Source organism: Schistocerca gregaria, chromosome 8 (assembly GCF_023897955.1).
Source record: "Schistocerca gregaria isolate iqSchGreg1 chromosome 8, iqSchGreg1.2, whole genome shotgun sequence".
NCBI classification, from domain to species: Eukaryota; Metazoa; Arthropoda; class Insecta; order Orthoptera; family Acrididae; genus Schistocerca; species Schistocerca gregaria.
The window spans coordinates 166,842,453-166,914,541 of record NC_064927.1 but is presented as its reverse complement, the minus strand read 5'-3'; the positions used below and the strand labels follow the sequence as shown (position 1 = coordinate 166,914,541).

Below are 72,089 nucleotides of genomic sequence, written 5' to 3'. Positions count from 1 at the left end.
TCTGCCTCGACAAATACTGTGATGGTGTCTGACTCTTGCTTGCATTATCAAGGTGGATAATGAGACCATGTGAAATCCCCCATAAAGGGTGTTCCAAAATAATCTACAAATTTCGTAACGTATATTTCAGACGACATTAGAGGACTCACAGACGATCCTGAGACACACGTGCCTTTGGAGACCTACATGTTCGTGTATCTTATTGTTTTACAGGTGTGCCTTCTGGCTGTGGCCTGCCTGGCCCTGCTGTGTGGCTGTGATGCCTCCTATCCCCTGGCCGTCTCACACGGACACGGGTACTACCCGCACAGCTACAAGTACCCTGGATACGGGTACCACACTGGTAAGTAGCCCTTGTTCTTCACCATATAGTTTTGTTACGTGCTGAAAGAAGATCTGTGCGCGATCCGGAGAAATATAAAAACAAGCGAGGCAATGCTGACCCTATGATTCATCTTAGACGATTGACTATAAAAAACAAATAATAATAATAATAATAGTAGCATTTGTAGATTTAGAGAAAACTCCTAACAATGATGATGGGAATCCACTCTCTGAAACTCTGAAGGTAGCGGGATAAGAGTCTGGGAGTACAGAGAACAGACTGCTTGTTATAAGAGCCGAAATAAATGTAGAGGGGCAACAGTGGTTTAAAATCGCGTGAGACGGGGCTGTAGTATATTAAGAATGTTATTCATCTGTACACTGATCAAGCAGTAAAGAAAGTCAAAAGTAAATTTTGAAGGGAATTAACGTTCAATGAGAGGAAATAAAAATTTTAAGATTTGTGATGACATTGTAACTTTGTCAGAGAAGCAGATGATCTTAAAGAGCAGTTGAAAGGAATGGATAGCGTCTTCAGTTGTAGGAAACTGAACTTCAACTTTAGTAATAAAAATGATGGTGGAATGTAGTCGATTCAAATGAGGTAACACGAAGGAGATGAGACTCAAAAGCGGTAGATGACTTTTGTTACATTTAGCAACAAGAGAGTTGATGATGACTGACGTAGAGAGAATAGAAAATACGAACTGGAAATAGTAAGACAAGCAGTTCTCAAAATAGCAATTAATTAATATCGAATATCAACTTAAGTGTTAGAAAGTTTTTTTTCCTAAAGATATTCATCGGCAGTGCTGCGTTGCACGGAAGTGAAACGTGAACGATAGTTAGTTGAGACAAAGAGAGAACAGAAGCCGTTGAGATGCAGTGTGACACAAAAAAGTTGAATTTTAGACTAGTAAGTAGGAATACCAATGAAGATGTGCAAAATGTGACATACTGTCTTCGGAGAAACTCCGAAATACCTTGACTTAAAACAGAAAGACAACTGTAGTTCCCTTACTTACACTAGTTTAGTAACTTCACCTATAGCTAATTTTTGTTAGTAAGGAGATTATTTTTCCTGATTTATGTTTCCTCTCTCACGAGATTATTTGTTTATGAATTGGTAATCCAATGACGCCAGTGGTCCCTCACTGGCATGACGAGGAGTATATCATTGATATCCTCAAGAAATTTACAACTGTTCTTAATATTACAAGATCTACAATATGTACACGCTGCCTTCATGTACGCCATGAATTGACACAATCATGTACGAAATGGTGCTTTTTATTTTAGATATGATGTAACAGCAACGTTGTACATCTCATAGCATATGTTGGTTAGTTATTTTATTGTTATCTACAGTTCTGAGAAATGTTCAGGTGAACCGAAACCCGTCATTAAAAAAAAAACTAAAGCAGCCTTGATGGATGATAGAATATGTCTAATGAAGATGTACTGAATCTAACAGGGGGGGGTGGGGTGGGGAGGGGGGGGGGAAATTGTCGTTGTTTGAACGGGATAACTTGATAAAGCATAGTGAAAATGGGAATGGAGGAAGATATGAAAAGAAGAGAAGAGATCTGTAAAATTGTTAAAGGAAATCAACGCTTGACTACAGAAATAACAGTACTTACAGAAATGATAACGTGATTTGTATAGAACAGAGTAGCGAAGAGATCTGTATCGCGCAAGTTCTTGGAATTAGGGATACAACTGCATGCATGTAATGTTTCATGGCTCTACTTTTCTCATGAAGTACATGGTTTGAATAATGTATGTGAAACGTGTTAGCAGCCTTAGGTTCGAATTTTAGCTTCTGTGTTACTGGTCAATGATTCTGTGCTCTTCAAAACAGTTCTGGAAGTAAATTTACATTTGGCTATTATGCTCACCTAACATAATGCGTCTTTGCAAAAGGATGCACTAACGGTTATTCATGATAAATAGATCAGTCATATGAATTGTGTTTCAGGTAAACATGGCTATGGTTCCTACGGTTACGCTGGCCACGGATACCCTGTTCATGGCTATAATAGCCACTACAGTTACCCAGCTCACGGCTATGGTAATCACTACAGTTACCCCGTGTACAGCCATCAAGGATATGGATATGGCTACAACCACGGATATGGCCTTGGATACGGCCATGGCCGCAGCCATTGGTGAAGATAAGCTTCTCATCCCTCATCCACCACTCATTACTGCTGCGTCTGTGACTGCTGAATTACCAAATCAACACTGCTGCGAAGCTCTCTTTTTGTTGTTCTGAAACCGACACATTATACTGACAGTGATAGTAATTTGGTTCATATTCCTTAAATTATTCAATAAATGCTTGAAGTCTATAGAAATGCTTGTGTTTTATTTTTAATGTTCGTCATTTACCTTGATTATTCTCTCCATTGATCCCCCATTCACTCCATATGACTGTCTCCTCTTCTGCTACCAGATGTAAAGATGTACCAGACCCATTAATCTCCGGTAGCTTCGAGGAGTGTTTTTAAGTACGGTCCGTTTTGTTGTAGGCACTATTAGTTCACGCGCATACCGCAACGAGCGCATTGGTCGTGTACTGGCATGCCTCGAGAACAACTGTGTTCAGTTTCTTCTCTGTTGCTAACCTGTACGCTTCTGTTCTGCGCTTTCAAAACGTTGAAGACTATCAACTCTCCCGCCGCGTGTGAGGTTCGCTCAGTGATACGGTTTTTGTCAACAAAGCACCCGTCTGCTGCAGAAATTCATCGACAGATTTGCGAAGTGTACGGTGATACTGTTATGAGTGAATGCAAAGTGAGTAAGTGGGTACGAGAATTCAAAGATGTCCGTGTCAACGTCCATGATGAGAACCGCTCCGGTCGCCCTTTGATTACAGACTGCTTCAGTTGAAGTGAGGATTCGTGACAACAGGCGCTTCACAATAACAGGTCTCTCAAACGAATTTCCTCACATTACTCTACCATGCAAACATAGGGGTTACACTCTTCTGGTGTGAGACGTTCCCTGGGGGGTCCACTGGGGACCGAACCGCACAATAACCCTGGGTTCAATGTGGGGCGGCGGCGGGGTGAAGTGGACTGCGGTAGCCGTCGTAGGGTTGCGGATCACTGCGGCTGCGGCGGGGACGGAGCCTCTCCGTCGTTTCTAAGTCCCTGGTTAACATAACATAACATGGCGTTATTTGATACAGTACGCGGTTTGTTTTCTGGATGGGAGCAGCCAGTCTACTATGGTTTTGACACACGGATGACAACTGATCATTTAAACATTATTGCCTGCTCGATACAAGATGTCTTCTACAATGTTGTTGCGTTAGTGTGAGACCTCGACAAAAAAATTGATCTATGTGGAAAGGTCTTAAAGTGACAGAGTCATGTTTAGGTTTTCAGAAATTACTGCAACCAGTCACCTTTTATGTAGATGTATTTTATTTAACCATGACCGGTTTTGAGCTGCCTAGCAACTCATCATCAGATGGTATATACATTCAGTGCTTTTTTGTACCCATTGTGTGGGTGGCTGAGTATCTGTGGCTAGACAGAAACGAGAACAAATAATCGCTACATGTGGTACATGTGGTACAGTAACTCCCTATTTTCCTATACCCCCCCCCCCCCCCCCCCACCGCCAACTGCTTTTCCACACCCTATCAAATACCAGCATTACTTATTATTTTAAGTTAATCATCAACCTTCTCATCCCAGACATCATATGCCAAGATCAGCCAATGGAAGGAGCAAGAAATTAGCTGTCATAATACTCTCAATACCAATAATCTTGAATGTAACTGAAATATAATGTAAAAAATCTAGTTTTATATACCTGTTAAAATTGCACAGTTAATTTATAAATAAACATTTTACTAGTTTAAGCTAATTTACATTTATTTTCTATGTAATAAAGACAAATCTCTTGTCAGTGTGAGTGATGACTAATAATGTCTCTGGTTAACTTGAAATCTTTGATACTGTAGTTATATTGCAATCTTTGGCTTGTTTATAATGTGTAAATCCTGTATTCGTATCTGTGGCTAAGTGTGTTCAGCGTTGATTATGAAAAACAAGAGATATGTTTCCAACAGTGCCTCATAAAAGTAATATACATCTAGAGAAAGTTTTAACTTGTGAAATTGTGAAAAACAAGAACAACAATGGTTTCAAGAATACCTCCTAAAAGAGATATATATACCTGCAGAAAGATTTATCTGTAAGTAACACCTCAAAACGTAAATTAAACTGTAAATATTTCGTGTAACTGTACCACATGTAGTGATTATTTGCTCTTATACGTTAAACATAAATTATGCTGTAAATATTTCGTGTTACTGTACCACATGTAGCGATTATTTGTTCTCGTTTCTGTCTAGCCACAGATACTCAACCACCCACACAATGGGTACAAAAAAGCACTGAATGTATATACCATCTGATGATGAGTTGCTAGGCAGCTCGAAACCGGTCATGGTTAAATAAAATACATCTACATAAAAGGTGACTGGTTGCAGTAATTTCTGAAAACCTTTTTACACCACAGTCGTAGTGTTCCACATCCACAATGGATAAAAGTCTTAGAGTCATGTTTTTCAAATCCGCAATATGAAAATAACAAATCTGGGTGTTTTCAGATGTTCCACATTTATTTAAATTAATGAGATACCACTTTCTGGACAATGGAATAACATTAAACTGTCACAAATTCATCTCAATGTCATGATCCCCAAAGAAGTGAAACCAGCATTTTTTTTCAACTTGCAAACGACGCATTTGACATGCTGAATCCCCGAAGATTCAACGATCAGAACACATTACTATGTGGTTATGGGATGCACAAGGATATTCAGGAAACTTAATAAGAGAACTGTACAGGTGTTAGGAAAAAAAACATGTAGGCAGTATAAATAGTTTGCTCCTATTCCAAACAAGCGTAGTAACAACCCTTCACTCGTTATTTGCGCTGTTTTAGACCTTCAGCTACTGCAGATGAAATACATTCTATTTGTGTTCTTGAACCAAGACTCATTGGAAATTTTATTTTTCTCAAAGATAAGAGGAGTTGGTCATTTACACTTGCACCATTCGCTACTAGCAATGAAACATCGATTACGGCTGATGTTCATGGAGCACAATATACACGATATTCCTCCATCAAATTAAACTTCGGTAGAGGCAGATAACAGTCACATCTGTTCAGAGGAATTTTGTCCGGCATTGGTGACGCAGTGGAAATGGGAGATGATGAAAGGGAACTCCGGCATACGAACTTTCCTCTTGAACCTGCAACAGGAGGATCTACTATCAAAGAAGGACCTAACTGTTCCGCAGAAGTATTTCACTACCTGGCTAGTGGCTACCTTGAGTAGCGTGCAAAGAAATATGACGGTACACTGGCTACATCGTCTGGTGATATTTTGTGTCGTTCTGCCACAGATATGGAATATTTTTGCTGGAGTGCTGTCTCTCTGTGGGCTTACAGTTTCAACAGATGACTGTCACAGTTTGAACTCATTTTTAATGAATTTAACGCTTTGGAAGGTACTTCTACATCTACATTCATATTCCTCAAGCCATATGTTGGTGTGTAGCGGAGGGTACCTTGAGTACCTCTATCGGTTCTCCCCTCTATTCCAGTCTCGTATTGTTCGTGGAAAGAAAGATTGTCGGTGTGCGTCTGTGTGGGCTCTAATCTCTCTGATTTTATCCTCATGGTCTCTTCGCGAGATATACGTAGGAGGGAGCAATATACTGCTTGACTCCTCGGTGAAGGTATGTTCTCGAAACTTCAACAAAAGCCCGTACCGAGCTACTGAGCGTCTCTCCTGCAGAGTCTTCCACTGGAGTTTATCTATCATCTCCGTGCGACTACTAAATGATACTGTATGAAACGTCCCCTTGGAAAAATTGTACATAACTGTGCTTAAACTGACACTCAATATTTTTAGCGCAACGCAATCTGACTTTCAAAAATCCCTACAAAAGAATGGCCTTGACTAACATTAACCTATACCTTTCACAAATCACTTACCTCACCAAAAATCTTCGTTATTCGAACTACTGCAATACAGCGAGCGCCACTACTGCCAGCTAAATAAAAGATTCAAACTACGGAAGGCACTAACTACTGATAGGCATAGTTAGCGATTGAAAGATTTTAATAGAGAACAAACAATGTATTTACCTTAATAGTCATAATGTATATATCAGTTCATGACATCCGTTCTTACAAATTTCAAAACTCCGCCATCTCTCTCCCCACATCCACCACTGCTGGCGGCTCACCTCCAACTGCGCAACGCTACGCGCTGTTAACATCCAGCTGCCCAACACTACAATGGCAGACAACAATGCAAACTAGCCACAGACTGCGCACAGCACAGCCAGTGATTTTTCATACAGAGCTCTATGTGACGTTACCAATATGAAAACCTAAACAGCCTACTTACAACTGTAACGAAGCGCACTGCTCTTCGTTGGATCTTCTCTATCTCTTCTATGAACCCTATCTGGTACAGATCCCACACTGCTGAGCAGTATTCAAGCAGTGGGCGAAAAAGTGTACTGTAAACTACTTCCTTTGTTTTAGGACTGCATTTCCTTAGGATTCTTCCAGTGAATCTCAGTTTGGCATCTGCTTTACACAGGATTTAATTTATATGGTCATTCCATTTTAAATCAGTCCTAATGTGTACTCCCAGATAATTTATGGAATTAACTGCTTCCAGTTGCTGACCTTCTATATTGTAGCTAAATGATAAAGGGTCTTTCTTTCTGTGTATTCGCAGCACATTAAACTTGTCTACATTGAGATTCAATTGCCATTCCCTGCATCATGCGTCAATTCTTTGCAGATCCTCCTGCATTTCAGTACATTTTTCAATTGTTACAATCTATCGATATATACTTCGAAGGAAAGAAATACAGTGAAAACAGCCTGCGTTGCAGTTCAAACAATACATGCTGATTTTTCAGCAGAAATTATCAAACTACGCAACTGGCCATTAAAATTGCTACACCACGAAGATGACGTGCTACAGACGCGAAATTTAACAGACAGGGAGAAGATGATGTAATATGCAAACGATTAGCTTTTCAGAGCATTGACACAAGGCTGGCGCTGGTGGTGACACCTACAACGTGCTGACATCAGGAAAGTTTCCAACCGATTTCTCATACACAAACAACAGTTGACCGGCGTTGCCTGGTGAAACGTTGTTGTGATGCGACGGCTAAGGAAGAGATATGCGCACCATCACGTTTCCGACTTTGATAAAGGTCGCATTGTAGCTTATCACGATTGCGGTTTCTAGTATCGTGACATTGCTGCTCGCCTTGGTCGAGATCCAATGACTGTTAGTAGCATAAGGAATCAGTGGACTCAGGAGTGTAATACGGATCGCCGTGCTGGATCCGAATGGCCTTGTGTCACTAGCAGTCGAGATGACAGGCTGTAACGGATCGTGCAGCCACGTCTCGATCCCTGAGTCAACAGATGGGGACGTTTGCAAGACAACAACCATCTGAACGAACAGTTCGACGGCGTTTGCAGGAGCATGGACTATCAGCACGGAAACCATGGCTGCGGCTACCCTTGACGCTGCATCACAGACAGGAGCGCCTGTGATGGTGTACTAAACGACGAACCAGGGTGCACGAATGGCAAAACGGCATTTTTTCGAATGAATCCAGATTTTGTTTACAGCATCATGATGGTCGCATTCGTGATTGGCGACATCGCGGTGAACGCACATTGGAAGAGTGTATTCGTCATCGCCATACTGGCTTATCACCCGGCGTGATGGTATGGGTACCACTGGTTACACGTTGCGGCCACCTCTTGTTCGCACTGACGGCACATTGAACAGTGGACGTTACATTTCAGATGTGTTACGACCTGTGGCTCTACCCTTCATTCGATCCCTGCGAAACCCTACAATTCAGTACGATAATGCAAGACCGCATGTTGCAGGTCCTGTACGGGCCTTTCTGGATACAGAAAATGTTCGACTGCTGCCCTGGCCAGCACATTCTCCAGATCTCTCACCAATTGAAAACGTCTGGTCAATGGTGGCCGAACAACTGGCTCATCACAAGACGCCAGTCAGTACTCTTTATGAACTGTGGTATCGTGTTGAAGCTGCAATGGCAGCTGTACCTGTACACGCCACCCAAGTTCTTTTTGGCTCACTGCCCAAGCGTATCAAGGCCGTTATTACGGCGAGAGGTGGTTGTTCTGGGTACTGATTTCTCAGGATTTATGCACACAAATTGCGTGAAAATGTAATCACATGTCAGCATTTCTTGGTGTAGCAATTTTTAATGGCCAGTAGTGTATATGTTCATTCACACGGTGTTGCCCTCTTCAACCACTACCAACATCTAAACAGATAGATCAACTATTTCGATTAATTTTCTGAGAACTTATTGTAGCTGTAATTAGTCACGAATCTTTCGTTAGACCAGCCGCTGCCTCGCTTTGCTCCTACAGCGACGTCTGTGCGCCAGTGAACCGCGTGCCTTCTCCCTGAGAGCCTAGCGTCCCTTTACATAACCTTGCTTCTGAGCAAACTGCGTAATATCATGACAGCAATGTTCGACAGTGTCAAAGCACCGAGCGAACTAAAACGGAGCATTTTTTCACTATCTATGTGGTGACTGCAGGCGAATGTTCTTTTCCCGTTGTTGTATGGCCGAGCAGCTGACCTTCCGGAAGCCGGCCTCTATGCCGGGTGACGAATGCAGCACCGTGTTGCGCCGCAGCAGACGACGCAGCGCCACGCCCCCCTCCGGCCTAGTGTAGCTGACGACAGCACGCTCTGACACCAGTGGCCTTGCAGATACGCAGAGTCGCTGAGCTGACGCATGAGCCCTCTTCCCGCTGACGTCGAATTCGCCCCGCCGGCCAGCGAGCGGTCAGGAATGCTACATCGTCCAAAGATACCTCAGCTGGCAGAACGGGAGTGGAAATTCTCTGCCCATTAGTCGTTGCTGTTTCGTAACGGGTCGCCGCAGAGTACACTGACGCAGCACGCAAAGGCTCGCCCCACTAATGGATCTTTGAGTCGACATCTGCGCACAACATTGAAAGATACGATTTTGATTTGGTAATCACAATAAGTGGTTTATACGTAATCACTACGAGTTTTGTGTAGTGTTCAACCCAACGAATGTGGATTAGTAGCACTCACTAATAACTTGTCCATACAGCCACATTCCCTTTAGCTGTATACAGGGTGTTCGAAAATTCCTGTACTTCTAGGACTTTTAGAGGGTATTAAATACATAATATTCAGAAAAGGAACCTATGCCCGAGGACGCACTGATTTCTTTCTACGACGATTTCAGTTCGGATATTCGTGTACCTCTGCCTGAGGAATTGAATTAACATTGACACTTACAGTTATTAGGTAACAATTCGATAGGAAACATAACCACAGATCCATTTATCACTGAAGCTCATTTTTTTGTATTAACACTTAAACATTATGTGTTTACATTATTCCAAAACAAAAAAGAAACCAACACACAGTACGTACAGGACAGTACTGATGCATTACAACAGTGGCTCCTTGTGGCGACCACCAATGTTGTTAATTGAGCCTAATTTTGATTCACACTCTCCATCCCAGTTTGTATCTCTTCAATATACAGGGTGATCCATTGATCGTGACCGGGCCAAATATCTCACGAAACAAGCGTCAAACGAAAAAACTACGAAGAACGAAACTTGTCTTGCTTGAAGGGGGAAACGAGGTGGCGCTATGGTTGGCCCGCTAGATGGCGCTGCCATAGGTCAAATGGATATCAACTGCGATTTTTTTAATAGGAACCCCCATTTTTATTGCATATTCGTGTAGTACGTAAAGAAATATGAATGTTTTAGTTGTACTACTTTTTTCGCTTTGTGAGCGATGGCACTGTAATAGTCACAAACATATGGCTCATAATTTTAGACGAAGGTAGGTTTTTTAAATTAAAATACAGAACGTAGGTACATTTCAGCATTTTATTTCGGTTGTTCCAATGTGCTACATGTACCTTTGTGAACTTGTCATTTCTGAGAAAGCGTGCTGCTACAGCGTGATTACCTGTAAATACCATATTAATGCAATAAATGCTCAAAATGATGTCCGTCAACCTGAATGCATTTGGCAATACGTGTAACGATATTCCTCTCAACAGCGAGTTGTTTGCCTTCCGTAATGTTCGCACATGCATTGACAATGTGGTGACGCATGTTGTCAGGCGTTGTCGGTGGATCACGATAGCAAATATCCTTCAACTTTCCCCACAGAAAGAAATCCGGGGACGTCAGAGGGCCATGGCATGGTGCTTCGACGACCAATCCATCTGTCATGAAGTGTGCTATTCAATACCGCTTCAACGGCACGCGAGTTATGTGCCGGATATCCATCATGTTGGAAGTGCATCGCCATTCTGTCATGCAGTGAAACATCTTGTAGTAACATCGGTAGAACATTACGTAGGCAATCAGCATACATTGCACCATTTAGATGGCCATAGATAAAATGGGGGCCACTTATTCTTCCTGCCACATTAGCACGTCGCTGATGTTCGTCTCGTCGCAGCCATCGTGGATTTTCCGTTGCCCAGTAGTGCATATTATGCCGGTTTCCGTCACCGCTGTTGGTGAATGACGCTTCGTCGCTAAATAGAACACATGAAAAATACCTGTCATCGTCCCGTAATTTCTCTTGTGCTCAGTGGCAGAACTGTACATGACGTTCAAAGTCGTCGCCATGCAATTCCTGGTTGCATAGAAATATGGTAGTGGTTCAGTCGATGTTCATGTTGCATTCTCAACACCGACGCTTTTGTGATTCCCGATTCTCGCGCAATTTGTCTCCTACTGATGAGCGGATTAGCCGCGACAGCAGCTAAAACACCTATTTGGGCATCATTATTTGTTTCAGGACGTGGTTGACGTTTCACATGTAGGTGAACACTTCCTGTTCCCTTAAATAACGTAACTATCCGCCGAACGGTCCGGACACTTTGATGATGTCGTCCAGGGTACCGAGCAGCATCATAGCACACGCCCGTTGGGCATTTTGATCACAATAGCTATACATCAACACGATATCTACCTTTTCGGCAGTTCGTAAACGCTCCATTTTAACATGGGTAATGTATTGCATGGGGGCTTAATTAAATAGAATGCTAATAATTTTAATTTTTTTAGTCGCTGTTTGTCCGGTTACGCAGTCTCGTAACCGGTTGGCCCTGAATAATCTTAATACGCAATCTGTCTGCACAGAATAACAACAAGGAATGAAAGGAAATTTCCGTTAACATAATTAATTAATTAAGCCCGAAGCAACTATAAAAGCTACGAAACAACAAAGTATAAATGTAACTGTTCTGTGTGTGGAAGTGTGATTCAACGTACACATCTGGCACGGTTCTACCTCAATAAGACAAAATATTTTAAACACGATTTACACTGAAGTATTTAAAAAAAACAGAAATACTATGATTGCACATAGAAACCAGAATTACAGTCAAATACAAGAACACGAGCCAGATGCTTTGTTGACTGAACCTGTGACCAAGAGGCATTGTTACTTAGGACGTCTAAAATAAAAAAAATCTTTACCTTCATATATATTGACGAAAAATACACTTTGATCATTACATCCCCAATCGAATAACATATGGTGCCTTGCCCAACAGAACAACTAGTACTCTATCGACGTCTCAACAAGCACAGATCACGCCTACCTCAGAACTACTACTGCCCTCAACACTTCTCATCTGCAACTGCGAGTGGAGGCTGCTGAATAATACTCTTTGGCGCAATCTCTGGCGCTGTGACTCAGTGTAGCCACCTTTCAGTATCACGAAGCAAATACTTTCCGCTCTGGCGGAATGTTACGTGATACCACTACTTATACGTTTGTGACCTTTCCTTTAGCAGACGTGGGCGAGTTACATGTCTGAACTGAAACCGGGGTTCTATTCAAAATATTATGCACTCACCCCCCTCCACAAGTCCTACAAGTTTGTAATGCGAATTTCCGAACATTCTGTATACTGTAGCTGCACGTAAGCACAGATTCTGTCACGGTTACGCACTTATGGAGGAGTCAATTAGGTGGTGCTAGCTGGTTAATGAAGGTAGAGTTTCGGGGAAATATTGTTGTGCAAATGAAATTAATTCAAATGTTACTAAGATGTCGAATAATTTATCCTGCGTATAAACATGAGGCGTTCCTGTCCTGCTTGCAGGAGAATTTTGACTTCCTTTGCTTTACTGATAGTGACTGACTCTCCAAAGGAACACGGTAACTCTTCCATCCCACCTTTACACAGTTCAATAATAAGATAGCCCCCAGGGGCTCAGCATTCACTTGCTGAGTACGGGCTTGGCGACCCCGGGGTCCTGAGCTGGGGACTGGTCTGCGCCGCCAGTGTCCTGTCACCGTAACCCCCGGACATGCTTCAGCGACCACCGTACGGCGCGGCGGTGAAATGTTGTGTGCTGCGGGGAATGGTAATCTTGGCTTGACCGCCTGGATTGCGAGGAAGGCCAACCTCTATAAAAACCCCTCAATCTTTCGGTGTGCTCCGCGCCTAGAAGATGCATGGCTGTTGGGGTGGAACAGTCGCAAGCGGGCAGCCTCTGGGGCACCTGCCGCACCCCAGTTGTATAAAGCTTACTCAGGCACGCGGGGCTCTGTCTGAGCGGACTTTTAGTTCCCTAGCTGCTCGTGGGACCACAATGGACCCTTCGACCTCTACATTTCCCCCTACCAGTGGCTTGGGTGGGCCGCTGGTAGGAAAACACACCCAATCGAAAAAGCGGCTACGCGCTGCGAGTCCTCCAGCGCCTGGTGTTGCTAGAGGTTTAACAGAATGTAGTAACGGAGCACATGCTGATAATCAGAATGTGTTTTTGATTATTAAAAGGAAGGAGGGTAGCTTTGAGAGGGTTTCTCCCTTTTACATCCACAAGGGTCTTGAGGGAATTGCAGGAACACTGAAATCTGTAAAGCGACTGCGCAATGGGACTCTGTTAGTTGAAACTTCTAGTTCCCGTCAAGTCGCTGCCCTTCGGAAAGCAAATTGTCTAGGAGAGTACGCTGTCGAGACCGAGCTCCACTCCACTTTGAACTATAGTAAGGGTGTTGTGACGTGTAGGGACTTGGTGGATATCCCCATAGACGTGCTAAAATCTGAGTGGGCTGACGAAGGAATTGTTGACGTGCAGCACATTATGAAACGAGTCAATGGGGACCTCGTCAAATCTGACTCGTTTATTCTCACATTCAGTTGCCCGAGACTCCCGGAGCATGTTAAAGCGGGGTTCTTACGTTTGTCCGTACGGCCATATTTCCCCAACCCAATGCGCTGTTTTAAATGTCAGCGCTTTGGGCATACTACGTTGGGGTGCAATGGAATAGCCACGTGTGGTAAATGTGGTCAGCCTGCCCATGACGGAGCCGATTGTTCCTCGCCTGTGAAGTGCGTGAATTGCTCTGGGAGTCACCCTGTCTGGAGCCGGATCTGCCCCATCTATCTCGAAGAGCGGAAGGTACAGGAGATTAAAACCTCTAAGCGCATCCCCTATGGTGAGGCCAAGAAGATCTTTAAGGCCATGCAACCTCCTGTGTTTTCCACATCTTTCGCTTCCGCTCTCAAAAAACCGGTACAACTGGCCACTGTTGCTACACAAACGGAGGTTGCTAGTGTTAGCACTAAAACCTGCGCTTGCCAGTGCACTTGTGCTGCTGCGGTTGTTTTGCAATCTTCGGCTCTCCCCGCTACATCGGACAAGGCCGTGGTTGCTGACATTGAGGTACTTCCAGCCTCCCCCCATATGGCTCCTTCTGCCCAGGCGAGTCAACCTCCAACTGTTGACAAGGCTCTGCATTCCAAGCCCCCCAAGACAAAGCCTCAGAAGATGAAGGTTCTGCCACCTGAGGAGACTAGTCAGCGTCGGTCCGATGATGATGCCATCGTACTGTCTGACATCTCCCGTGGGTCGTCATCGGATCTTATGGACATTGATGTCGACCGGGGGCGATCTTCTCGCCCCAGGAATAAATCTCCGGCCAGTACGGTCTCTCCTCCAAAGCACAGAGGCAGGGTGAAAGTTCAGCCACCCTGATCACTGGCTCCCGTATTACAGTGGAACCTGAATGGTTTCAGGACGCATGTGGCCGAATTACAACTCCTCATACGAGAGTGCCCCTTGTGCTTATGTCTCCAAGAGACACATTTTCGGGCCACTGATTCTCCTTCTTTACGCGGCTATACCGCATATCGAAAAGATGATCTGACGGGGCAAAGGGCAAAGGGTGGTGTTGCAGTTTTTGTCCGTGATGTGCACCCCTCATCTGAGCTCCCTCTCGTCACCGACTTGCAAGCAGTTGCAGTTGACATTCTTGTGGGTCGGAGGCTCACAGTCTGTTCTGTTTATTTACCACCTCCGGATGCGATAGACACTGAGGCTCTCACGGACCTTATTAGCCAACTCCCTCGCCCATTTCTTCTTCTGGGGGACTTCAACGCTCATAATGTCTTATGGGGCTCTCCGACTACTTGCCCCAGGGGTCGCATTCTGGAAAGCGTCATGATGTCTGAAGAACTGTGCCTCCTCAACTCTGGTGCTCCCACTCATTTCTGTACTGCTTCCGGATCGTCATCGGCTATTGACCTTTCCTTTTGCTCTCCAGCACTCGCGGATTCTGCTCTGTGGGAGGCTGCAGCTGACCTCCATTCTAGTGACCACTTCCCCCTCTGGATTCGCCTCCTGGATGAGGCTGTGGCATTACCAGTGCCGCCCCGGTGGCACCTTTGCAGAGCTGACTGGACACTTTTCAGCCAACTGGCTGTTTTGGAACACCGTGCCAGCGTCCACGAATGGGTAGACCATGTTGCAGCCGTGATCTCTCATGCTCCTGAATTGTCCATCCCACGGTCATCCGGTCATCCCAAGAGGCGTCCTATCCCTTGGTGGACCACTGAGTGCCACTCAGCCATCCGCGCCCGCCGTGCAGCACTGCGCCGCTTCAAGTGCCGTCCCTCAGCTGACAATCTTGCGGCCTTTCGAGTGGCAAGGGCCAGAGCGCGGCGGGTGATTAAAGAGAGCAAACGACGGTCATCGTTCTTGAATTCCATCTCTCGCTCCACTAGTTCTACGAAAGTATGGGAAGCCATCAGGAGGATTTCCGGGAAACTCAGCCAGCTACCTGTCACGGCATTGCTGCATCAGGGATGTCTCCTCACGGCGCCGAGAGACATTGCCCAGACACTGGCCATGCATTTTGCGGAATCTACCGCCACTATTAACTGTGATCCAGATTTCTGCCGCTACCGCACTGCCGTCGAAAGGGGTCACTTGGACTTCCGGTCTCTAAATTCTGAACCCTATAACTGCCCCTTCACAATGTGGGAACTGGATTCTGCGCTGTCTGTGGCTCATGATACTGCGCCTGGTCATGATCAAATCCGGTACAGCATGCTGCGGCACCTGTCGCTGACATCCAAGGAAGTTCTCCTGAACTGTTTCAATATGATATGGTTATCTGGCACGTACCCTGACTCGTGGAGGGAGGCAATTTTGATTCCCCTCCTCAAACCAGGGAAGGACCGAACGCATCCCAGTAGTTATCGGAGTATTGCCTTGACGAGCTGTGTTGGGAAGACGTTGGAACGCATGGTCAACCGCCGCCTGGTTTGGCTGCTCGAGACCACGCAGCTCCTTAGCCCCTCTCAGTGTGGCTTTCGGAGATGTCGTTCCACTATAGACAACTTGACCCTGCTTGAGGCCGCCATCCAGCAGGCCTTTCTACGTAACCAGCATTGTCTAGGGGTCTTCTTTGACATTAATAAGGCGTATGACACTACTTGGCGCCGCCTTATCCTCAATCAACTCCATGAGTGGGGCTTTCGTGGCCGTCTCCCCATCTTCATTCGGTCCTTTCTTTCTCACCGCCTCTTTCGGTATCGGGTTGGTAATTTGCTATCGGATTTGTACGTGCAGGAGAATGGTGTTCCTCAGGGCAGCGTTTTAAGTGTCACCCTCTTTGCCGTTGCTATTAACAGTATCACGTCCACTATCCGGAGTCCTGCCCAATGCTCCTTGTTTGTGGACGATTTTGCTGTTTTCTGTTCTTCCTCCAGTCTTGTCAGTGCTAGTCGGCAGTTACAGCTTACGATAAAGCGCTTAGAGGCATGGACTGCAAAGACGGGTTTTACCTTTTCTGCAGACAAATCTGTGTGTGTTCATTTTAATCGTTCTCGGCGTCTATTTACCTCCCCTGAATTGCGTCTGAGGGACACCGTTCTTCCTTTTAGAGACACTGTGAGGTTCCTGGGCCTCACTTTTGATTCCAAGTTGTCGTGGTTGCCTCACCTTAAAGACCTCAAGGTGCGGGCCCTGAAGGCACTGAATATTTTGAAGTGTCTGAGCCATCGGTCCTGGGGAGCAGATCGGGCGCGTCTGCTGCAGTTTTATAGGGCTTTCGTCCGATCGCGTCTTGACTATGCTTGCACCGTGTATGGGTCAGCAAGGCCTTCGTATCTGAAGATCCTTGACGCAGTACACCATGAGGGTATCAGGCTGGCCACTGGTGCCTTCCGTACCAGTCCCATCCCCAGCCTGTGTGCTGAGGCAGGGGGACCGCCGCTCGCCATCCGGCGGAAACTCCTCATGGTGCGACGGGTGTGTCATTTCCTTGCCTGTCCTACCTCCCCTGCGTACCCTACCGTTGCCCGACCGCCTATGGAACGTCTCTTTTCCAGTCGTCCCAGGGCAACAAAACCATTTGGGATTCGTGCCAAGCATTTGCTTGAGTCCCTTGGTGTGGAGCGTGTGGCCCCCCAACGACAAGGTTTTACTCGCCTGCCTCCCTGGTTGCTCCAGAGGCCCAGCATCCTTTTAGACTTGTCGGAGAACCGGAGGAACTGCACTCCGGCGTTTGTTTTTACCTCCTTATTTTACGATATTTTAAACCAGCATCCGGACCGTGTACCTGTATTCACAGATGGCTCTAAACAGGGGGACACTGTTGGTTGTGCTGTTGTTTTCCCTGATCGAGTCGTCAAGTTACGGCTTCCTGCGGTGTTTACCATCCTCGATGCCGAATTATTTGCAATACTGCGGGCATTGGAGCAGATGAGATGTGTTCCCAGTACTAAGTTCCTCATCTGTTCTGACTCCCTGAGTGCCCTTCAGACCATTCAACACTTGTACCCAGCGGATACGGTCGTCCAGAACATCCATGATGCCCTACTCCACCTGCAACGGCAGGGGAAGGAGGTTTCTTTCTGCTGGGTGCCGGGGCACGTGGGTATTAGGGGCAACGAACTGGCGGATGTGGCTGTGAAAGATGCATGTTCCCTCCCTCACGTTGTTGAATGTGCCGTCCCCCTCCATGCTGTAACCTCCCTTTTGCGTTTTCGTGTTATGCATCAATGGGAAGAGGAGTGGTTGGCAGTTTCTGACAATAAGCTGCGTCTGGTAAAGGCCACTACGCGACCATGGCGTACGTCCTACCAGTCATACAGGCGGGATGAGGTTCTCCTCACTCGCCTCCGCATTGGACACAGTCCCTTCACGCATGGTTTTTTACTCCGGCGGGAGGACCCCCCAATCTGCAGTGCTTGTGGCGTCCAGATTACTGTCCGCCACATTTTACTTGACTGTCTTTTATTCTCTGACCAGAGGGCGGTGGTTTCCTTGCCACCGGATTTGCCCTCTATTTTGCAAGACGACGCAGCGACTGTGGTTAAGGTTTTACGGTTTTGTGTCCTGTCCAATCTGTTGCCTCGGATTTTAGGGAGAAGGTTTTAATGTGCTGCTGGGTGACTGGCTCACCCAGTTTTTAGGTAAGAGGTCCGCCAGTCACGATTACCTCCTTGTTTCACTTCGGTATCTGTTCTCTTTTCCTTGTGTTTCCTTTCCTTTTTTAGTGTGTTTCTTCTCCTCTTGTTTTGCCTCTGTATGTGCGCATTTGGAACTGCGTCAGGCCTGTGTCTTTTAGCCGTTCTCCTTGTTCGGCGTCCGTCTTCGTCCCTTCACCGCCTGTGTTCCTGTTTCTATGCGCTTGGGCGCTGATGACCACGCTGTTTAGCGCCCGTAAACCTCAAACACACACACACACACAATAATAAGATAAATTAGTTACTGAAAAACAAGTACCTGAAGTTCATTACAGAGTTTAGCAGTGAATACATTCCTAGAGTACCAAAACCGTGTTCAATATTACTATGTTAAAACTAGGCGTGGGCAAAGGGTGCCCTGAAATTAAATGGAAGAATACACGAGAGCACACACACACACACACACACACACACACACACACACACACACACACACACACACACACAAGGGAGAGCAATGACTGGGCGACTCATTTCACGGAAATTGCTGAGACGCCAACGTACAAGTGGCAGTGCCGACCGACAAACTATGGCCGCTTAACTTAACTAAGGACTAAGAAAAATCGAAAACTAATAACGAGTTGCTGGTGTCTTTGTCACCTCGCCGTTTGAATTTTTCCGTTTAGCATGTCCCGCATCGCCTAGCTCCGGGCACCAACTCAAACGGGACTGACGTAAAAAGAACTGTCCCCGACTTTCTCCTAACTTAAACCAATGGCGAGCATCCCCCATGGTTGGCAAACGTGGTCATGTAGTGCTGAAGGCAGCAGAGTTGTGTTCGGTACCTTTGGCGCCAGGCTGCCGGAGCTGCATACTAACCCTCCACTAAGGGCTAAAATTGCCCCCCCCTCCCCCCCCCCCCCCCCCACTTGCTCAGCACATCAAGGGTCTCGAGGCAGCTATCCAGCTCTTAATTGCAACATTCTGTTTATTCATTTAAATGCGCTATCGATGTCATGCTTCAAAACACGAAGGCTGAATTGGGGAGGGGGGGGGGTTAAGGTGAATAGTTGCTATGTCCATTTACAAGTACTGCAATTAATTGACCTATCAAAGGTTGGTACTCGAAAAATAAGAAATTTTTTATTAATTCTTTTCTTGGTGGGACTCACCATACACAACTCACTCAGTTCACCGATTGCTGATAGCGTCTTAAATTTTGTATTTAAACTATATCCTCACAAAGATAGGACTGCAGCTGAAGACACTCGCATCCGTTTTGGAAACGGCCAGCCCGTTCTCCAGACATGAATACCATCGAACATGCTTGGGATAGATTGAAAAGGGCTGTTTATGGACGACGTGACCCACCCACCACTCTGAGGGATCTACGCTGAATAGTCGTTAAGGATTGGGACAATCTGGACCAGCAGTGCCTTGATGAAATTGTGGATAGTATGCCACGATGAAAACAGGTATGCATCAATGCAAACGGGCGTGCTACTGGGTATTAGAGGTACCGGTGTGTACAGCAATCTGAACCACCAACTCTGAAGGTGTCACTGTATAGTGGTACAACATTCGAAGTGTGGTTTTCATGAGCAATAACAAGACCGAAAAGATGTGTATGTTAATCTGTATTCCAATTTTCTGTACAGGTTCCGGGCCTCTCAGAACCGAGGTGATGCAAAACGTTTATCTTGCATGCGTATTACCTTTGCGTCTCATACGGAGTGTTCAAAAAGTCTCTCGACAGTGCCCTATGATTGTTAGCCGCGGGTGTCGTATGATTGTTCGCCTGCCTGGCCTACTTCCCTTCAAGTGGACTCTCCCAACATTCCACTGTTTCGTTTATCTCAGCCAGCGTCAGTAGTATCGTTGGTGTGTGTCGTTACGTGTTGACGTGAACGTTTAAGTTTAGTTCCTTTAGTCGTATGTTTCGTTTTTGTCACTGTTAAAATGCTAACCATTGAAGAACGTGTGTTTTTAGTCGAACAAGTGCTCAAAGCTGGCGGTAAATACACAGTAGTCAGTTCGTCAAACATTTAATCCAGTTTTTCCGGAGGCAACACTCCCACATGGCGATACTGTGCGAGGTCAGATTAACCAATTTAGAAGTACGGGTTCAGTGACAGATGCACGGAGAAGTGGTCGTCTTAGCGTTTTATCTGAGGATAAACTGCTCGATATTTCCGGTAAAATGTCCATGAGCCTGAACAAGTCAGTAAGAAAACTCGCCCAGGAAATTGATGTTAGTGTCGGAACGGCCCATTCAGCTATAGGAAAAAATTAGACCTTTCCCCACCCAAACAAAGTGGCGGTTGTGCAAGAACTGAAAAATACTGATCATTGCAAGAGACTGTATTATTGTAACGGTTCAATAATTTCGTTCAACAAAATGGAAGGGATATTCTTAATGAAACGTTTTTCACTGATGATGCGTGGTTTCATTTATCCTGATACATGAACTCGCAAAATTCTCGTACGTGGAGTGCTGCAAATCCATTGTGTATTCATGAGGAACCACTTCATTCTGTGAAAGCGGGAGTTTGGATTGCAATTTCTAGTCGTCGGATTGTTGATCCCATATTTTTCAGCGTAACAATAAACGCACAACGATACTGCAGCGATGTTCTGTACCCATTCATACAAGAACTTGTGTTAAGTGAAATACTGAACGGTTATTTTCAACAAGATGGTGCAACAGCGCATACAGCTCGCGTTTCAATGTCACTGCTGGATGATGTTTTTGGTGGATGGTGCAACCGCGCATACAGCTCGCGTTTCAATGTCACTGCTGGATGATGTTTTTGGTGATTGCATAATGCCACAGGGACTTTGGCCTCCACGATCTCTTGACCTAACACCATCTGACTTTTTCTTCTTAAGTGCAGCGAAAACAACTATCTATAAAAACCGTCCAGAATCCATCGATGAATTGAAAACTGCAATATCCACTTTCACTGCTTCTGGTACAGAAAAAATGTCACAGCTTGTGTCTGGAAACATGATTAGAAGAATTGAATTGTGTATTGAACAACAGGGGGGACACTTTCAATATTTATTGTGAAAATTTGTGAGTAAAAATGAATATTCAATCAACTAATAACTTGTATTTCACTGAGTTTCATTTCGGTATATTTGTAAGGTGTCAGGTAAATCCAACACCTTCCATGAAAACCCTAACATGATAAGCAAATCCAGTAGTATGCCACATAGCTCCGAATAAATCGTGACATTAAGTTAACCAAAGTAATACGAGTAACTAGTTAGCAAATGGAATACCACAGAGTAACACAAGAATGCCTAAATGCATGTCGTACCTTCCCACCGTGAGGCAGACGCAGTTCCGAGGGGAGAAACGAGGACAGAAGCCGACAGCAGAACCGTGTTAAGCTAGAAGGCCCTCGTGACATTAAGTTAACCAAAGTAATACGAGTAACGAGTTAGCAAATGGAATACCACAGACTAACACAAGAATGCCTAAATGCATGTCGTACCTTCCCACCGTGAGGTAGACGCAGTTCCGAGGGGAGAAACGAGGACAGAAGCCGACAGCAGAACCGTGTTAAGCTAGAAGGCCCTACGATAAGGGACGGAGGGACGGACACCCACGTCTCCAGCTAACCACTAGGGCTCACCACCCGCACGTTTTAGCGTGAGACATTTTCGCGTCTCAGGTACGTCAAGGACCACTCGCCAGTCCCTGTTAAAAGCTAGAGCCCTCCAGAAAAGCAGTATAGATCTTACGATAACACAAAAAGGGCCACTACCACCCGCAAGTTTCAGCGTGAGACTTTTTCGCGTGTCTGTTACATTAGGACAATCCTCCAGCCCATGTTAAAAGATAGAGCCCTCCAGAAGAACAGTATAGATCTCACGATATCGCTAAAAGGACGACACCAGCTGCAGGTTTTAGCGTGAGACTTTTTAGCGTCTCTGTTACGTTGCAAACTTTAAAAAAACATTGCCCCACCACGAAAAGTATAACGTTTCTCATTGGATAGACAGAATTTTTGTAGGCGGAGCTTAAGGTTAACATTGAGACCCTGATTGGTCAGATGAAAACACAGCCAGATAGTTTTTTAAACTAACTTCGGTAAATTGTAGTAAGGAGAAGTTAGGAAGAGTTGGTTTCCAGACGGCGGGCTGGATGGCTGCTGCGCCGGCCGCTGCCGCCCTGACGCCTCGACAAGGTAATGAACGCACGCGATGCCGCATTTTTGAACGCATAAGGCTTCACTCAGAACTGCAGAAGTCTCATCTGTTACACCCCCTTTTTGCGTAATACTAGTGTCGATCGTTAATTAAAACTCATGGTGTTCACATTTGCCACTTGAAGAACAGATCTGAAACGCGATAATTTTTCTTTTATATAGTTATTGAGAAGCCACATCAGCCACTGTAATTTACGACAAGTTAGTTAAGTAATTAAAGATAATTGAGGGTCACTGTAGACCATTTTGATAGTTTGCTCTTTTGTGAAACTTAATTTAAACATAGATTATAGATGTGATATGGCATAGGTCATCCTTCGATCCATTGTAGAACTTGGAAACCCATTCAGGGAATATTCTTTCACATTTTTGTTGAACGCAGTTGATTTTTAGCATCCTGTATTAAAACATTTCCTTTTATCAATAGTGCAATTTATAAATGATGTTTTGTGAGTAGAATAAAATTTCTAATGGTAAACTTAACTGATTTTTCGACGTTATTTTACCAGTTAACTAAAAATAGGAAAGCCTTGAACCCTTTCCACTAAATTTAGTTAGTATTAAGATTCTTTTACAGGGAGTGCACTGGAGCTGACGCTGAGATCATTTCATATTAGGTTATATCATCGCTAGTCTCACTGAACTCTTCTGAATTCTACATGTCATGTGTGGTCTGGCGTCTCCTTACCAGCAATAGGTCCCAGGTTCAAACTAGTTAATTCCCTAAAAAACACGCTCAGAGCGTCGTTGCGCGAAAGTGGTAGGGAGACACGATATAGAACAATCAGACACCACCATGAATGATTAGGTATTCACTGCGGCATACGGCACGCGCGACTAACAATCATACGGCACTGCAGAGAGACATTTTGAACAGCTTTACTTCTCTTGCCGCCAGTTAAAACACTGATATATCACCTGAAATTGCCCGTGGGAGCTCCGCATCGGGAAGCACCGTTGCTAATCAGTAATTAATGTGTCTTTAGAACGCTACTATCAGTCACCAGCCACAAACGGCTGGTGTATTCTACGTACAATGTGCTTAGACAAGTTTAACTAGGCAAGTTGTAGAGAGATGCAAATAAAACAACTTTTTATAGACATGTGGTTTTATTGAATAACTTATGATTGATGAATCAAATTAGGGTAAAAAGGTTTAATAATGAAACCAGGAGTAGAACGTGGTGGGGCTATGGAGAGAAGGAGTAATTGGTTGCATGGTAATGAAGGGTGAGGTTCCACTCGCTGTTCTTCACCAGTGGCCGTGACCATGGCCGTACCCGTATCCAGGGTAGCCGTAGTGTTTATCGTAGCCATAGTAACCATGGTAACCATATCCAGGATAGCCGTGGTATCCCCATCCAGGGTACCCCTTGTAGCCCCAGCCTGGGTAGCCGTAATGGGACGAGTAGCCTGCAACATACATCAAAAATAAGCAACTAAAAACTACTCTAGACGGATATTACCTGTCTGATCAATTAGTGCGCATAAAAGATATGAGATTGAAACACATTGATATCTTCTTTTCCTTCTGCAACATTCGAATCGTTTCAGGTCACCTATACACAAATACACACACACACAAACACACACACACACACACACACACACACACACACACACACACACAGACACACACACAGACACGCGCGCACGCGCACACACACAGACACAAACACACAAAGAAAAACAGTAGAGGTCCACATCTCTTATGTGGACACGGAAAGACAAACTTCTATAGAGGTACATATTCAGAATGGATATTGATAAGCTGAGCAATAAGATTTGTAATTTCATAAACAGAAAAAAAGTGTTGTGAGAGTATACAGGAAAAATAACGTCCTAAAATAGGTTGCAGCGACTAATTGAGATAGAAGATAAAGAGCTACTTCTTGTTCAAAGGCGGGATGACCAGTATGACAACTGAATCATAAGAGATTGTTCACATTGCTTGGAATGAACAAGAATGGAAAGCACTGAGCTTTATTTTCCCAAGGTAAACATCCCAGCAATCGACGTAAGTGATTTAGGGAACCCACGGCAAACTTGTATCTCCCAAACTTGTATCTCATTGACATTCAAATTTCACTTTTCCGTATTGCGAGTACAATGTGTGCTAAAGGTACACTACTCGTCCCAGTATGGGATCACGTGACTAGTGACACACTGGCCACGGAAGGCAGGGATACGGGCTACAGTCCGGCGTTCGAGTCTATTGCACAGTTTTATCTAATCTCACACGTCGGTACTGAGCTGTGTCTTACATTACTAGTATGGCTGTTAACCTAGTAGTATGTGAAATGATGTCACTTACCAGTGTGGTACCCGTACCCAGGGTACTTGTAGCTGTGCGGGTAGTACCCGTGTCCGTGTGAGACGGCCAGAGGGTAGGAGGCCTCACAGCCACACAGCAGGGCCAGGCAGGCCACAGCCAGAAGGCACACCTGCAACACAATAACGTAACGCACATGTAAATCATAAGACGTATGCCACTATGCAACGCCCATGTGTATGTCACGGTAGGCGACATTTGCTTTTGGAATCCGAACAAGACAACAGTTTATTTATCACTCTGGCTTCGTGTAACAAAATGATTGACTGAAATAATACGAACAAACTCTGTAGACATTCTCTTCACTAGTCTTCTCGTTTCATCGCGTGCCTGAAGGTACTTGCCGAACAAGAGAAGTTCAAATGGTTCAAATGGCTTTAAGCACTATGGGAATTAACATCTGAGGTCATCAGTCCCCTAGACTTAGAACTACTTAAACCTAAATAAACTAAGGACATCACACACATCCACACCCGAGGCAGGATTCGAACCTGTGCCTAATCACGCATTAAATTCTTCCTGCGTTGACAATATGTGACATAAACATTTACTTAAATTTAAGGTTGCTATAAATCTTTCCAAATCTGTGGGTCGAAACTCTGCAGACTGCAGAGGATCTGAACTGAATATTTTGAGGCAAAGAACCTGTGGTCAGAAAAGATTATATAGTGGCTCGGAGAGCAGGGTTGATTTTATGATGGTTTGAACGAGAAATTCGTAGATATCTTGTGCTTGTAAACGTATTACGCTTCTGCTTCGATGATGGTGGTGCCATCCTTAAAAGTAATACAAAATCGGCTGTAATGTGCGCAACAGAACAGAAAGCACACACACACAAAAGAACCACTTCCCCGTCACCCACAAAGACATAAATAATGAACAGAAGTAATTCGCGCTACAGTCTTTCATAGCCTTTCTCGCCACCTGTGATACACCTCCAGCGACACACGCGAACAGCAAGATGGCGTAATACTCTGGATCGGAAACAAAGTGCAGTTCTATTTTACTGTGTAAAAAGCAGCCACAGACCATCCAACGAACGTGAGTACAAGAGCAGCTAAGCAACAGCTAAATACACACCAAAATAACTGGTTTCCACAACACTACCACAACCCCAAGTATATACTGCTGACATACAAAGTTCACCTTTGAGTATTTGTTTCCTAACAGCCGCTCACAAGGTGGCAGATGACATGATGTTTGCTAACTAAAACGGCGGCAACGGAAAAAAGAGCACAGAAAATATGTCACAAACAGTGCCAATAATTGCTTAAAACATGCTGTAGCATACAATATATAAGGTAGTATGAAAAAAAATATATATAAAACTATATTTCAAAAGACGATTTGTAAAAATGTAATAATGTTTTACTGTGTTTCTACAACCATACCATTTTGTGCATGTTTTAGGTAAAAAAAATCACTGATGGTGGTTATATTTGTTACCGAAACTATTTTGGGATAATAAAGAAATAAACGAATAACAAGGTGTTTTTCTTCAAGGCGGACTAAATTTGTGATATTAATGTTGATCGCAGTTCGAAATTCGCCAACGATTAGCTTAACAGAGAGACGAGTGACAGTGGAAGTGTAGTACTCACCAGTGATAGAACGCGAGTCATTGTACTTGTCGACTGAGGGCTGAGGGCTGACAGTGAGGAGGTGTGTGGCGGCGGTTGCTTTATACTAACAGCGCTGCCGACGTCGGCATTCGTAGCGGCTCTGGGTTTCAACACTGAACACACCGGCGGACGCGCAACTGACACAGCGTTGTGTGCAGAAGGAACAAAATGCAAGGAAAACAATTTGTGACGGCTCAGGCGCCTGTGGCCACCTCTCATCACACTTAAGAGACACTACGCGCAAATTTGGAAATGTAGGAGAGATGTATTGGAGGAATGAAATGCCCCTAGATAAGGGTCGAAGAACATTTCCATTGGCAGGCTTGGGTTCTCTGTTTCGAATCTTCAGCCACAACGTTGTTACAACCTATCAAAACGTTCCATTACAGCCCACGAAGCACTTACAAACTAAGATTTATTCATCGCTGTTTCTTTCCTTCTTCCATGTATTACCGAAGTACAGTATCAATAGAAATTGCTTTTAGACACAGGAAAATCTGGTTGAAAAGACTACCTCAGCAGAAATGTTGTCTTTATCCTTTACTCAGTCTCACATTTAGCCAGTTTTGGTCTTTATGCTAATTTTTAAACATCTTCGCATAATAATTGCATGTATATAAATCGCAGTGATATAAATCAGTTAATATTCTTGAAACTGTGGTAGGAAGCTGAACTGTTGAATGAAAAAGTGGATATCACTGTGGAATGGAAATCAAGCAATCATTAATAGAAGCGTCACCCGTGAAATCGCACGCAAATGAGCAAGCAAATTTCTAGTTACTTCTTCTGAGAATGTTGAACACCTTCAATAATTCTGCATAATTCTCTCTTCGTTTCAGTTTGTTTTTAGACTACAATCTGATGTTTATCATCATATGAGGACTCTGCATTCCTTCATAATGTCATATATAGAATCCTTTACAGCGCAGTATTTGATTTCTGTAGCTATAATTATTCATGATTCCACTGTTACTCATTTCTTTGCGTGCTACAACTGTTTTTGTAATTTTTAAAAGAGAGGATTAACTGCAGATCTCTGAAACCAACCACATAAATCCTTGATTCCCCCTTTTCCTTCAAAGTTCGTTCTTTTAGCCCATATTTTCCGAAATCCAAATACATCAGTCTTTCCTGTATCATGGAATTCTAGTCTTCCATATCTTTCAGTGTTTAGTTCAAGTTTACCTCTGTGACTACTTTATTAATTTAATAGAAGTGTTCTATTCTCGTATTCATCTACTTCTATCGTAGGTAAGCAAAGTTATTACTATTATTTATGGTCTGATGAAATTAGTTCAGTCACATCTTTGCTCTAGTAGACCACTTAGTGCCTTCCTTCCTATTTAAAAAGAAACGAATTCCTATTATTTATGTCTAACAAGGTTGTTATTGTGCTTCAGTGGTCTCCTTTCTCCATTCCTGCTTTGTACATTTTTCAGTGTTTCATTAACATTACCTTCTTTAATATTGGACCTAAAGTGTTGCCAGTTCACAATGGTTTTCTCTATAAGGAAAAAAAAATTCTATCTCTATAGGTTTTCATTTTTAATTTCTTTTTATTGTGTGACCTGCGGTAGTATTGTTTGGAATCGGGATGTGTTACAAGGGCTGCAGCGGTAGTGTAAATAACACTAATTGGCTTTCAATTATGATGTGATTTGAATAAACCCACTATAGCTGACTCTGATCGTATTAGCATTATTTTTCCTGTTGTGATGAAACCACATCAGGGACCGACGTAGGAGAATGGTAAGTTGTGTGACTGTTGACCGTGCTAAAATGTAGTACCATGCGATAAGATAAGTCGCATTGCACAACTAAAAATATTGGACTTCAAGTAACAAACAATTAACACTACAGGTTCGATAAGGCACGATGCAAATATGTATACGGTAGTAAGTGGATGGCACCTACTTACCGAACTTACGCTTCCCAGCGAAATTAAATTGCTGAAACACATAATATACTAATACAGAGAATTTTTGATACATGTGGGGATATTCTATGAATATTAAATAATTTCAGTGCAGAATAAGATTATTATTAACTATTATTCTAAGAACACAAATATGGAGGTCTCACGGGTAAGACGACAGATGACGGGTGTACTAACTTCAAAAAATATCATTTGTTTCATATGAAAAAAAGAATGTAATTAATTCATTAACATTATTACGTCGAGTTCGAAGATGTTTTTACACAGTGGTTAACTGAACGGTCGAAATTAGTATGTTACACTGCATTGCAGTAAAACACAAATAACTGAAATCAAGAAACTAATTATAAATTTCACAATTAATAAATATGTAATTTTTCTGGGCCGCTCCCTTTATCTTTCGTATACAAATGATTCCAAGCAACAAAACCTGTTGATGTATGTTGTTTCGTATTTGTTTTGGTTGAAGATTATATTATTGAGCGGCTTAGTAGCAAAAAGAAAGTTCTGTTTGGATATTGTGTCCTATTGAAATGCTGTTAAAGACTTTAATTGTGCACAATATTACGGTATATAAGCGTATTTGTGTATATTGTAGAGTATATCCATATTCAGCACACGTAAAGTCTTCCACAACATTAACACAGAACACAACATTCAAATAAAATGTAATATATGTACTCCAATATACACAAGTATATTTATATATCGCAATATTGCGCACACGTAAAATCATTTACACATGCTTATTGAACATAATATTATAGTTGAGCCTTCCCCTTTTCCTATGTTCTTATTAATTACGAAAAACTTTAAAAATAACGTTTTCTTCGGCTGATGTAACTCCATAACACTAATACTTCCTGTATTCACCTATGTTCTTTACGTACTTCGAATATTCGGAATCTTATGCAACATTCCTTGCAGCGTACTTTGCTAATCGTGTTCACCATCACATAACACTCTCCCATACTGACTGATGAGTTTATTTGCTGATTGTTACTGCAGGAGCGTAATCTACCATTGGTACTTATTTTGGGACTTTTTGATTCATAAGTGAGGATATCAGTGAGGTCGCTGTTATATTTGTACTGTTTGTAAAGCTAATGAGCGACATTTATGCACGTTTATTACAGAACAGAAAGTAGTTATGAATAATTACTGCGAGAAAAATTTTACAACTGTAGTCATATAAAGGATTATTAAGTAGTATTGTATGAAATAAGCTGTTTAGACGCCTCTGGTCATTCTAAAGCGTAGCGTGATATCGTCAACTGCCAAGTCTGTGACAGACGTCTGAAGCCACACTTTACAGAATACGTCAGGAAAAACGTGATCGTAATACACTCCTGGAAATTGAAATAAGAACACCGTGAATTCATTGTCCCAGGAAGGGGAAACATTATTGACACATTCCTGGGGTCAGATACATCACATGATCACACTGACAGAACCACAGGCACATAGACACAGGCAACAGAGCATGCACAATGTCGGCACTAGTACAGTGTATATCCACCTTTCGCAGCAATGCAGGCTGCTATTCTCCCATGGAGACGATCGTAGAGATGCTGGATGTAGTCCTGTGGAACGGCTTGCCATGCCATTTCCACCTGGCGCCTCAGTTGGACCAGCGTTCGTGCTGGACGTGCAGACCGCGTGAGACGACGCTTCATCCAGTCCCAAACATGCTCAATGGGGGACAGATCCGGAGATCTTGCTGGCCAGGGTAGTTGACTTACACCTTCTAGAGCACGTTGGGTGGCACGGGATACATGCGGACGTGCATTGTCCTGTTGGAACAGCAAGTTCCCTTGCCGGTCTAGGAATGGTAGAACGATGGGTTCGATGACGGTTTGGATGTACCGTGCACTATTCAGTGTCTCCTCGACGATCACCAGAGGTGTACGGCCAGTGTAGGAGATCGCTCCCCACACCATGATGCCGGGTGTTGGCCCTGTGTGCCTCGGTCGTATGCAGTCCTGATTGTGGCGCTCACCTGCACGGCGCCAAACACGCATACGACCATCATTGGCACCAAGGCAGAAGCGACTCTCATCGTTGAAGACGACACGTCTCCATTCGTCCCTCCATTCACCCCTGTCGCGACACCACTGGAGGCGGGCTGCACGATGTTGGGGCGTGAGCGGAAGACGGCCTAACGGTGTGCGGGACCGTAGCCCAGTTTCATGGAGACGGTTGCGAATGGTCCTCGCCGATACCCCAGGAGCAACAGTGTCCCTAATTTGCTGGGAAGTGGCGGTGCCATCCCCTACGGCACTGCGTAGGATCCTACGGTCTTGGCGTGCATCCGTCCGTCGCTGCGGTCCGGTCCCAGGTCGACTGGCACGTGCACCTTCCGCCGACCACTGGCGACAACATCGATGTACTGTGGAGACCTCACGCCCCACGTGTTGAGCAATTCGGCGGTACGTCCACCCGGCCTCCCGCATGCCCACTATATGCCCTCGCTCAAAGTCCGTCAACTGCACATACGGTTCTCGTGCACGCTGTCGCGGCATGCTACCAGTGTTAAAGACTGCGATGGAGCTCCGTATACCACGGCAAACTGGCTGACACTGACGGCGGCGGTGCACAAATGCTGCGCAGCTAGCGCCATTCGACGGCCAACACCGCGGTTCCTGGTGTGTCCGCTGTGCCGTGCGTGTGATCATTGCTTGTACAGCCCTCTCGCAGTGTCCGGAGCAAGTATGGTGGGTCTGACACACCGGTGTCAATGTGTTCTTTTTTCCATTTCCAGGAGTGTATTAATTTTCTCTGGTACTAAAACGCGGATGACATACTGTCACGGCAAATTCACTTTCACTTCTTACTAGGTTATGCATATGACTCCATCACATCAAGTGGCAACTCATAAAGAAATATCTGTTTTTCATGGCCACACCGGTGTTCGAAGCCACTAACTTTTCAGTAGCTGTGGATGCAGACAATGAAGGAAGATGAAACACATGTAATGTAGTTATGTTGGGAAACGAACAGCTAAACACCGCAAATACGTAAATAAATTATGTAGTACCTGAATGTGTGCGTGTGAATTCGTAAGGGACCAAACTGCTGAGTTCTATGGTCCCAGTACGTGAATGGAGTTAACAGTGTACGCTAGCGTGGAGAACTATGCATTCCTTCTCTTAGAAATTATTCTTTTGTTTGCCTTCAACACTGTATTGTTTACGATGACAGAGTTTACTAAATGCTGTTGTAAGCGACCTGTAGCCTCTACTCCTCACTAACAACCTTGCCTCCCCACTGTCTTCCTGACAGTATTAAATTATATGCAGGCCTGTCATTAGCACGAACTGTTTTCGCGCACCACGAGGCGTCCTTATTACACACTGGCAACCGCATTTCTTCGCTACTTTCTCTTCGTGCGTACAACTATACATTAAAACGAATACCAGATCTTGCTTAACGATAGAAGTACTGCGATATTTATATTTGATAAATTAAACCTATCTTTGACAGTCATCTTGTACCTCATATTTTTACTCCAATATGTGCAAATCAGTGTACTGTAATACTTACATAATAATTTCAGAATAGCAGCGCGGGGTAGCCGCGCGCTCTAAGGCGCCTTCCCACGGTTCGCGCGGTTCCGCCCGTCGGAGGCTCTAGTCCTCCCTCGGGCATGTGTGTGTTTGTTAGCATGTTTAAATTAGTTGAAGTAGTGTGTGCGTCTAGGGACCGTTGACCTCAGCAGTTTGGTCCCTTAGGAATTCACACACATACGTTAAAAAAAATGGTCGTACGGGAAAGTCCCCACTTCATCGCTACCTCGGAGATGCTGTGTCCCATAGCTCGTGCACCGACTATAACACCACGTTAAAACTCACTTAAATCTTGATAACCTGCTATTGTAGCAGTAGTAACAGATCTAACAACCGCGCCAGACACTTGTCGTCTTATATAAGCGTTGCCGACCGCAGTCCAGTATTCTGCCTGTTTACACATCTCACTATATGAATACGCATGACAATACCAGTTCCTTTGGCGCTTCAGTGTATAACGAAGAGCATCCCATTACCTCGGAAAGCTGCTCTAATGCGAATTTACCTATCGGCAGTTCGGTCAAGCGACCATTTTACGTCACCTACAAATTATAAAAATGTGTAGTACATGTCAAAGTAGTTATGGTGAGCCATCATATATAGCAGATCCTGAATGATAACACTACCTCAGGTTGAAAGATGGCACCAACTGCTATTACTATTTCAGCTTTTGAATAAAATAGTTGAAAATACAATGAGCGTAAAGGCATCAAAAAACATACAATATATGTATACACGTTACAGGTATACACAAAACTAATACACCTATGTTTATTTGGTGACACACGTCATCAGGGCGAACGCTAACATAGCAAAATCATCACTATGAGAAACAATGAAATTGAACACGATTGTTGTGTATGGCAGCTGCACAGTTGGCGGTTTCAAAAGCAAAAGCAAATCAGCGCAGTAAAAGGAAAATATGGGTTGTCTGAGATTTTGCAGAAGCTTCATGTACCTGGTGATAGCGTACTAGGCACTGAGTTATACACTATGTGATCAAAAGTATCCGGACAGCAATCACTCTCTCAGGCGTATTTTCAATCAGGTGCTGGAAGGTTTCTTGGGGATTGGCAGCCCATTCTTCACGGAGTGCTGCGCTGAGGAGAGGTATCGATGTCAGTCGGTGAGGCCTGTCACGATGTCGATTTTCCAAAACATCCCAAAGGTGTTTTATAGGATTCAGGGCCGGCCGTTGTGGCCATGCGGTTCAGTCTGGAACCGAATGACCGCTACGGTCGCGGGTTCGAATCCTGCCTCGGGCATGGATGTGTGTGATGTCCTTAAGTTAGTTAGGTTAAAGTAGTTCTAAGTTCTAGGGGACTGATGACCACAGATATTAAGACCCATAGTATTCAGAGCCATTAGGATTCAGGTCAGGACTCTGTGGAGGCCAGTCCATTACAGGGATGTTGTTATTGTGTAACCACTCCGCCACAGACGGTGCATTATGAACTGGTGCTCGTTCGTGTTCAATGATGCAATCGCTATCAACGAATTGTTCTTCAACAGTGGGAATCAAGAAGGTGTTTAAAATTTCAATGTAGGCCTGTGCTGTGATAGTGTCATGCAAAACAACAAGGGGTGCAAGTCCCTCTATCAAAAACTCGGACTTAAGCCAGTGCTTAGCGTATTCTGTAGCAGAGTGTACTGATGCCACATACACTCCTGGAAATGGAAAAAAGAACACATTGACATCGGTGTGTCAGACCCACCATACTTGCTCCGGACACTGCGAGAGGGCTGTACAAGCAATGATCACACGCACGGCACAGCGGACACACCAGGAACCGCGGTGTTGGCCGTCGAATGGCGCTAGCTGCGCAGCATTTGTGCACCGCCGCCGTCAGTGTCAGCCAGTTTGCCGTGGCATACGGAGCTCCATCGCAGTCTTTAACACTGGTAGCATGCCGCGACAGCGTGGACGTGAACCGTATGTGCAGTTGACGGACTTTGAGCGAGGGCATATAGTGGGCATGCGGGAGGCCAGGTGGACGTACCGCCGAATTGCTCAACACGTGGGGCGTGAGGTCTCCACAGTACATCGATGTTGTCGCCAGAGGTCGGCGGAAGGTGCACGTGCCCGTCGACCTGGGACCTGACCGCAGCGACGCACGGATGCACGCCAAGACCGTAGGGGACGGCACCGCCACTTCCCAGCAAATTAGGGACACTGTTGCTCCTGGGGTATCGGCGAGGACCATTAGCAACCGTCTCCATGAAGCTGGGCTACGGTCCCGCACACCGTTAGGCCGTCTTCCGCTCACGCCCCAACATCGTGCAGCCCGCCTCCAGTGGTGTTGCGACAGGCGTGAATGAAGGGACGAATGGAGACGGGTCGTCTTCAGCGATGAGAGTCGCTTCTGTCTTGGTGCCAATGATGGTCGTATGCGTGTTTGGCGCCGTGCAGGTGAGCGCCACAATCAGGACTGCATACGACCGAGGCACACAGGGCCAACACCCGGCATCATGGTGTGGGGAGCGATCTCCTACACTGGCCGTACACCTCTGGTGATCGTCGAGGGGACACTGAATAGTGCACGGTACATCCAAACCGTCATCGAACCCATTGTTCTACCATTCCTAGACGGGCAAGGGAACTTTCTGTTCCAACAGGACAATGCACGTCCGCATGTATCCCGTGCCACCTGACGTGCTCTAGAAGGTGTAAGTCAACTACCCTGGCCAGCAAGATCTCCGGATCTGTCCCCCATTGAGCATGTTTGGGACTGGATGAAGTGACGTCTCACGCGGTCTGCACGTCCAGCACGAATGCTGGTCCAACTGAGGCGCCAGGTGGAAATGGCATGGCAAGCCGTTCCACAGGACTACATCCAGCATCTCTACGATCGTCTCCATGGGAGAATAGCAGCCTGCATTGCTGCGACAGGTGGATATACACTGTACTAGTGCCGACATTGTGCATGCTCTGTTGCCTGTGTCTATGTGCCTGTGGTTCTGTCAGTGTGATCATGTGATGTATCTGACCCCAGGAATGTGTCAATAAAGTTTCCCCTTCCTGGACAATGAATTCACAGTGTTCTTATTTCAATTTCCAGGAGTGTATATCTACATCTACATCTACATTTATACTTCGCAAGCCACCAACGGTGTGTCGCAGAGTGCACTTTACGTGACACTGTCATTACCTCCCTTTCCTGTTCCAGTCGCGTATGGTTCGCAGGAAGAACGACTGCCGAAAAGCCTCCGTGCGCGCCCGAACATATCTAATTTTACATTCGTGATCTTCTCGGGATGTGTGAATAGGGGAAAGCAATATATTCTATACCTCATCCAGAAACGCACCCCCTCGAAACCTGAACAGCAAGCTACACCGCGATGCAAAGCGCCTCTCTTGCAGAGGCTGCCCCTTGAGTTTGCTAAACATCTCCGTAACGCTATCAAGCTTACCAAATAATCCTGTCACGAAACGCACCGCTCTTGTTTTGGAGCTTCTCTATCTTCTCTGTCAACCCGACCCGGTACGTATCCCACACTTATGAGCAATACTCAATTATAGGTCGAACGAGTGTTTTGTAACCCATCTCCATTGTTGAGGGACTACATTTTCTAAGGACTCTCCCAATGAATCTCAACCTGGAACCCGCCTTACCAACAATTAATATGATCATTCTACTTCAAATCGTTCCGTACGCATACTCCCAAATATTTTCCAGAAGTAACTGCTACCAATGTTTGTTCTGCTATCATATAATAATTCAATAAAGGATCCTTCTTTCTATGTATTCGCAATACCTTGCATTTGTCTACGTTAAGGGTCAGTTGCCACTCCCTGCACCAAGTGCCTATCCGCTGCATATCTTCCTGCAATTCGCTACAATTTTGTAATGCTGTAACTTCTCTGTATACTACAGCATCATCCACGAAAAGCCACATGGAACTTCCGACAGAATCTGCCTTAAAAGTGCGAGAAGAATGTACTTAGACTCATGGTGTGGAGCCGGCCGGAGTGGCCGAGCGGTTCTAGGCGCTTCAGTCTGGAACCGCGCGACCGCTACGGTTGCAGGTTCGAATCCTGCCACGGGCATGGATGTGTGTGATGTCCTTAGGTTAGTTAGGTTTAAGTAGTTCTAAGTTCTAGGGGACTGATGACCTCAGCAGTTAAGTCCCATAGTGCTCAGAGCCATTTGAACCATCATGGTGTGGAGACGAAATTGATATATGATCCTACACAAGAGCAAAATTGCTTAACATCAGACCAAGACTTTTGTGTGCAAGAGGAAGGCTACGAGGGCCGTCATGATGCTACTGTATACAGCGATAAGACTTTTTCATCTTCTTTGGCCAGTGGTGTTTACTCCCTAGTAATAAGTCATTGTTTCTTCTTGTGCATTTTCATGCAGCAGGGCGTGGATGGTAACCCAATGTATGAACTAACGAAAACATTTGTGTCGTTTTACATCGCTCTATATCCTAGTGAGGCATGGCCGCATCTGTCAAAACCGATACTAATTAGGGCGATCTGTTTTAATAGAAAAAAAAAATTCAACAGCCAAGATCACATTAAATATTTCTTTATTTAAGATAACCGGTATCAACAGACCTTGCTGTCTCCTTCAGGTCTTAAAATGTATTTGTTGTAAAATATGTTCATTTTACGCCGACCCCTACGCACAAGATGTCAAGAGAATAAAACTCAGGGCATTAGCAATGAAAAGCCTTCGTAATGTGCGATTTTTATTCACTTGACATCTTGTGCAGGAGATTCAGCGTTAAATGATCATGTTATTCAACAAAAAGATCCTAGACCTGAAGATGACAGCAAAGTTTTCGAAGCCGGTTGTCTTCTTGGACATATATGTCCTGCATTATAATATTAACAGTGTTTCATTCCGCACGACTAATGCTTCGGAAACCATATGGCTTTAACATTATAGTGTTTTTAAGTGCAGAACCGTTTAGCCTTAGGAGTGCTTGTGTTTATGTACTAAGATCGTTTCTTTCTTACCAGTACCTTCTTGGTACTGACTTCAGACACTATAATAATACTCTAGAACTGATAGTACAGTTGATTTACGTAAAATGTTTCAAACTCCACTCATCTGGAGTTCCATCATGCATAAATCATACTTTTCTTCTCAACCATCTGTTTTTTTTCCAACCAGGGTGCAGGCAGGGGAACAGTAGCACAGAGGTAGACAATATTTTTAATCATTCTTCATTACTTGATGGGCATTTTGTTAGTAAAAGAGCGAATAGCCTTTCAGACCATGATGCACAGATTTTAACATTAAACGGTTTTTGTACTCAAACAAATGTTGTATAGAATTACAAAGTGTGTGGAAAAGCTAATCCAACGTCAATACAGAGTCGTTTAAACCTCGTTAAGGAATAAGTGTGGCAGTTCTTTATAGTGCCGATAACATAGATGTCAAACATAATGCTTTCCTGAACACAATTCTCATGCTCTTTGAAATCTGCTTTCCATCAGAACGTTCTAAACAGGATACTAGCAGTAAAAGGCAGCCTGGGTGCCTGACAAGTGGGATAAGGATATCACATAGCACAAAGTGGGAGTTACGTCAAAATTTTAGTCACAATCGAGCTACAGTAGCCCATTACAAAGAGTATTATTAGGAAGTAAAGGGTATGTGGTAAGCAAATAGAATAGCTAATTCACAGGATAAAATTAAAACCATACAGTCAGTTGTGAAGGAAGTGTCTGGTCATCAGCACGAGGTTGACGATATAACATCAGTTCGAAGTAAAATTATTTCTGTTACTGATAAGTCAGATATATGTACAGTATTTAACAATCAGTTTCTCAGCATTGCTGGCAAATTAAATAAAACTTAGTTTCTACAGAGAATCATATAACTCTCTTGGGAAATGCCTTTCCGAGATTGATGTCTGATATACACCTCTGTTATACTGACAAAAAGGAGATTACAAAAATTGTTAAGACTTTCGTGGCCACTTGTTGACAAACTGCTTATTTGCTTCTGTCTCGGGTTCTTCGGCCGACGTTCGTGTGATGATTTTGCTGACGTTTCGCCAGCACGAGTGGCTGGCATTGTCAAAGCTTCACCCTCCATTGCCGGAGGTGAACTGGAGCCGGGCTCGCGGCCGCAGACTATATGTACCTTGCGCGCCAACGTCCGAGGGCTTCTCCGCGGTCATTTCCGCGGTCATTTCCGGTGCGTTTCTCCTTCCGACCAGGTACATGTAATAAAATTCACCGACACGGAAGTTCTGGCTGTAGAGAAGCACTATCACACCCGCTTGTACAGAGAAGCTGTAGAAATACACAAACACGGGAACAGCTTCAACAAGAAAGAAGAAAGCCTTAAGGTAAACGGCTCCTGGCTTCCCGTACTGCAGAGAACGACCGTAGCAGGTAGCAAGAGGAGAAACGCACCGGAAATGACCGCGGAAATGACCGCGGAGAAGCCCTCGGACGTTGGCGCGCAAGGTACATATAGTCTGCGGCCGCGAGCCCGGCTCCAGTTCACCTCCGGCAATGGAGGGTGAAGCTTTGACAATGCCAGCCACTCGTGCTGGCGAAACGTCAGCAAAATCATCACACGAACGTCGGCCGAAGAACCCGAGACAGAAGCAAATAAGCAGTTTGTCAAAAAGGAGATTGACTTAGTAATTAAATCACTGAAGGTTTGGGACTTTCATGGATATGATGGAGTTCGTAGCAGAACACTGAAGTACTGTGCCGCACATGTTAGCCTTATGCTTGGCCATACTTGTATTTTTTCCTTTAAGAATGATCGGTTTTCCGAACGATTAAAGTGCTCAGTAGCTTTATAAAAAGGGAGAAAGGGATAATTCAGACAATTTTAGACCTATTTCTGTGAAATAAGTGTTTTCTGAAGTTATTGAAAAGGCTGTTTCCCTAAGGATAATTTATCATTTTATTACACATGATTCGCTATCAAATGCACAGTTCAGTTTTAGAAGTGGTTTAACAACTGAAAACACTATGTTCTCTCTTCTCTGTGAGGTATTGGATGGCTTAAACAAAAGGTTTCGAAAGCTAGGCATATTTTTTTGATTTAACTAAGGCGTTTGGTTGTGTTGATCACCAAATACTGCTCCTGAAGTTGGACCATTATGGAATACGGGGAGTAACTCACAATTGGTTCACCCCTGACTTTAACACCAGACAGTAACAGGTCATTATTCACAGGGTTGAGAATGGCTATGATGTGGGGCACAGTCAAATGGGGGTTGCCCTAGGGATGAGTGCTGGTGCCACTCCTGTTCCTTATTTTTATAAATGATATGCCGTCTAGTATTACAGGTGATTCTAAAATATTTATGTTTGATGATGACCCTAGCTTGGTAATAAAGGATGTTGTGTGCAACATTGTTTCAAATAGTGGAGTTCATGGCAAAAGTTCATGGCTTTTAGAAAATAAACTAGCGCTATATCGCAGTAAGACTCAGTTTTTACAGTTTCCAGCACACAATTCAACAAATTCCGACGTTTTTATTTCACAGTATGGGCATATGATTTGTGACGCTGAACAGTTGAAATTTCTAGATGTTCAGTAAACTGTCGTGGAAAGCTCACATTCAGGCCTTTGTTCATAGGCTTATTGCTGTCATTTGTACTATTCGAGCGGTATCTGAAGTAAATGATAATTCTGCACGGAAAGTAGTCTACCTTGCTTATTTTAGTTCGCTTATGACGTATGGTATTATATTTTGGGGCAATTCTTCCCATTCTCAAAGAATATTTTTGGCTCAGAAATTGGCAGCTCGGGCAATAAGTAGTGTAAGTTCGCTAACCTCTTGTCGACCTCTGTTCGTTAATGTGGTCACTCAATATATACAACGGTCGTTCAATAAGTAATGCTCAAATTTTTTTTTAAAAGCCATTAATATACATTGTCAAACGTCCTTACTAGTGCTTCACATCTGATGTTAGTTCTGTGCACCGATGAACTTTGGAACCGTTCTGGCAGATGGCAGTGCCGTAGTACAGCATCAAAATGGTGTCTACATACGACTCACGTTGCAAGCAGAGTGCTGTTATTGAATTCTTGTGTGCGGAAATAGAAACCGTGGTGAATATCCATAGGCGTTTATGTGCATTGTATGGCAATGCTGCAGTTTATAGCAGTGCAGTTGGGCGATTGGTAAAGAAAGCTACAGGCTCAGGAAATGCAGAAACACACACCGTCAGGTGGCTTGCGGAGTATGGATGTAGACGCAGACCTTATAATTTCATATACTGACACGTTCCATGACGTTGGAGAATTGCTCCTTGATTTGGTCCTACGGAACTAGACAAAGTAAAATAAAAAATAAATAAATATCGCTTCAAAACTCTCATATTTTTATACATCTATAAGGGGCGCAAACCTTCTCGTCATACACGCATCTGCAGAGATCTTGAGCTGTTGGATGTAAGCCATGAGTAAAATTATTGCAGAAGTCTGCGCTGAACAGCATCTATGGACTCATCTCGCTCTGCTCTTTCATGAAATGTGGATTGTGGGCGGTGTAGTACCCTCCTACTTCTGATCAGTTGCAAATTAAATCGGCGGTAGTGTTGCAGGGAGGTTTGGTCAAAGGCAATGCTGTGAGATCTTTAGATCTCCGTCTTTGTTCTATGAATGCGAGAATACTCTGTGACTCCCATCCACATAGGGAAAGGTGGCCAGTCGTAATCGTAAATTCCACCCTACGCTCGATGTGCTAAAATATATAGATAACCTAACTACATCGCTATAGGCCGCTGTCTGGTATACTTTGGTGTATGTGACCAAATGGACTTACTGTACACTCATCTATCTACATTTGCAGTCGAGTATATAGTGCTCGCAAAGTAATGGAGAGGTGATTTAGCGATGATGATCCAGCAATGGGGAAGCATTCTGCGTGGCATTGGCTGTTACTGGAATTACGGAAATACTGATAAAACTGCGAAGACTGATCACGTAACCAACTGTGCTGCTTATTACAGCACAGCATCCCATATCAACGGTGTCTTTTTCCATCCCATCCGTCCAATGGTATTCTGTTGGTTAGCACATAATGACTGACTGACACCACTTGTTTGAAATGAGGACAGCCTTGGTAGAGCACTAGACATTTGCTACTTGCCACTGTGGAACATAGGAGTAAATGCGGTGACTGCAACTTTTCCTTTTTTTGCCAATAAAATAACACTATCTCTCTTTTCATTTCTACTGTACCGTGCAAGTTGTGAGAACCACCTTCCGGGGAAGGTCAACACCGGAATAGTGATCTTGTACCTGTCTGTAATAGGAGGAGGCAGTAGTCTTGGTCTCTTCGAGACGGAACATCTGGACATCTGTTACCGGTACCTATAACTGTAACGCAACAATCATGTGTTGTGTGTGATAGCCTGCTGGATATGGTCTTCTCACCTGCACAGTTAACAAACCTTTGCCGCCCGGAGTGGCCGTGCGGTTCTAGGCGCTATATTCTGGAGCCGAGCGACCGCTGCGGTCGAAGGCTCGAATCCTGCCTCGGACATGGATGTGTGTGATGTCCTTAGGTTAGTTAGGTTTAATTAGTTCTAAGTTCTAGGCGACTGATGACCTGAGAAGTTAAGTCGCATAGTGCTCAGAGCCATTTGACAAAACTTGACATACAGGCGTATGTCTGTGAAAGAGAGTTATGGAACAAATATGGTCGATGTCAATACACAAGCAGTCTTTGTTTTCCGGTACATCTGAAGAAAGACGCTGTAAAATCTTATTGGGTGACGTTAGGAGATTCTATTACAAGGAACAGTATGACAGGTTGAAGTTTCGATGCAGGTAGTTCAATTTTGGCCACCAGGTGACTGCAAGGAAGGCATATATATATATATATATATATATATATATATATATATATATATATATATATATATATATATATATATATATATATATGTGTGTGTGTGTGTGTGTGTGTGTGTGTGCGTGTGTGTGTGTGTGTGTGTGTGTGTGTGTTTTCGTATGTAACGTATTAGGAAGAGGACGTGGGCAGAATAGGTCAAACAAGTAGCAAAGGCATATTATGATTTTATTATAAGCCGCCAGTTGCACAATTTGTTCAATATGACCACTGCTGAAGAACAAAGAACGGCAAGAAGAGCCAAGAATGTGTCATTATAGAGGAAGACGAATGTATCAACTGTGAGAGATGCATGGACTGTTTTACGATGGGACAAATTAAATATTATACAGACGGCTTAGTACACGTTAGATTTGTGGAAAGTGTAATTTTCAATAAATGTGCGTTTTGGCTCTCCAAATTTGTCGGTGCAGCAGGTGCTTATTGTTAGCAAATTACTTTCGTGTTTTGACCAAGATATCCCTTGTAAACCACTCCTGAAGTTTTCCTTGAATTATTCAAGGTATTTCAAGGATGTAAAACTTTTGTCTGGAGTTGAGTTTAGAATGATGTAATTTTTCAGCTAAACGTCATTAAATTTGAACTACAGACGTAGCCATTTCCTCAGCCATCTCAGTTCAACGACAACAGATCCTGTGATACATCATAAAACACCCAGCGACACAAGAGTGTCTACTGCCATAAGAATGTCAAGAGTTCATCTTTGGTTGCAGACGATAAATGAATAATAAAGCTCACTTACTAGAAAATGTGCATTGTAATCCTCGAACTGACAGTTTAAGTTAGTGAACTGAAACATTTTAAAGAAATCAGTTGAATACAGAAATATAATACAAAAGCCGCGCGGGATTAGCCGGGCGGTCTTAGGCGCTGCAGTCATGGACTGTGCGGCTGGTCCCGGCGTGGTTCGAGTCCTCCCTCAGGCATGGGTGTGTGTGTTTGTCCTTAGGATAATTTAGTTTAAGTAGTGTGTAAGCTTAGGGACTGATGATCTTATTAGTTAAGTCCCGTAAGATTTCACACACATTTGAACATTTTTTATAATACAAAAATGATAAACTGTGAATATATTGACCACTTTATCACTAACAAATAAGTTCGTGTGTTGCACTACGGAAATACGCTTACAGTTGGGTTTGTATCATTTTACTATATAAGTGTCTAGTCAAATTCATGTTATTAATCGTGATTACTCGATGAATTCTACCTCAAACTCGTACACTGTGTGCTTTTCAGACAGCAGTCGCCTCATTTTATAACTAAGGTTTTGACTTATGTTTTGTATGCCTAGCTTGACTATGTGAATGTGACTTCATATTTCCGTTGCTTATGTGGGAAGTGTAAGGTAAGGCAGTATCGGAAAAGCAGTTCGTGTTTTACGTTGTTATCGATTAGATGGACATGGGAAATGCGGTAAAGAAGTTCTATTGGCTTTCAAATGAGTTCTAAAGAAACAAGAGAACAGCTAACTTTACTTAAAATGCAGTAAGGCGCCAGTTGGTTACTGTATTTGGAGTAGCAAAGAGTACATTGAAACAGATTCAGTGAAATAGGCAGTTCTTTGCACAGGGGAACATCAGTAATATCAATGGAGCTGGTATCAAGTTAGTACAGAGAACGAAAAGAACATTTTATTTAATTAATAAAAATGTAGTTGTTCAGTTATCCACGTTTTCTTGTTTGGTAAGTCGCTGACGTATACTGAAAATATTAGATCTGCTTCACGCTTCCTTGTTGCACACGTGATGTTCCTTTCGTTATGTGGAACATTCGCTGTCCAGTTTAACGTACTGGATTGGATCAGTTAAGAACACTCATGCTCATAAATTAAGGATAATGCTGATACGTGGTGGGCGGTTTGTGGGTTTAAATCACTTCGGGGTATGACCATGCAGTGCATCTGACCTGCGATCGTCGCACGGTAGCGCTGGCACCAGTCCACATACGCAGAGGTGTGTTGGTGCATGTCAGAGTACGGTGCAGCGAGTAAGTGTGCAGACGTTTTCAGACGTGCCAATGGTGACTGTGTGTTGAAAATGCCTCAAATAACACATACTGATGACGTTATGAGGGGTAGAATACTAGGACGACTGGAGGCTGGTCAAACACAACAGGTCGTAACACGTGCACCCGGTGTGCCATAAAGTGTGATCTCAAGATTGTGGCAACGATTCCAGCAGACAGAAAACGTGTCCAGGCGCTACAGTACGGGACGTCCACAGTGTACAACACCACAAGAAGACCGATATCGAACCATCACTGCCCGCAGACTGCCACGGAGTACTGCAGGTAGCCTTGCTCGGTTCCTTACCGCAGCCATTGGGACAGTTGTCTCCAGACACACAGTCTACAAACGACTAACCAGACATAGTTTATTCGACCAGAGACTTGCAAGGCGCATTCCACTGACCCCGTAGAGCCCGTAAATCCTGGTGTCAAGAAAACAGTATGATGGTCATTAGAACAGCGGTTCCAGGTTATGTTAACGGACGAGTCCAGGTATAGTATGAATAGTGACTCCCACCGGATTTTTATCTGTCCAGGAACCAGATACCAACCCCTTAATGTCATCGAAAGGGACCAATATGGAGATCGCATGGGGTGGGATTGTGACTGGTGCACGTACACTCCTGCATGTGTTTGATAAAGGAACTGTAACAGGTCAGGCGCATCGGGACGTCATTTTGCACCAGTATGTCCGCCTTTTCAGGGGTGCAGTGGGTCCCACCATCCTCCTGATGGATGATAAGGCAAGGCCCTACCGAGGTGCCATCGTGGAGGAGTACCCTGAAACGGAAGATATCAGGCGAATGGAGTGGCCTGCCTGTTCTCCAGACCTAAATTCCATCGAGCACGTCTCTGGTGCTCTCGGTCGACGTATCGCTGCACGTCTTCAAACTTCTACGACACTTCAGGAGCTCCGACAGGCACTGGTACAAGAATGGGAGGCTATACTCCAGTAGCTGCTCGGCCACCTGATCCAGAGTACGCCAACCCGTTGTGCGGCCTGTGTACGTATGCATGGTGATCATATCCTGTACTGATATCGGGGTACATGCGCAGGAAACAGTGACTTTTTGTAGGATATGTGTTTCGCGATGGTTTTCTCAACTTATCACCAATACCGTGGACTTACAGATCTGTGCCTGTGCTATTAGCGCCAGTTTTGTGTAGTGCCACCTTGTGTGACACCACATTCTGCAATTATTCTTAATTTATGAGCACGAGTGTACTAATAAACCCAATCACGTATTTGCGAAGAGGCTTCGTATGATATTATCTTAGTAATCTGCGATATGTGTTTGTTCTCACCTAGTAGCGAAAAATAGCATTTCAGTACAAAACTGTGAACGACTCGACGTTATCAGCCTCGATCGGCTGAATGAGAATAACCTACGTAGTGGAGTGTAGGAGTGTGGCACTATCTGTCGCACTGACTCCGGCTGTGGCGCGTTGCATTGGGGAGCGGTTCTCATCCGTGATCACTTCAGTGCTGCACACAGCTCACCGTAATTACTTCAAGGCAGGCACACCTGACTCGATGCGTCCTGCGTCCGTTCAACAGACATAGGGAGATAGAGGAGGGCACACAATCACTCCCATGTCCATGAACGGTTCCTCAAATCATTTTCAGACAGATATAAGATAGTGTCTTGCTGGAGGTACAGATCACCTTCAGAGCGTTGTGGGCGAGCAACTTCTCGTTGAGAGACGATGGCACTCTTATCATGTCTGCCACGTACGCTGCCCCATAGGAGAACTTACCAGATATGTGCACTTTCGTCAGGGGGATCGCGTCTCCACATGAGGTTTTTGAAGCAGTCGTACCGTTTCATTATCGTTTACCAACTAAAGGCGTTACTCATCAGTCAGTCACTGTTCGAGGACCCATGCTATTCTCCGTGCCCTGTGAGGCGTGGTGAGCAGATATGCTTGTGTGGAACGGTGTCTTCTTCGGACAGCGGCGACATAGACTTGGTGAGTTACACACAGTACTGTGGCCAGCCATTTCATTTTTCCCTGAGTCGCGTGCACCATAGAAGTTGTGGCGCATCCGAAAGCAAGTATGCCCTAAGAGACTGAGTGTCCCATACGTCGGGACACCGGTCAAATAGTCCACGCAGTACTCGACTTTAACGGAGACTGCCAATACGAGGCATGATGATGCATTAAGTAGTCACCCACCGAAACATCTACATCAACATCTACAGGGATACTCTGCAACCTCCACAATAATTCTCTATTATTGTAATCTCGAACAGCGTGCGGGGGAAACGAATATCTATATCTTTTAGTGCGAGCTATGATTTCCCTTGTTCATCGTTTCTCCCTATGTAAGTCGGCGTCAACAATATATTTTCCCATACGGAGGAGAAAGTTTGTGATAGAAATTTCGTGAGAAGATTTCGCCGCAACGAAAAACTCCCTTGCTTTTATAGTGTCCATCCCAAATCCTGTATTATCTATTTCTCTATAATACAAAACGCCATAGTTTTCTTTGAACTATCTCGATGTACTCAGTTAATACTATCTGGTACTCAAAAGGAGGACGGACAAGTACAGTGTAGACAGTCTCTCTAGTAGACCTGTGTCATTTTCTAAATGTTCTGACAATGAAAGACAGCCTTTAGTTTGCATTCTCCACGACATTTTCTACGCAATTCTTTTCAGTTTAAATCGTTCGTCAATGTAATTCGTAGATATTTATTTGAATTCATAACCTTTAGATTTGATGGGTTTATCGTGTAACCGAAATTTAATGGATTCCTTTTAGCACTCATGGGGGATTACCTCACACTCTCCATTATTTAGGGTAAATTGCCAATTTTCGCACCACACAGATAACTTTTCTAAATAGTTTTGCAATTTGTTTTCATTTTCTGATGACTTTACTAGACGATAAACGAGAGCATAATTTACTAACTACCTAAGATGGCTATTCAGACCGTCTCAAAAATCGTTTATATTGATGAGGAACAGCATAGCCCCAAAACACTATCTTGGGGAACGCCAGAAATCACTCCCGTTCTACTCGATGACTTTCTATCGATTACTATGAACTGTGACCTCTCTGACAGGAAATAACGAGCACGGTCACATCACTGATGCTATTTCTCGATACTACAAAACGTGCTGCTCTTCTTTGAACTTTCTCGATGTACTCCGTTAATCTTATCTGGTTAGGATTCCACAACACGCAGCAGTAATCCACGTGCACGTACACGTATTCCACAGCACACCCAACTTGACTGCACGCCTATTGTGAGACACAGTGCCAAAAGCCTTCTGGAAATCTGCAAGTACGGAATCAATTTGAAATCCCTTGTCAACAGCACTTTACACTTCTTGTTAGTAAAGAACAAATCTTGTTTCACAAAAATGATGTTTTCCAAATTCGTGTTGACTGTGTGTCAATAGGCGTTCTCTTCGAGGTAATTCATCGTATTTGAACACTATATATGTTCCAAAATCCTGCTGCATATGGACGTTAATGATGTGGACCTGTATTTTAGTGGCTTACTCCTAATGCCTTTTTTGAATATTCGTGTGACCTGTGAAACTTTCCATTATTTGGGTACGAATCTTTCGTCGAGAGAGCGGTTGTATACGATTGTTAACTATGGAGCCATTGCATCAGCATACTCTGAAAGGAAAGTAATTGGTATTCAGTTTGGACTGGAAGATTTGCTTCTATTAAGTGACTTAAGTTGCTTCATCACTCCGAGAGTAGCGATTTGCAAGTCACTCATGTTGGTAGTTGTTCTTGATTCGACTTGTGGAATGTTTACTCGTCTTCTTTGACGAAGGAGTTTCGAAAGGCTGTGTTTAGTGACCCTGCTTTAGCAGCACTGTTGTCCATAGTATTTCCATTGTTATCGAGCAGAGAAGGCAATAATTGTGTCTTGCCGCTAGCATTCTTTACATACGACCAGAATACCTTTTGATTTTCTGGGAACTATTAGAAGCATCTCTTGCTGATGTCCGCGCTAAATTCCGAGCTTCTGTAAAAGATCAATAATCTTAGGGATTTTGCGTTCGTTTAAATTTGGCATGCTTTCTTCGTTGTTTCTGCAAGAGTGTTCTGACCCGTTTTGTTTACCAAAGAGGATAAACTCCCTCAGTTGTTAATTTATTTGGTATAAATCTATCAACTGTTTTCGATACTATTTCTTTGAAATCGAGCCATATCTGGTCTACACATACATTGTTAATTTGGAAAGATTGGAAATTGTCTCTCAGGACGGAGTCAATTGAATTTTTATCTGCTTTTTTGATTAGATATATTTTTCGTTGATTTTTCCAGGATTTGGAAGTTACAATATTCAGTCTTGCTAAGATAAGCGTGTGTACACTAATCTTTGTACCCGTTTCAATGCTCGTTGTTAGCTGAGGATTATTTGTTGCTGAGAGGGTAAGTGTGTTTTCACAACTGTTTACTATACGAGTGGACTCATGAACTAACTACTCGAAACAATGATCAGAGAATACGTTTAGCACCATTTCGGACGATGTTTTATGCGTAACTCCGGATTTAAGCATGGTTTTTTGCCAACATATCGTTGATAAATTGAAGTCGCCACCGACTGTAACTGTATGAGTCGGGTAAGTGTTTAAAATTGGACTCAAGTTTTCTTTCAACCTTTCAGAAATTGTATCATCTGAGTTGGGATGTCGGTAAAAAGGATCCAATTACTATTTTATTCCAGTTGCCAAGAATGACCTCGACCCATACTAAGTCACAGGAACTATCTACTTTTGTTTCGCTACAGGATAAACTACTTATAACAGCAACAAACACGCCACCGCCAATTATGGTAGTCGATTCTTTCTGAAGACTTTTAGGTTCTTCGCAGAAATTTTGGCCGAACTTACCTATGACAATTGGAGCATTAATGCTTTCTATTAGTGCATGGAGCTCTGGTACTTTCCCAAGATAGCTGCGACAGTTTTCAACTATTACACCGATGTTTCCTGTATCAATGTTCTTTCTATGTTCAGCCAGTATCCTTTGAGACTGAGGCCGTTTTTGTGTTCCCCGAGACCCTGTAACTAAAAAACCGCCCAGTCCACGCCACACAGCCCCTGTTACCCGCATAGCCACCTTCTGCGTGTAGTGTACCCCTTACCTATCTGGCGGAACACGAAACCAACCACTATGGTGTAAGTCGACGATTCAGCAGTCCACACGGTGACAGACGCGTCTGAGCCTCTGATTCAGGCCCTCCACTCGGTTCTGTACCACAGGTCCGCAATCGGTCCTGTCGACTATGCTCCAAATGATGGGCACTGATTTCATCTCGAAAGCAAGACTAGTAGCCATTACCACTTGTGACAGCCGCTCGAAACTAGAGAGAATCTCTTCCGAGCCAAAGGACACACATAACTGGTATGACGTTAGCCACCACCTACAGTTGCCTACACCCTGTGCTCCTCATGGCATCCAGAGGACCCGTCACAGTTCTGGGGTGCCTCCACCCACTCCGCACACTTGCTTCCCCTCCTCGGCAGTCATGTCCCTAAGGGGCCCCATAAAGTGCTAAAGACTAAAGCTCGAAACTACCTATAATCCCACCCTCTGTGGTTGCCTCGACCTTGCAGGTTGAGAGATTTTCTCTGAAACAGGACAAGTGACTGTATATGGCTGAGGCACAGTGTCAGCCACAAAGAGCACCTGGAACCTGTTGGTCCTAACTAACTAGGCAGGCCTTAGGTTCGGCTCGCTGGGAAGTCTTTCACCGCCTGCCAAGGCCCAAGGCGACCTCCCACTCGACCACTGGTGAGGGGTCAACCTCAGTGAGATCAGTAACCGGGCTGGCCACCACTGCAGGCCAGTCGCCGGAATCAGACGAGCTTGACGTCAGTTGGATCCCCGCGGCCAGCCCAAAACAGTGTTGCCCATCCACTGCAGCTTCAAGCTATGTAACCGAAGCCATCATTGCCCGGAGCTGAAATTGAAGTTTCACCAACTCGGTTACTTCCCTGTTGCTGATTGTATCTCGGCCTACTGCTGCTGTTCGCTATAGCAGTCTCTTCAAAACTGCTACTTCAAGTTTTCGATTGCTCATGGATGTAGTATTTTGCAGTTATCAGAATCAGAAAGGATGAACAGCATAGTTAGCGGAGAATGTGGATTAAGAATAAACAGAGCAAAGTTATAGAAGAATATGTGAAATGAGAATAACATGGAAGTCGGAAATGACGCTGCATTGGATAAAATAAAAGAATTGTATCTAGATATATTCAGATATATATATTCAGATATAGATATTCAGATATATGGCGTAAAGGGCGACAATAATAACAGTGAACCTGAAATTTATTTATTTACATATCACGTAGACGAAAGCCATAAAACGTAACCAGCGACAACTACTATTCATGCAAGAAACGGTGAACTGCTTCTTCAACTGATGACGCATTTGTGAAAGCAGACAGAGTATCTGTTAAGTAATTTGGTTAGTGAAATAAGCAGTAATTTGTCTGAACAAAGATATTAGAAATAATATAAAAATGCTATGTGTTTTTATGGCTAACTGTGATTCATCAACAAACACTATCCAGTTATAAACTAATCAAACTAGACACGCCGACCAACATAGATTAGGATTCCCTGACAACTTTAAACACTGAGTGAAGTGAACTGTTTCCAATTCCGACGCAAACAGTGATAATACTAAAAACACGCAGAACAAGATAAAAACTAAACGTCTAAAAACATTCTCATTATTGGTGCGTGCCTGAGGATAAACAATATGGTTTCTGTGGGTGCACCTTGATGCAAACACTTCGTCTGTTTTCTCCAATCAAGTTTCATCGTTAAGGCACCATCATCAATAACTTCCTTTTCACTCTTCATCACTTGAATAATAGATTGTCATAGTGAAATTCATTAATCTTAAATTTTGACGAGATTTATTGCCATTCGATTTTTCAGTATGATACCTTCTTTGTTTGTCTTTTTGTTTCTTACGTCTCACAGCAGTATCACCAAATGGTGTTCATTGGTACTGTCTGTAACATGGACGCGTGTTGTGAATAAAATTTGACGACGTTTAATAATTTTTAAACAACCGAAATGTAAAATAAGGAAAGTGGCGTGGCGAATAGGTGAGGCTTAAGAGAAGAGGTATGTCTTACGTTTTTGACTCGATATTCTCTACTCTGGAAAAGATAAAAATCATGCTCTTGCATGTGACGCATTTAAAAAATGGTTCAAATGTCTCTGAGCACTATAGGACTTAACGTCTGAGGTCATCAGTCCCCTAGAACTTAGAACTACTTAAACCTATGGACATCACACACATCCATGCCCGAGGCAGGAGTCGAACCTGCGCCAGTAGTGGTCGCGCGGTTCCAGACTGTAGCGCCTAGAACCGCTGGGCCACCACGTCCGCCTGTAGCGCATTTAATCAGTCCACTGTAATTCTGTGATAATGTAGGTGTTGGCGTGCTCATCACCAATTTACTCGTTATACATTTTTGTCCTATATGGATGATGTTACACGTAAATGCTCACTCAAGCATGTGTGTTGGCTAAACTTAATTACATCATTAATCAAATGCATTGTCGATAGGGAAGAGATTTTCTGGTTTTGTTACCTTTTTATTTCCTAACATTTCTATTTACATGTTGTTGGATGCTAAATCTTTCGTTATTAAGTCTAACCATGTGCTGTGGTGCTTCCGATATCCGCTAGAGGAAATACGCTCAATTGTTGTTTTTTTTTTTTTTTAAATTATCGTTCACATTTGGACTCCAGTGTACGACTTGTTCATATATGTTGCAGATCACACGCTGAATCAGGACAATAACCCTCAAAATGGTTTTCCTGCTCCCCTGAGGGAAGAAAAAAGTTTGTAAACTTCTGCAGCATAACCCATACCCACTAAGACTCGCCACATCTTCTTGCCTGATGGTCTCTCAAACGTCACATCATATTTTACAGTTTCCTCAATTTTTAATGGCCTTTCATCACCGCGAATTACAAACACAACCAACAGTGATGCTACTGAGTGTTTGCTCTCGCCTAGTAATGAGAAACAGTGGTGTACATTAAAAGAACATAAAAGCTTCGTTCAGGTGCAGAATGTTGCGGATGATATGTGCTGAACGACAGGCCATAAAGTCACAAAACATTTTGCACAAAATAAACACATTAAACAGTGGCTTGAAATGGAAGACGGAATTATAAAAAAAATGTACCATGTAGGATTTGTGTACTTAGAGACATAAGTCACCTCAATAAGGAGCAGTAATGTGTTCGAAATTCTGAGACGCAAAAAAAGTGAAAGTAATGCTCGTAGACAAACACGTGTTATATACTTTCTCCGGGAAAGGAAAGTAAGAACATTGCAAGTGGAAGACGAAGGAATCCAACTACGTGTTAAGATGAGTGTAAGGTAAAGTGTAAGCTACTGCGAGGAAGCAGCAATGACGGAAGTAAAAAAAAAAAATCGGGAGTAAAAGTTCCTTTAGAAATACGTATATCAGTGACAATATCGCTTGAAAGTAAGCAACTCTCAGAACTAAGGAACAGGATCAACATAATGCTTAACACTGAGTATTGTTTGAGGGTGTTTAAAATCAAGTCGAAAGTGATTAAGAGGAGTAGAAAGGGAAGTAATGACACGATTAACGACAGAAATGGGAAAGATACAATAATAAAAAGTGTTGAGAGACTTAGTATCCAAGAAATTACATTGCACAACATAACTAAAAGCTTCTATGTATCAGAGTATAAAGAGGTAGGCGATGAAAACTCCCTTCAGCCGAAGCACTGTTTCACTACCAAGTATTCACATTACCAACAAACGAATAGCTGGCAGACAGAAGCCAAAGCACAAAAATGAATGGCGCACAGAAAGTATAATAACAAAGATAAATTTAAAATGTGAGCTGAAACAAGACAACACTGAGGGAGGAGAAAATCAACATAGAGCATTGAGAAATGAAATCAGCTGAGAATCAAATGGGCTAAATAAAAATTTTGACCTTGCAGTCAGGCAGCTGAAACCTGGGAAAGCTACTGGATGATATACAAGTAGAAATCATCAAGGCTGCTGGAAAACAGCTACTTGAGGAACTGACCCATATCAAATGATTTATATGCAAAATCGTGGAGCTCCCAACAGTCTTTAAAAAGTTTATCACAATGACAATACCAGAGAAAGCATCTGCAAATAGATGTGAACAAAATAGTTTAGTAACACACCCCTGGAATAGCTTGACAGCGTTCATTCTAAAGCGGATCGAAGGCAGGATAGATGCAGTGATCACGGAAGACAAGTTCGGCTTTAGGATTTGCCTTCATCGACCTAGAAAAATAATTTGACAGGGGAGACTGGCGACAACTTTCTGAGATGTTGAGAGAGTTTAGCATAAAACATAAAGACAGAAGAGCAGTGCAGAGAATGTATAGAGAAGAGGTGGCTTTAGTAAGGTGTGGAGAATTTCAAAAAGAAGCTGCTATTACATTGGGTGTACGACAGGGCTGCTCACTCTTCGCTCTTATTCGATCGACACTTTCAGAGTGCAATAAATGAAGCTAGGAAGAAAGCAGGGTCTACAGGAGACACTAAAATTAATATTAGTTATTTAGTTACGTGTTCCATTGATCATTCTCATGGTAACCGTTATCGTGTGAAATGTGTCAGGGGAATAAGAAATACGCACATGAATCAAGTCTTTCTTTTATTTTTTTAAGCTTAAAATTTTTATTACCTACCCCATTCGCTTAAATGGCACAAAATGCATGTTTTATGCTTAGAGATTTATTTATTCCTATTCAATGATTCATCTATGCTATAGAAGCAACTGTCAACGAGATACGATATCAATTTATTTTTGAAATTATTACTGCTGTCTGTCAGAAATTTTATTTATCTGGTAATTTATCGAAAATTTTTACTGCAGCACATGTTACTCCTTTCTGCGCCAAATATAAATTAAGTAGAGAGCAGAGTAAATCTCTCTTTCTTCTAGTATTATAATCGTGAATATAACTGTTGCTTTTAAACTGGCCCATGTTGTTGACAACAAATTTCATTACTGGATAAATGTACTGTGAGGATGTTGTAAGAATGCTTTTAAGAATGCTTTTAAACAGCTGTCAACAAGATGTCGACTATGAATACTTGTTGCCTAAGTGTTGACTTACCTCAAAAGATTAATCTGTATGACATCAGAGAGTGGAAGTATACAAAGTATGTTAGCTTACTAATTTGAATATCCTCAAAACTGGCAATTATTCTGATTACAAAAGTTGTTGAACCCAGTTGCTTTAGGAGATCCAAAATAAGAATTTTCCAATTAAGATTCTCATGTATATGTACAGCCAAAAACTTAGCATAGTCTACCCTGGCTACTGACTTCTATTGAATGGTAAGAAAACAGACATGGTGAGATTTTCCGATGATATCACAGAGTTAAGTGAAGAAGCAGAACAATTAGAAGCGATGTTGGACCAGGTGAATACCAGCTTCAGCTCTTCTTATACCATGAAAATTAATAAATTAGAACAGAAGTCTTAGTCGTAGCAGATAAAATAGCGTTTCCCTTTAGTCACTTAACAATGAGCGATATGAGTCCGAGGAATCCTCTGCCTACCAAGGGAGTGAAATTACATCAGACGGAAGGTCAAGGATGACGCAAGCCGAACCCACCAGGCAAATGCTACTTTTAACAAGAGAAGAGCTCAAGAAAGACCTAATAAAGACATTTGTTTGGAATGTGCACATGTACGGAAGAGAAACATGAACACTTGAAGAAGTAGGAAAACATAAAAAAACAGCCTCCGAGAAGTGGTGCTCACGATTTTCTTGATAGACACCATATCAAACTAAGAAGTGGTCCACAGAGTGGAGGAAGGGAAGCGTTGTCTCCTGAAGGTAATCGAACACAGAAGGAAAATATGGATGGCCATGTGCTGAAACATGATGGTATCATTAGAAATATGATTGAAGTGATAGTGGAAGGGAAAAATACAAGAGGCGGACCAAGACTAGAAAACGTCGACTTGGTCGTAGAGGCTACCTATACCGCTCTCAGCAGGAGGGCCAAAGACAGAAATGAATCTCAGGCTGCTGGTAACCAGCCTGATTGTTGAAGACTTGAGAAGGAAGACTAACACGAAATTGAGGGATAAGCTCAATAAGTGCACATCTGAAGTACAGCGTTCTAAGGAAGCAAAGTGCGGACACTCTATATCCGGAGATATTTCTTATAGATGTACTCTTTTGCAACTTTCTTAATCGATGAAAGTCCATGAACCGTTTGTACTTTGATTTATCGTAGACCTACTAGTATTTGGTAATTGAAGCTCCATCTTCAGGATCCATTGTAAAATTCATCTACATTGATTCATCTTTATCACACATATAGCGCAATAAGAAATTTGAAAAATATAGGTAATAAATAACAGAACAGGGTATACACAGTGAAGAAACAGTGAGCAGATTTTTTACAAATTCAGTTGCGTCTGTTTCACTAAACCATAGTAAAAAGACTCATTTAAAATTGTGAGCACCGAGTTTGGTGCTTCCTATCTGCAATAAGTTTAGACCAATAAAAAAAAACAAAATTTATGTATACCGCTATATGTATCAAATGGAACCACAAACATACTGAAAAAATGCTTAGATAAATTATGTTCTCAGAGTGCCGATTTTGTCATGCGTACGCACAAGAAATATTTTTTCTTGCGTTGCTTTAAAAGTTATATTTTCATTTTTAATGTCGATAGTAAATCATTTAAAATTAGTGTGGCTGTTAGCCTGACTGTAACTTTTCAATTTGACGCAATTTCTATAGTTTTCTCATTAGTTTTGCTTCTCATTTTGCTAACTTACTTTACTTCTCATTGGGCTTCAAGACGCTGAAAACTTCGATGTAGCCACCTGAAATCGTACCTGGAATCTCTGCGTCAAGAAACAGCAATGCTGACAAGTCATCACTATATCTTCAGGACGCAACTATGAATCACCACGAAAAAGTTTGAAGATATAAATGAATAAACCCTCGGACACTGCCACTGACTGGCTTAAAAAAACAAGGCTTACTGAGAAAATTTTGTATTATGTAATGCTGAATGTGTCTTGTTTTGCGGTGTACACTCTTTTCTAATATTCGTCGTGTAAATGCCCAATGAATAATTAATAATACGCCATACACACCTACTGTATTCTACGCAGAAGGTAATTAGACGACTACTAGATAGGTACAAATAATACAAGTACTTTTTTTGACATGTGCTTTTATTAAATAGCTTGTGGATGATGAGTCGGATCAGGGTGATCAGATTTTGTAGGTTTTAGATGAAAGGTTTAGACAAAAAAGGGGCATATGAACGTGGTGGTGTTGTAGAAAAGGAGTGATCGGTTGCATAAGAATGAGGAGAAAATGAGGGTCGAGTCGCTGTTCTTCACCAGTGGCTGTATCCATGTCCGTACCCGTGTCCAGGGTAGCCGTAGTGGTTACCGTAGCCGTGGTAACCATGGTAGCCGTATCCAGGGTAGCTGTAGTGGTTACCGTAGCCATGGTAGCCGTATCCAGGGTAGCCGTGGTGTCCCCACCCAGGGTACCCCTTGTAGCCCCATCCAGGGTAGCCGTAGTGGGACGAGTAGCCTGTAACATACATCACGTGCTTCAAACAACTTCATTTCAATGTATCATACACTCTAATCTTTAAAAATACCAACAATAAGCTAAAAACTAATGCAAACAGAGACTATCTGCTTGATCCAGTAGTGTGCATGGAACGAAGTGGAGATGAGATCTCTTCTTTATGATCTCCGTCAATAAAAGGTATTCCCTCTGCAACTTTACGAGTTTCAAGCCACACACACACACACACACACAAACACACACACACACACACACACACACACACACACACATACATGCACAAGCAGAAATAATAGAAGTCGACTTCTGATATGTAGATGTAGAAAGGCAGGTTAAGAGTGTGGTGAACGTATCTGTCGGCGTTCGGTATTAAATTACATCACAACCCAATATACAACATGAAGTGTTTGAAGCCTAATTAATATTGTGTTTAGTTCCGGGATTGTAAACGAAAGAGGTCTCGACAGGCAATCAGTCAGCCAACACCAGATGGGTTCCACGTTATGGCATCTTCAGAAGTCGATATCTGACGAACGATGCATATTTGATTGTCATGCATATGAGAAAATTACAGATATAGAAACAGGTGAACACGGACTTAAAAAATAATTCGAATCACTTGATTGAAGAACGACGGTAGGACCATATGTTACTATAATAGTATCAGTTTTACCATAGATTGTGACAACAAAGCAAGATACATGGCTGGAACAACATCCCGACGTACGTGCGGGTAGTATAACGACTCACAAAACTATTGGCCTATGTTGCTGGTATCGATTCGCTATAGAATTGCAGAGAATATACCCTGTTTGCGTATGATTACTTTTCTGAAGAGTGAGAAACAGCTCTGTAGAAATTAACATTGTTTCTGAAATATCCCATTGTGTGAAATCTGCCCTGTTCGTTCATGAGATCCACAACGCAGCAGATAACTGAGCATGGCTTGATACCATGTTTCGTGACTGCCAAACAGCTTTCGATACAGTTCTGCTCTGTCACTTAGTAAACAAAACATCGGAAACTCATGTCATTCTTCATGTGGAGCCATCAACCAAAGCGAGGTTAATGTCCTAAGTACCTCAAGGTAATGTCATATGGCCGCTGCTGTTTACGATGTACTATATGTAAATAACTTGGTGGATTTCATCTATAGCCCTATTCCGGAGAGACCCTCGTATGATCTGCTATCAGTGACTGATACATGACTCTAAAAACAAATAAATGTTAAATAATGCTCCCATATGGGCGAATAAAGACGACATGATTTGAGTAGGGGATCGAAGAGCGTAGGCTAGTTCTGTTAGAGAAGACTGATCAGACAGACGAAAATTAAAGGTCGACTATTTTTACAACCGGTAAGTTTTACACCATTGGTACTTATTTACACAGGACAGTTTTACGATCAGCCATTTACGTTTTCGTTTGACTTCATCATTTGCATTCTACAACGAGCTTGTCTCCTAGTCTCTAAGGTTTAGTACTGTAGTATACTGTTCCAGTCAGAACTTCGATGTGGCATATGTTTTTAACATATTCACTACCGGCAGATCTGTTTTTTTTCAACAAGTACCAGTTTTTAAAACCAGAAAATTTATTTTATATTTCCTTATCAACCGGCTGTCGGCTTTCTAGGCTACTCTCACACAACATACGACTGAAAAGACAGGTCACACAATATCAGCGAGAGTTCATAGTGTATATTACCATTTTACGACTATATAGATTATATGAATAACACAACCATAATAAAACACACAAAGAGGCTATAAACAAACGGACCATACACGACATAATATATATTGAAAGCATAAGACTGTAAAGGTCAGAACAGTATATAAATGAGTACTGATACAGTCAGCGATGTTATATGAACTAAGTAACTACTGAATGTGGTAAAAATCAACACTGTGTATATCAAATTATAATACGTCTATATTCCTCCAAGTACCGAGGGAATATGTGGTAAACATTTTCTTCAGTTTTTCTCGGTTTACTTGTTGCTGTACGCAAAGTCTGCTTTATCGTACGGTGACCAAAGGAATACAGGTATAAAAGACTATACTAATTGGGCACTCATGACTGAATTAGCTCAGGTTTTGTGTAAGAGCTCGTAAGTTTGCTATCGTTCTTAATTATTCAAAACAACGTCTAGTTAATTAACTTAATCGTTAAGTTGCATTTGTGCATTGCTAAAAACATGAAATTGCATGTGAGCAAAAATACAGTGCGAGTGTGTCGATTATTAATTACTGCAAATCGCGAAAGCGTTGAAATATAGTAATTACATTACACGTTCGTCAATGAGGGCACGAACAATGGCTCTCCATTAGAACTGGTCCACCGAGACTTTACCTACGGTCCTGTCAAATACGCTACAAAATGCAGTTCTACGCTTTCAAAATCGACTCTTTCACACAGCTGTCAAGGAGCTTGGTCAACGAGGAGAGTAGTAAACCGACAGCTATGCTAGCCTGTTCATCGGATATTTCATTGACGTTTTGATTCTTCATGAAATAGAGTCAGTAGTCCAAACCACAATACGTATTAGCAACGCTAATGTCGTATTTAAGTGTTGCTACTAACACACTGGCAGAAAAAATAAAGTTCTGTACGGAATAACTTTTAACACTGCTCGCAATCTTGCGACTTTCGGTGAAAGCTTATAAGATTCTAAAGTTGTAGCATGTGAGAGTATATAGTAACGTAACACCAGCGGAGAACGACTGCTGTAGTAGATGATAAAAATACACAAGGAAAGACCGGGCACAGGGAACGAATATCTGCTCTGAAAGAAACTGCATGGCTTTCGAAAAAAAAAAAAAACTATCATGTGAAACTCAGCTTCCTCTGTACGTCCACGAGACCCAGAAAACAGGAGATACCGGCACCCAGGTAGGTGCAGTGTTCCTAGACTTCCGTAAAGTATTTGATACAGTTCCACACTGCCGCCTAATGAACAAATTAAAAACGTAAAGAATATCAGACCAACTATGAGTCTGAATTGGAGAGTTTCGAGCAAAGAAAACGCAGCATGCCATTGTTTCAGAGACGGGTTGTCAGATGAAGAAGTGGCTTTCAGTAAATATAAATCTCTTGGTAAGCAACGTTGGAAGTTCCATGAGATTTTTCGAGGATGATGCTGTTGTGTACAGAGAAGTGGGAAAGCTGGAAAATTGTAGCGAAAGGCAGTAGGCCCAGAGGGGATAGACCCTTGGTGCAGTGAGTGGTAACTGACACTCATCGTAAACAAATGTAACGTACTGCGTATACATAGACCGAAAGACCCGTTACTGTATGGTTACGCGGTTGTAGAACATTCACCGTAAGCAGTTCCTTCCATGAAATGTCCAGGAGTATGCATACGGAGCAGTTCGAGATAGAACGGCCACACAAAACTAATCACTGGAAAGGCAGATGCGAGATGAAGAATCCTGACATGAATTCTCGAGGTATATAGTTCATCAGCAAAGGAGGTTGTGTACAGAATCCACGTTCAACGAAGACTTGAATATTGCTCATCAGTATGGGATCCGGACCACATAGGATTGCTAGAGGAAACAGAAGATCCAAAGAAGAGCAGCGTGTTTCGTTACAGATTAACTTAATAAGTACGAAAGCGATACGCAGACGATCGCCCAATTACAGTGGCAGACGTTAGAACAGAGACGTTCTCCATCATGGCGTGGTTTACTTTTTAGGTTCAGAGAGCATGCGTTTCTAGAGAAGTCAGAAAAAATATTTCTTCCTCCTATGTCTTTATCGCGGAAGGACTGTGAAGGTAAAATTAGAGAGATTCCAGCACACACGCAGGCTGTCCGGCATTCAGTCTTTCCCCGAACCTTCCATGACTGGAACAGTAAAGGGGGGAAATGGCAGTGATGCACAAAGCACCATGCGGCACAAACCGCAAGGTGGCTTTCGAAGTATAGATTAGATGGATAATGGTCGATAAAAGCACCGATTAGAAATATATGGCTGCTCCTCTAGAGGTATATATTCAGAATGAGTAAAATCATTTGGAATTCATAAATTGAAACAGAAAGAAATGTGTTCCAAGCTTATGAGAAAATCCCTATTAAAACGTCTTAAGAAAGTTACACACAATAATTCATACACACGGTAAAGTGTTATTACGGCTTGAAAGGAAGGAAGAAAGATTGTGGTTTAACCTCCCTTCGACAATAAGATCATCAGAGACGGTTGATATTACTTGGAACTGTCAAAAATGGGAAGGAATCAGCTGTTTTTTTTTCTCGAAAGGTAGCATCCCTGATTTAGAGAAATCAAAGAAAAACTTTATGTGGGTGATAGGACAGTGATTTAAATCCCCCTTCTCCTTACTGCCTATACAGCGCCTTAAAAGTATACAAATTCTCTCCATTCAAAGTTTCAACGTGCGCTAAGCGGGGAAACCTTTCACGGAGGACAGAAAATAGGTACCGACGGGTGGACGCGAAAGATTCTGTCATAAATTGAAATGAGTCATGAAGTCACTACTTCCTTACTTTCGAAAATGCTAATTCCAGAGATTAGTGGGTGCGCCTTACTGCTGTTCCGAACGAAACGGGAGGCGATCATGTAAAGTCGATGTTTTTAAATGGCTCTGAGCACTATGGGACGTAACATCTGAGGTCATCAGTCCGCTTGAACTTATAACTACTTAAACCTAACTAACGTAAGGACATCACACATATCCACGCCCGAGGCAGGATTCGAACCTGCGATCGTAGCGATCGCGCGGTTCCAGGCTTAAGCGCCTAGAACCGCTCGGCCACACCGGACAGCCCGATGTTTTTAGTCTGTCAGTGAGACGTGGTCGGATGGCGTGCCTAGTGGCGCGCTGCCCGGAGAAGGCAGGGATGTGGGCTACAGTCCAGCGTTCCCGTCTCGTTACGATATACAATTTTATCTAATCTCATACAGTTTTACTGAGCTGAGTCTTGAATGCTACCGATGATAACAGAATAGGACGTGAAAAGATGTCACTTACCGTGGTACCCGTACCCAGGGTACTTGTAGCTGTACGGGTGGTACCCGTGTCCGTGTGAGACGGCCAGAGGGTAGGAGGCCTCACAGCCACACAGCAGGGCCAGGCAGGCCACAGCCAGAAGGCACACCTGCAGCACAGTAACATACACACACATGTAGGTATCGAGATATGTGACTGAGGAGCGTCTATGTGCATTCTAATGTAATATCTTTGTCGACATCTGGTTTTCGTAATCTGAAAAACGTAACAGCTTATTCTATTCCTCTGACCTCCTCTGACGAAATGACAGATTGAAATAATGTGAACTGTCTCTTCAGAGTCTTCTCGTTACAATAAGTGCATAGGGCCTCGACTGCACGAGAAGTGTCACGAGGAAAACTGCAGCAGTGGAGACGAACCCTCGAATTTACAGAGGAAGGAGGAAATTAGGAGCGTAATCACCCAGTACATTTCGCTTTCTTTGACAGTATGTAATAAAATTACCGAACAATCAGTTTAATAAGGCACGGATGCAAAATACTAACGCGTATTCTCTACAGACGAATGGCAAAACTGGTAGAAGCTGAGCTCGGGGAAGATCAGTTTGGATTCCGTAGAAATGTTGGAACACGAATCTTAGAAGCCAGATTAAGAAAAGGCAAACCTACGATTCTAGCATTTGTAGACTTAGAGAAAGATTTGACAATATGACTGGAATACTCTCTTTCAAATTGTGAAGGTGGCAAGGGTAAAATACAGGGAGCGAAAGGCTATTTACAATTTGTACAGAAACCAGATGGCAGTTATTAGAGTCGAGGGGCATGAAAGGGAAGCAGTGGTTGGGAAGGGAGTGAGACAGGGTTGTAGCCTCTCTATGATGTTATTCAATCTGTATATTGAGCAAGCAGTAAAGGAAACAAAAGAAAAATTCGGAGTAGGTATTAAAATCCATGGAGAAGAAATAAAAACTTTGAGGTTCGCTGATGACACTGTATTTCTGTCATAGACAGCAAAGGACTTGGAAGAGCAGTTGATCGGAGTGGATAGTATCTTGAAAGGAGGATATAAGATGAACATCAACAAAAGCAAAACGAGGATAATGGAATGTAGTCGAGTTAACTCGGGTGATGCTGAGGGGATTAGATTAGGAAATGAGACATTTAAAGTAGTAAAGGAGTTTCGCTATTTGGGGAGCAAAATATCTGATGATGGTCGAAGTAAAGATGATATAAAACGTAGACTGGTAATGGCAAGGAAAGCGTTTCTGAAGAACAGAAATTTGTTGACATCGAGTTTGGATTTGTCAGGAAGTCGTTTCTGAAAATATTTGTATGGAGGGTAGCCATGTATGGAAGTGAAACATGGACGATAACTAGTTTGGACAAGAAGAGAATAGAAGCTTTCGAAATGTGGTGTTACAGAAGAATGGCGAAGATTGGGTGGGTAGATCATATAGCTAATGAGGAGGTATTGAATAGGATTGGGGAGAAGAGAAGTTTGTGGCACAACTTAACTAGAGGAAGGGATCGGTTGGTAGGACATGTTCTGAGGCATGAAGGGATCACCAATTTAGTACTGGAGGGCAGTGTGAAGGGTAAAAATCGTAGAAGGAGACCAAGAGATGAATACACTAAACAGATTCAGAAGGATGTAGGTTGCAGTAGGTACTGGGAGATGAAGAAGCTTGTACAGGCTAGAGTAGCATGGAGAGCTGCATCAAATCAGTCTCAGGACTGAAGACCACAACAACAACAGCATGTAATAAAAACGTTCACTTGATATTCAGGCTGTCCTAAATCTTTACAGATCTTTGGATGAATATTATACAGACTGCAGATGATCTAAGCTGAAAACTTGGAGACAAGGAACCAATGGTCGGAAACGATCATTGAACGACAGGGAAAGGGGTGGGGGTGGAGGGGTTGTTAATGTGTCCTGAGTGACAATTAGTGGGCGACATTAGTTTCTAGACGTCACACGCTTCTGTATTAACGCCGGCAGCTCTGTCTCCAAAAATATTACCCAATCATCTGTACTGTGACCATGGGCAGTAACATTTATGTTAAAGCCAGTTGTATGAGTCGTCGCTGAATGAAACTCTTGTAGAAACTGAAAAGAAGCTATGTAGTGGGATCCCATTTGCCATTCTCACTGTACAACAGACAGCAAGGATATTCGAGAGAGTGAGAAGAAAGTTAATGAGCCTTTGGAATGGGTGCACTGAGACAGGCGAGAATCGCTTTGGTCAGCAGCTGTAAGATGTAAGTCATTTAAATCGATAAAAATCCAGATATTTACTTCTGATCATTAGTTTCTAATTGCGAAGTATTCGGTGTAGGGTACTCTGGCAGGATGTGTAATTTGTCCTTATATGTTTTGGACAGCCTGTACAGAAGATGCGTTTATGTATGCGCATGTGTGTGGAGATGATCAGTTTCTCCGAGCACAGAAGTTTAGAAAAATATTTGTAACATTGTTAGAAGGCTCCACTGAACTGCGCTTACCAAACTTGGATTAAAATATCACTGAGACAGTAACAAATGGCCTGTAATTTCCAAAAATCGTGGATCCAATGTTAATATCGATTGTGCACAACTTCCAACTGGAAGGTAACTGTGATACTGAAATACATGATGTGTGGTAAAGTAGTGATTCCTGCCTATTTTTTTGCTCGGTATTTGGAATTTTAATGTGCAATCGAGTAGCTTGGTGAAATTTTTGGATTAAAATAAAAACGTTCTACATCATTTTCGAGTTCTTTTAAAGGAATATGCAGGTTAATAAGATAAAAGTACGCAGGTATTGGGAACTTGACTAGTTAGGCAACATAAATCTTAAAATTCAGTGTAACTAAAACTACCAATAGAAAATTAAAAGTATACGTGACTGATTGTAATCAAAAAATAATGTGATAGGTGAGAAATGGTCGAAGCCTTTTAAAACACGAAGATTAATCCTGTCAAACATAAACAGAGCCGAAAACAGAATACTGTGCAAAAAGAGAGAAAATTTACAAAAAATTAACGTTGTTAATTAATTACTTAATATTTGTTGTTAGTTAATTATTTCATAATTACTCCTACAATTAACAACATTAATTGCATGAATGGCTTTGTCAGAGCCTAAGTTAAAGCAATTACAGCCTCGGTCGACCGAGTGCTGTAACTACTTTAACTTTAATTTGTAAACGGTCGCTGACCACACAGCCATGTTTAAAACTTAGTGTTCGCTGGCTGGATGTTGACAAATGAAGTGTATGGATGAAAAGAAAAATGTTCGATTAATGAGTGAAACAACCGAGAAGGTGATACGTAAAATTTAAGTTAGTTAAATTATGTTTTTATTTTTTCTATAATCTCAAGGACTCCGAACTGAGCTACTGGTGCAATTCAAATTTCGTAGTTGCAGCGAAACAAGTCACCCAACGAGGATTAACTGCTTTCAGGTAATTAATGCATGAACTGCTTATGTCTGGTAAATGCGAGGTACATTTTATACTCTTGTCATCGTCTATGATGAAAAGTCATTCAGACTGCCACAATTTTATACCATTTCTCGAAAGAAATAAGAATAGAAGCTGTGCAAGTGAAAACTGCTGTGAGTATTAATGTGAGAAGCGTTTCATTTTTCATTTCAAAAGCACTGTAACTGACGATTTGTAATTTAATCCTGCATTTGTACAGATACTTTCTTTGTTCTTCTAAAACCTCGACGCTATTAAATAATTTGTCCAGAGTAAACCATTAGGGGAGCTGAGACTCAGACGCATTTGAACAACACTGTAGTACAAATTTCGGCAGCTATTAGCGTAGAGAGAGACAAGTGTTAGTGGAAGTGTAGTACTCACCAGTGAGAGAACGCGAGACATTGTGCTTGTCGACTGAAGGCTGAGTGCTGACAGTGAGGAGGTGCGTGGCGGCGGCTGTTTTATACGCATCAAGCTTGCCGACGTCGGCATTTGTAGCGACTCGGGGTTTCAACACTGAAAACACCGGCGGTCGCGCTACTGGCGTAGCCTTGTGGACCGGAGAAAAAAGTGCAAGCGACATGGCTTGCGACGGCTCAGGCCCTAGTCGCCGCCTCTCATCATACGCTCACGAGAAACTGCGTGAAGTTTGGAAAAATAGAGAGGTACTGATGGAATGAGGTCCTCGTTGATTAGCGTCGAAGGGTATTCCCACTCGAAGACGAGGTTCTTCTGTTTCGAATCTAAGTCCTGAACATTGTTATAACCTAACAACACGTTTCATAACGGGATGCATTCACTGAAGAAGTAAGATTTATTCATCCTAGTGAATTTCCTTCTTCCAGGAATCATAGAAGTAAATTTTAAATGGTTCAAATGGCTCTGAGCACTATGGGACTTAACTTCTGAGGTCATCAGTCCTCTAGAACTTACAATTACTTAAACCTAACTAACCTAAGGACATCACACACATCCATGCCCAAGGCAGGATTCGAACCTGCGACCGTAGCGTTTGCGCGGTTCCAGACTGTATCGCCTAGAACCGCACGGCTACTCCGGCCGGGGTAAATCTTAAATACTGTAAGGCGTGTCTAAAGAGTGACGGCACTTTGCTATAGGAAACCCTGATTGAAAGAAAAAAAAAATACGTCAGCATAAATGTTCCTTTTATCCTTTATGCGCTCTCCCAAGCTGCCAGTATCGGACTGCTCCCTAAATGTTAAATGCCTTTGCATAATGAATGTTTGCGTGTACAATGTCTTAGTAAAAATCCATTTATATTCCAGAACTTGTGATAGGAAGCAGAACTTGCTCATGAAAGTCCCCTCATTCTGAAATGGTAATCAAACAATAATCAAGACACTCGAGCATATCAGCCACTGGCTAGAATGTTAAATCCCTTTGTAATAGCTTTAAAAACATCCTCGTTTTTGTAATTCCTTGGTTTACTCGTCTGTAGTATGATTTTCATTATTAGTTTCATGGCTCCTTTTCATATTGTTGTCTGAGTATTAGTTTCAGAGCAGCATTTGTTTCTGTAGCTATGTTTATTCATGGTTCCTGTGTTTCACTTTTGTCCGTGCTACAGCTGTCTTTTGACATTTCCTTAAAAATGGTATTAAGTACAGTTCTCTGAAATCATTCACAAAGCCCAACATTTCCTGTTCTTCCTTTCAAATGACTTCTTTTAACTCGTATTTTCCGAGGTCCAGACTCATTAGTCTTTCGTTTATCATGGAATTACAGTTTCCATAACTTTCAGATTTTAATTCAAGTTTACGTAACTGATTGTATCATTAATTTAGTAATAGAATTTTTACTGTTCTCATCTTTATCTAGTTCTATCGTTGTCATATTAAATTCTTACTATTATTTATCATGTGATGAGATTAATTCAGTCAGTCTTTACGCTACTGAGCCACATGTTGCCCTAATTCTCTATGACCGACAAAGTTATTATAGCCCTGGAGTGGTCTCCCCAGAAGCAGTATTCCTTCTTCCATTACTGCTTTATATATTTATTAGTGTGAGATTATTTCTTTGTTTATTTTACGGCCTTCAGTGTTGCCACTACTTAATTGTTGGATCTAAAATCAAAAATAATTAGATTTTTACAAGGATTAATTTGTCATTTTTATTACGCGACCTGTCACGCCGAAACATTCGACGGGCAATACAGGAGCGTACGTGTGCGCGCGTGCACACACACACACACACACACACACACACACACACACACACACACATATATATATATATATATATATATATATATATATATATATATATATATATATCCCCCCCCCATGAACCATGGACCTTGCCGTTGGTGGGGAGGCTTGCGTGCCTCAGCGATACAGATGGCCGTACCGTAGGTGCAACCACAACGGAGGGGTATATCTGTTGAGAGGCCAGACAAACGTGTGGTTCCTGAAGAGAGGCAGCAGCCTTTTCAGTAGTTGCAGGGGCAACAGTCTGGATGATTGACTGATCTGGCCTTGCAACATTAACCAAAACGGCGTTGCTGTGCTGGTACTGCGAACGGCTGAAAGCAAGGGGAAACTACAGCCGTAATTTTTCCCGAGGACATGCAGCTTTACTGTATGATTAAATGATGATGGCATCCTCTTGGGTAAAATATTCCGGAGGTAAAATAGTCCCCCATTCGGATCTCCGGGCGGGGACTACTCAGGAGGATGTCGTTATCAGGAGAAAGAAAACTGCCGTTCTACGGATCGGAGCGTGGAATGTCAGATCCCTTAATCGGGCAGGTAGGTTAGAAAATTTAAAAAGGGAAATGGATAGGTTAAAGTTAGATATAGTGGGAATTAGTGAAGTTCGGTGGCAGGAGGAACAAGACTTCTGGTCAGGTGATTACAGGGTTATAAACACAAAATCAAATAGGGGTAATGCAGGAGTAGGTTTAATAATGAATAGGAAAATAGGAATGCGGGTAAGCTACTACAAACAGCATAGTGAACGCATTATTGTGGCCAAGATAGATACGAAGCCCACACCTACTACAGTAGTACAAGTTTATATGCCAACTAGCTCTGCAGATGATGAAGAAATTGAAGAAATGTACGATGAAATATTAGAAATTATTCAGATAGTGAAGGGAGACGAAAATTTAATAGTGATGGGTGACTGGAATTCGAGTGTAGGAAAAGGGAGAGAAGGAAACATAGTAGGTGAATATGGATTGGGGCTAAGAAATGAAAGAGGAAGCCGCCTAGTAGAATTTTGTACAGAGCACAACTTAGTCATAGGTAACACCTGGTTTAAGAATCATGAAAGAAGGTTGTATACGTGGAAGAACCCTGGAGATACTAAAAGGTATCAGATAGATTATATAATGGTAAGACAGAGATTTAGGAACCAGGTTTTAAGTTGTAAGACATTTCCAGGGGCAGATGTGGACTCTGACCACAATCTATTGGTTATGACCTGTAGATTAAAACTGAAGAAACTGCAAAAATGTGGGAAATTAAGGAGATGGGACCTGGATAAACTGAAAGAACCAGAGGTTGTACAGAGTTTCAGGGAGAGCATAAGGGAACAATTGACAGGAATAGGGGAAATAAATACAGTAGAAGAAGAATGGGTAGCTCTGAGGGATGTAGTAGTGAAGGCAGCAGAGGATAAAGTAGGTAAAAAGACGAGGGCTGCTAGAAATCCTTGGGTAACAGAAGAAATATTGAATTTAATTGATGAAAGGAGAAAATATAAAAATGCAGTAAATGAAGCAGGCAAAAAGGAATACAAACGTCTCAAAAATGAGATTGAGAGGAAGTGCAAAATGGCTAAACAGGGATGGCTAGAGGATAAATGTAAGGATGTAGAGGCTTATCTCACTAGGGGTAAGATAGATACAGCCTACAGGAAAATTAAAGAGACCTTTGGAGAGAAGCGAACCACGTGTATGAATATCAAGATCTCAGATGGCAACCCAGTTCTAAGCAAAGAAGGGAAGGCAGAAAGGTGGAAGGAGTATATAGAAGGTTTATACAAGGGTGATGTACTTGAGGACAATATTACGGAAATGGAGGAGGATGTAGATGAAGACGAAATGGGTGATACGATATTGCATGAAGAGTTTGACAGAGCACTGAAAGACCTGAGTCGGAACAAGGCCCCCGGAGTAGACAACATTCCATTAGAACTACTGACGGCCTTGGGAGAGCCAGTCATGACAAAACTCTACCAGCTGGTGAGCAAGATGTATGAGACAGGCCAAATACCCTCAGACTTCAAGAAGAATATAATAATTCCAATCCCAAAGAAAGCAGGTGCTGACAGATGTGAAAATTACCGAACTATCAGTTTAATAAGTCACAGCTGCAAAATACTAACGCGAATTCTTTACAGACGAATGGAAAAACTGATAGATGCGGACCTCGGGGAGGATCAATTTGGATTCCGTCGAAATGTTGGAACACGTGAGGCAATACTGACCTTACGACTTATCTTAGAAGAAAGATTAAGAAAAGGCAAACCTACGTTTCTAGCATTTGTAGACTTAGAGAAAGCTTTTGACAATGTTGACTGGAATACTCTTTTTCAAATTCTAAAGGTGGCAGGGGTAAAATACAGGGAGCGAAAGGCTATTTACAATTTGTACAGAAACCAGATGGCAGTCATAAGAGTCGAGGGGCATGAAAGGGAAGCAGTGGTTGGGAAAGGAGTGAGACAGGGTTGTAGCCTCTCCCCGATGTTATTCAATCTGTATATTGAGCAAGCAGTAAAGGAAACAAAAGAAAAATTTGGAGTAGGTATTAAAATTCATGGAGACGAAGTAAAAACTTTGAGGTTCGCCGATGACATTGTAATTCTGTCACAGACAGCAAAGGACTTGGAAGAACAGTTGAACGGAATGGACAGTGTCTTGAAAGGAGGATATAAGATGAACATCAACAAAAGCAAAACGAGGGTAATGGAATGCAGTCCAATTAAATCGGGTGATGCTGAGGGAATTAGATTAGGAAATGAGACACTTAAAGTAGTAAAGGAGTTTTGCTATTTAGGAAGTAAAATAACTGATGATGGTCGAAGCAGAGAGGATATAAAATGTAGACTGGCAATGGCAAGGAAAGCGTTTCTGAAGAAGAGAAATTTGTTAACATCGAATATAGATTTAAGTGTCAGGAAGTCATTTCTGAAAATATTTGTTTGGAGTGTAGCCATGTATGGAAGTGAAACATGGACGATAACTAGTTTGGACAAGAAGAGAATAGAAGCTTTCGAAATGTGGTGCTACAGAAGAATACTGAAGATAAGGTGGATAGATCACGTAACTAATGAGGAGGTATTGAATAGGATTGGGGAGAAGAGAAGTTTGTGGCACAACTTGACTAGAAGAAGGGATCGGTTGGTAGGACATGTTTTGAGGCATCAAGGGATCACAAATTTAGCATTGGAGGGCAGTGTGGAGGGTAAAAATCGTAGAGGGAGACCGAGAGATGAGTACACTAAGCAGATTCAGAAGGATGTAGGTTGCAGTAGGTACTGGGAGATGAAGAAGCTTGCACAGGATAGAGTAGCATGGAGAGCTGCATCAAACCAGTCTCAGGACTGAAGACCACAACAACAACATATATATATATATATATATATATATATATATATATATATAGTGTTACAAAAAGGTACGGCCAAACTTTCAGGAAACATTCCTCACACACAAAGAAAGAAAATATGTTATGTGGACATGTGTTCGGAAACGCTTACTTTCCATGTTAGAGCTCATTTTATTACTTCTCTTCAAATCACATTAATCATGGAATGGAAACACACAGCAACAGAACGTACCAGCGTGACTTCAAACACTTTGTTACAGGAAATGTTCAAAATGTCCTCTGTTACCGAGGATACCTGCATCCACCCTCCGTCGCATGGAATCCCTGATGCGCTGATGCAGCCCTGGAGAATGGCGTATTGTATCACAGCCGTCCACAATACGAGCACGAAGAGTCTCTACATTTGTGTACCGGGGTTGCGTAGACAAGAGCTTTCAAATGCCCCCATAAATGAAAGTCAAGAGGGTTGAGTTCAGGAGAGCGTGGAGGCCATAGAATTGGTCCGCCTCTACCAATCCATCGGTCACCGAATCTGTTGTTGAGAAGTGTACGAACACTTCGACTGAAATGCGCCTTCCATCAGTAATGGCGGAATTCAGTGTGGTGTTGACCCACCCTTTACCTAGATGACAGCTTCCACTCTCGCAGGCATACGTGTAATCAGGTGCTGGAAAGTTTCTTGGGGCACTGCAGCCCCATTCTTCACGGAGTGCTGCACTGAAGAGAGGTATCGATGTCGGTCGATGAGGCCTGACACGAAGTCGGCCTTCCAAAACATCCCCAAGGTGTTCTGTAGGATTCAGGTCAGGACTCTTTGGAGGTCAGTGCATTACAGGGATGTTATTGTCGTGTAACCACTCCGCCAAACGTCGTGCATTATGAACAGGTGTTCGATCGTGTTGAAAGATTCAATCGACATCCCCGATTTGCTCTTCGACAGTGGGGATCAAGAAGGTGCTTAATACATCAATGTAAGCCTGTGCTGTGATAGCGCCACGCAAAACAAGAAGAGATGCAAGCAGCCGCCATAACACCACCACCTCCGGATTTTACTGTTGACACTACACACGCTGGCAGTTGACGCCCACCGGGCATTCGCCATACCCACACCCCGCCATCGGATCGCCACATTGTGTACCGCGATTCGTCACTCCGCACAACGTCTTTACACTGTTCAGTCGTTCATCGTTTACGGGCTTTACACAAAGCGAGGCGTCGTCAGTCACTGTCAGTCAACAGAGGAGGTCGGCCTGTACGCTTTTGTGCTGTACGTATCTCTCCACGTTTCCACTTCACTATCACATCGGAAACAGTGCACTTAGGGATGTTTAGGAATGTGGAAATCCCGCGTACAGACGTATGACACAAGTGACACCCAATCATCTGACCACGTTCAAAGTCCGTGAGTTCCGTGGAACGCCCCGTTCTGCTCTCTGACGATGTCTAATGACTAGTGAGGTCATTGATATGGAGTACATGCGAGTAGGTGGCAGCACAATGCGCCTAACATGAAAAACGTTTGTTTTTGGGTGTGTCCGGATACTTGTGACCACATAGTGTATATATATTTTGTGGAAGTGATTACACGTGGAGATTGTGGCAAGAATATTTGGAAAGAACACATTGGAGGCCTCATCAAGGGGGAGAAACTGTTTAATAACGTGACACAAGAAGAAATGTGCGTCGATATGGAAGACATGGGGGAACCAGTATTACAGTCACAGTGTAACTGAGTTATGGAGGACTTGCGATCAAGTGAA

The 72,089-nt window shown here is 42.9% G+C and overlaps 2 protein-coding genes and 1 long non-coding RNA gene across 3 annotated transcripts in view; 1 reads left to right on the top strand and 2 right to left on the bottom strand.

Annotated features, from left to right (window-relative positions):
* LOC126285096 (prisilkin-39-like) overlaps window positions 1–2,496 on the top strand; it is an 8,062-nt gene extending 5,566 nt beyond the window's left edge. The window contains exons 2-3 of the mRNA XM_049984421.1: window positions 214–343; window positions 2,303–2,496. Of these exons, the coding sequence (XP_049840378.1) occupies window positions 214–343; window positions 2,303–2,496 (324 nt within the window). The remainder of the gene's footprint in view (window positions 1–213; window positions 344–2,302) is intronic.
* Window positions 2,497–23,639: 21,143 nt separating this feature from the next.
* LOC126285095 (shematrin-like protein 1) lies at window positions 23,640–45,422 on the bottom strand. Its single transcript, XM_049984420.1, has 3 exons — window positions 45,366–45,422; window positions 24,702–24,831; window positions 23,640–23,800 (listed from the first exon to the last, which is right to left on the bottom strand). Exons 1-3 carry the CDS (start codon window positions 45,420–45,422, stop codon window positions 23,640–23,642), a joined length of 348 nt encoding a protein of 115 aa, XP_049840377.1.
* A 10,841-nt stretch (window positions 45,423–56,263) lies between these two features.
* On the bottom strand, window positions 56,264–65,179 carry LOC126283994 (uncharacterized). The gene is made up of 3 exons (XR_007551422.1): window positions 65,135–65,179; window positions 61,309–61,435; window positions 56,264–56,315 (listed from the first exon to the last, which is right to left on the bottom strand). It is a non-coding gene; the product is annotated as an uncharacterized LOC126283994 (long non-coding RNA).
* Between the last annotated feature and the right edge of the window lie 6,910 nt (window positions 65,180–72,089).

Bases quoted from the DNA above. Each gene is read 5' to 3' on its own strand.
- LOC126285095 (XM_049984420.1), bottom strand. From the start codon at position 45,422: ATGATAAGAGTGCCATCGTCTCTCAACGAGAAGTTGCTCGCCCACAAC. The intron at 24,832-45,365 runs GTGATCTGTACC...ATTGTGTTGCAG, and splicing joins TCGCCCACAACGCTCTGAAG to GTGTGCCTTCTGGCTGTGGC. The intron at 23,801-24,701 runs GTAAGTGACATC...TGTATGTTGCAG, and splicing joins TGGGTACGGGTACCACACTG to GCTACTCGTCCCATTACGGC.